Below are 60948 nucleotides of genomic sequence, written 5' to 3'. Positions count from 1 at the left end.
GGGCAGTGCGGCTGCGCACTGTTCTGGGTATGTGTGTGTTCGCTGCTTCAGATAGATTAAATGCAGAGAGGAATTTCACAAGTGTACGTGTGATGAATAAAGTTTTGTTCTTCCTTATTTACCTAATGGTGCTTTCTGCAGAAAGTTTAGAAAATTCATACATTTCTATTTTTTTTTAGATAAATATATTTATGTTTTCTTATAGTTGAGGTGTCAACATATGTTATAGGAAGAAAAACTCATTTTGGCCCATTGGCCAGAACAGGTTTTCCCAGACCACCATGGATTTATTCACTCTGTGTGTGTGTGTGTGTGTGTGTGAGTGAGTGAGTGAGTGAGTGAGTGAGACACAGACATGATATCAAATGGATATAACCATATAAAAGAATGAAAAATAAAAAGATTGGTTTAAGAACATTAAATTTTAATTTATAACAATTCAATCCCCATTTAGGACTGTTATTGATAAAATGCGAGTTGAGACAAAGACATGCTTTTTAAGGACCCAGGACACTGTATATATGTAACATAATAGGCAACATATGCTATATGACTTTGTAGCACTGAGCCCAAATACTAGTTTATTTAAATCACTAACATTCAACATGATATGGTGATGAAAGGTGTTTTTTTTTCTTTTTTGATTTTTTAGCAGACCCTCCGATTTCACATCAGATTAAGAAATAAGATCAAATGTCACATTTGAAATGTATTAAATAACATTTTCAGTGCACAGTCGATTCTGATCTGCTAACTGAAGTTGGCCAGACTGCAGCACACCATCGTTCTGAAGTAGGTGGTCTTCTCACTCTCTCCATTCACTGAGACCTCCAGTGGCACATCTGAAATGTGGGGTGGTTAAAAAGTAGGCATGTAACAATTCACAATTTGATTTGATTCACAATATTGGGTTCACAATTTGATTTTACAGCAATATATTTTTGAAAAAGAGTTTTGATTACCAAAAAAAGTGTAACATTTATTTTCCTATTCTAAATCAACCAATTTTTCTTTTTTTTTTGTATTTTTGCTTCATTTTATTAATAAAGCAACAATGATTATTTATCCATATTTGTAAAGGTTGGAGTAAGATATAATAGCCTATTAACTAAAATATTAATTTTATTACAATTGAAAAAGTTAATAAATCAGCCTTTTCTTAATAAACTTATGAACATTTGTACTACCTCTATTTTCTTTAGCTTTCAGCAGTTTGTAAAAAGAAAGCTCTGATTTTTTTGTTAAATGTATTTGTACAGTCATTTGCAGAACAGCTCTTTCCCATTTTAGATCTGATTTTTGTGTGCTGTCTTGGCATTCATGCTGTGTTACTTCCACCAGGGTGAAGTCACATGCATTCCTGCTATTGTATGTTACTGCTGTCTGAACAATGAAATTACACCGAGGAAAAAAAAAACCCAAGAGATTACACAGCCTGATGATTAATCGTGATTCAGTTTTTATTTCATCGATTTGAAGCATCATAAATTTGTATCGCGATTTATCTTTGCTCAATATACCATTACATGCCTAGTTAAAATACTTCTTGTATTTTAGTCACCAAAAGGCTGCAATCATGTGAGCAGTATGTTTCATACTGATGAACAAATGAGTAATAAATACAGCTTCCATAAGACTTTATATAGAGAAAAAAAGGGGGGGGAATTCACCTGAGCCAGAGCTAAAGTGATCCACGAGTGGTTTATCACTGAGATGCCAAGAAGTCTTCACCTCTCGTGGCCCTTGCCCACTACATACCTCCACTCCCCATGAAGAAGGCTGCTCTCTGTAAACGGAACACATGCACACAGTCTTCAGCAAAAGTTTAGGGACCCGGTCAAATTAAATTAAACAAACATTATGCTCATTATCTAAATGAAAAGCATTCAAGTCTGGGGACTGTGAATATCATTGAAAATCTGTGGGTAGATCTCAAACATGCTGTGCGAGCAAAATTATTGAAGAACAAGAGTGCTCTGAGAGCACAATATCCCCCGCTGGCAACTATGCCATAACTCTGGTAAAATGTGACTGAAGTGAACAAAATTGCAATATGCGTATTACCAACACAGAACAAAGAATCCGGTCACGTTTTGTGAAATTCCTCCAAAAATTGTGAGAGGAGTTGATTTCAGAAGGTGAGTACCCTTCCTGGGATGGACGGACAGACGTAGCCACGACATAATCCCCCTTTGGGCCTTTCGGCCAGCGGGGGATAATAAAAATTGTGAGGGAAGTTGATTTCAGAAAGCAAGCACACCTTAATGAAATTGCCAAAGTACAAGTTTGCTAATAATCAAGGGCATAACTCTGGTAAAATTTGCCCAAATTAAACAAATTTTCAATGAGTATAACGGTCATATAACAAAGCCTTTTGCCAAGTTTGATGAAATTCCTCCACAAATTGTAAGAGGTATTGATTTCAGAAGAAAGTACACCCTCATGAAATTGTCAAAAGTACAAGTTATTTAATCAAGGGTCAAAAGTCTGGTAAAATTTTCAAAAACAAAATTAAATCGCAATATGCATATTACCGTCATATAACAAAGCCTTTTGCCAAGCTTCGAGAAATTAGTTCAAAAATAGTGAGAGGAGTTGATGTCAGAAGGCAAGCACACCTTCATGAAATTGTGAAAGTACAAGGTTGTTAATCAAGGGCCTCAACTCTGGTAAAATGTGATCGAATTAAAAGAAATTACAACATGCGTAGTACCAACATACAACAGTGCCTTTTGCCATGTTTCATGAAATTCCTCCACAAATTGTGAGAGGAGTTGATTTCAGAAGGTGAGTACCCTTTCTGGGAGGGAGAGACGGATGAAAGGAAATCACCACGACATAATCCCCCTTCGTGCCTTTTGGCCAGCAGGGAATAACAATTTAGAACTAAAAGCATTCTGCAAGGAAAAGTGGAGAAAAATTCCAAAGCTGGCTACAAGAAACATTTAGAATCTGTGATTTCTGCCAAAGGCGGTGTTACTAAGTATTGAACGAGAGGCAAACTTTTGCACATATGCCTATTTTTATGTTTAATTGTTTTCCAATATGTTAAATTCAGCATGTAAACAGTAAGGTTGTTCCTGTCAGAGGTTTAAACCTTTTCAATTTAGAAAAATCAACAAAACATGTCAGGATACCCAAAATTTTGCACACATTAGTATCTCAAGCACCATGCATACATTTTTTTTTTTTTTACTGGGCAGATTTTACTTACACCTGATAGAAGTGGCTGATCAGAGCAGGTTTGATTTGCATTTGAAACACATGCTCTTCATCATAAGGTGCTGTTTCGTAGTACTGCAAACATGACCTAAGATTTAAAAAAAAAAAAAAACACAGTGATTAGCCATGAGATGGAATGTAGGTGTTTTACAGAAACAGGTGGTTAAAAGAACAGAGAAGCAATTCACTGACTGAGTGAAGAAGAAGAGGCGCTCATGAGGCAAGCTGAGAAGGCTGTTGCAGGTGCCCAGGACCTCCAGCAGGTGGTGTAGTTTCCTCAGTCTGATCACCTGCTCTTGGAGATTCACCTCACTGCTGAGGTAGTAACTCTGCAAACCATCATGCAGAAGCACAGCAGTAGCTGTTTATGCCTGTTTACCCATGTTAGGATCTCACTGATATTTCATGCTTTAGAAAAGTGATGTACTTACCAGGTGGTTCAGAGTCGTCAGCTCATTCCCTGTCAGAATAAATACAACTGAGCATTTTTCTATGTGTTTTTTTTAATAAAATAGACCTCTATAATTTAACTTTTATTAATAACTGTATTTAAAAAAGTAGTTTGTTAAATGAACACAGGCACAGACATAAAATGTCACAGACACTGATACTTTAAGGTGTTATTTTAAATTATTTTAAACCATCTATACTATCTAATACAACTTCACCATTTACATTGGACTTTTCAACATTTTGATAAATGTATTTAGAGTGCAAAACATTACTACATACTGAAATCGTTAAAATTCAAAGTATATATAAACTTTTGACTGGTAGTGAATGGTGAATAATAAGTGAATAATCATAAACATGCTGAACAATTATTTGTTCAGCATGATTACTATTAAAACAACTAAAAATTGATAAGGAGCATTCTACATTTACACCCCTTTCTCCTTATAAATAATTCAGCTGATACAGTGGTTCTTGAAAGTTTGTAAACCCTTTAGAATTTTCTATATTTCTGCATAAATAGGACCTAAAACATCATCAGATTTTCACACAAGTCCTAAAAGTAGATAAAGAGAACGCAGTTAAACAAATGAGATAAAAATATTATACTTGGTCATTTATTTATTGAGGAAAATGATCCAATATTACATATCTGTGAGTGGCAAAAGTATGTGAACCTTTGCTTTCAGTATCTGGTGTGAACCCCTTGTGCAGCATTGATGCTCATCAGGCTGGAAAAGGTTATAAAACCATCTCTAAAGAGTTTGGACTCCACCAATCCACAGTCAGACAGATTGTGTACAAATGGAGGAAATTCAAGACCACTGTTACCCTCCCCAGGAGTGGTCGACCAACAAAGATCACTCCAAGAGCAAGGCGTGTGATAGTCGGCGAGGTCACAAAGGACCCCAGGGTAACTTCTAAGCAACTGAAGGCCTCTCTCACATTGACTAATGTTAATGTTCATGAGTCCACCATCAGGAGAACACTGAACAACGATGGTGTGCATGGCAGGGTTGCAAGGAGAAAGCCACTGCTCTCCAAAAAGAACATTGCTGCTCGTCTGCAGTTTGCTAAAGATCACGTGGACAAGCCAGAAGGCTATTGGAAAAATGTTTTGTGGACGGAGCAGACCAAAATAGAATTTTTTGGTTTAAATGAGAAGCGTTATGTTTGGAGAAAGGAAAACACTACATTCCAGCATAAGAACCTTATCCCATCTGTGAAACATGGTAGTGATAGTATCATGGTTTGGGCCGGTTTTGCTGCATCTGGGCCAGGACGGCTTGCCATCATTGATGGAACAATGAATTCTGAATTATAGCAGCGAATTCTAAAGGAAAATGTTGGGACATCTGTCCATGAACTGAATCTCAAGAGAAGGTGGGTCATGCAGCAAGACAACGACCCTAAGTACACAAGTCGTTCTACCAAAGAATGGTTAAAGAAGAATAAAGTTAATGTTTTGGAATGGCCAAGTCAAAGTCCTGACCTTAATCCAATCGAAATGTTGTGGAAGGACCTGAAACGAGCAGTTCATGTGAGGAAACCCACCAACATCCCAGAGTTGAAGCTGCTCTGTACGGAGGAACGGGCTAAAATTCCTCCAAGCCGGTGTGCAGGACTGATCAACAGTTACCGGAAACGTTTAGTTGCAGTTATTGCTGCACAAGGGGCTCACACCAGATACTGAAAGCAAAGGTTCACATACTTTTGCCACTCACAGATATGTAATATTGGATCATTTTCCTCAATAAATAAATGACCAAGTATAATATTTTTGTCTTATTTGTTTCACTGGGTTCTCTTTATCTACAACCCCGATTCCAAAAAAGTTGGGACAAAGTACAAATTGTAAATAAAAATGGAATGCAATAATTTACAAAATCTCAAAAACTGATATTGTATTCAGAATAGAACATAGACAACATATCAAATGTCGAAAGTGAGACATTTTGAAATTTCTGAAATTTCATGCCAAATATTGGCTCATTTGAAATTTCATGACAGCAACACATCTCAAAAAAGTTGGGACAGGGGCAATAAGAGGCTGGAAAAGTTAAAGGTACAAAAAAGGAACAGCTGGAGGACCAAATTGCAACTCATTAGGTCAATTGGCAATAGGTCATTAACATGACTGGGTATAAAAAGAGCATCTTGGAGTGGCAGCGGCTCTCAGAAGTAAAGATGGGAAGAGGATCACCAATCCCCCTAATTCTGCACCGAGAAATAGTGGAGCAATATCAGAAAGGAGTTCGACAGTGTAAAATTGCAAAGAGTTTGAACATATCATCATCTACAGTGCATATCATCATCAAAAGATTCAGAGAATCTGAAAGAATCTCTGTGCGTAAGGGTCAAGGCCGGAAAACCATACTGGGTGCCTGTGATCTTTGGGCCCTTAGACGGCACTGCATCACATACAGGCATGCTTCTGTATTGGAAGTCACAAAATGGGCTCAGGAATATTTCCAGAGAACATTATCTGTGAACACAATTCACCGTGCCATCCGCCGTTGCCAGCTAAAACTCTATAGTTCAAAGAAGAAGCCGTATCTAAACATGATCCAGAAGCGCAGATGTCTTCTCTGGGCCAAGGCTCATTTAAAATGGACTGTGGCAAAGTGGAAAACTGTTCTGTGGTCAGACGAATCAAAATTTGAAGTTCTTTATGGAAATCAGGGACGCCGTGTCATTCGGACTAAAGAGGAGAAGGATGACCCAAGTTGTTATCAGAGCTCGGTTCAGAAGCCTGCATCTCTGATGGTATGGGGTTGCATTAGTGCGTGTGGCATGGGCAGCTTACACATCTGGAAAGACACCATCAATACTGAAAGGTATATCCAGGTTCTAGAGCAACATATGCTCCCATCCAGACGACGTCTCTTTCAGGGAAGACCTTGCATTTTCCAACATGACAATGCCAAACCACATATTGCATCAATTACAGCATCATGGCTGCGTAGAAGAAGGGTCCGGGTACTGAACTGGCCAGCCTGCAGTCCAGATCTTTCACCCATAGAAAACATTTGGCGCATCATAAAACGGAAGATACTACAAAAAAGACCTAAGACAGTTGAGCAACTAGAATCCTACATTAGACAAGAATGGGTTAACATTCCTACCTCTAAACTTGAGCAACTTGTCTCCTCAGTCCCCAGACGTTTACAGACTGTTGTAAAGAGAAAAGGGGATGTCTCACAGTGGTAAACATGGCCTTGTCCCAACTTTTTTGAGATGTGTTGTTGTCATGAAATTTAAAAATCGCCTAATTTTTCTCTTTAAATGATACATTTTCTCAGTTTAAACATTTGATATGTCATCTATGTTCTATTCTGAATAAAATATGGAATTTTGAAACTTCCATATCATTGCATTCCGTTTTTATTTACAATTTGTACTTTGTCCCAACTTTTTTGGAATCGGGGTTGTACTTTTAGGACTTGTGTGAAAATCTGATGATGTTTTAGGTCCTATTTATGCAGAAATATAGAAAATTCTAAAGGGTTCACAAACTTTCAAGCACCAATGTATATGAAAATGTTTGAAAATGCGAACTGGAAACATACTAAATTCCCTGCCAATATTTGGTCATCACTAACACAACTCAAATTAGCTATTGAGCTTAGCATACTTGTTCTGCTAACAAAAGTTTCCAATCACCGTGTTGTTATTGTCTAATAAGAGCCATACCGTAGTTAATCGGACTAGGATAAGTTAAAGCCACTGAATTTATTTAGTGAAGCTCTCACACAGCTCCCCAACAATTTTATAAGCAAGTACTCAAAAGTGCTCAATGGAAAATATTCCATCCAAATCACATTTCAATGGATTGACTGTACTCCAATCCCCTCCTGACCAGTTCTTGTATTAACACACCTGAGTCACAGAGTCAACTCGGAATTTTTCAGTTAATGGCTCTGCTGTGCTTTGAGCAGAAACAGTAATAAAATAATCCTGGCTTAAGGGACCCATGCGCTATTTAAAAAACAAAAAACTATACACTCACCGGCCACTTTATTAGGTACACCCATCCACCTGCTGTTTTATGCACTTATCTAATCAGCCAATCTCTTGATAGTGGCACAATGCATAAAATCATGCAGATACAAATCAAGAGCTTCAGACCCCGTTTACACGTAGCCAAGTATCTATAAAAACAGATATTTATTTATGCGGTTGCACCCATCATTTACACGTAAACGGAGGTTTCAGTCACTGAAAATGGCTGCTTTCGAAAACTCCGGGCAAAGTGGAGATTTGTGAAAACTCCGTTTTCATGCCTGCGTGTAAATAGTGGAAAACGGAGTTTTCTCCGTGTTATGGGGAAAACGGAGTTTTAGCATTGTGATCTGACGGTCCCTCCTCCTTGGCTTTCAGATCTCTGATTGGCTTTCTATTTGTTTGACATGTTTTTGACAGCCTTCCCTGGCTGTTTTTGAGCATTGTGTCAACGGAATTATATTCTAGTACGGGGAGGAGAAGATACCCGTTTTCATAAATACCCGGCTACGTGTAAACGAAGTATCAGTTACGCTACGTTCACACTGCAAGGCTTAATGCTCAATTCCGATTTTTTTGTGAAATCCGATTTTTTTTTTGTGAGGTCGTTCACATTAACAAATATATGCGACTTGTATGTGATCCTCAGTATGAACGAAAAGCGACCTAAAAGTGTTCCGCATGCGCATTGCAGGATACGACGACGTCACACGCAGTGAGCATGGCCAGTGTTTACGGAAGTAAAACCGCTCGGTTGCGGTATGACCCATCCAATCTAGCTTGAATAGCTGCATCCCCCCAAATGGAAATCAGCTCCCTAACCTCTGCGTCCTTCCATTGAGAAGATTCAGAACCTTCACAGCCCGAAGCGTCCCTCGCATTGATGTCATGCGCAGGGGCGCAGATACGTTTTTTGAACTGGGGGGGACAAAAAACTGGGGGGGGACAAAGCTGCCAGCAAACCAACCCCAACCCTGATATGCCTGTCAAACTTGTTGTTAGTAACCATAGCAACCAAGCTCGAGCTCGCAACCTGTGCAGTCTGCGCAGCTCAACCAACCGAATATCAGTCTTTGTTTTATGTGAGTTGTTGCAACTATGTATACACTGCTGTGCACCTCAATAAACCGAATGGTAATTAGTCTTTTGATTTTTCCGTGAGGTTTGCCTTATACAAAGAAAGACAGCATAGACGTTTTTTCCTCCCTATAAGTGGGGGGGACCGAACGAGGTGAATTTAAATCTGGGTGGGACGAGTCCCACCCTCTATCTGCGCCTGTGATTATGCGCCATGTTGTTGTAACTTTTTTTGAGAGACCCGCCGCCTACTTCAGCGCAGAATAGTGACGTTTGTGGCTTGTTGATGATGTGTAAGTCGGATGAATGCGACCTGGCGGTTCAGACTGAAGTCGCATATGAAAAGAGCGGATAGGGATCGGAATTAGGACCACATATCCAAACGGCCTGGGTCGGATTTGAAAAAATCGGATCTGTGTCGTTCATATTGTCAATAAAAGATCAGATACAGGTCACATATGGGCGAAAAGATCGGATTTGAGTCACTTCAGCCTGCAGTGTGAATGTAGCCTTAATGTTCACTTCAAACATCAGAATAGGAAAAATTGTGACCTCTGTGACTTTCACTGTGGCATGGGTGTTGGTTTGAGCCAGATGGACTGGTTTGAGGATTTCAGAAACTGCTGATCTCCTGGGGTTTTCACACACAAACAACAGTCTCTAGAGTTTACACAGAATGTTGCGAAAAACAAAAAACACTGAGTGAGCAACTGCTCTGTGGGTGGAAACGTCTTGTTGATAAGAGAGGTCGGAGGAAAATGGCCAGATTGGTTTAAGCTGCCAGGAAGGATATAATCACTCATATATAAAATCACTCTTTACAACCATAGTGAGCAGAAAAGCATCTCAGCATGCAACAGCAGGAGACCACATTGGGTTCCACTCCTGCCAGCCAAGAACAGGAATCTTAGAATCAAGAACAAGTTCCTATTAAAGTGGCCAGTGAGCGTATATGTATCTAAATAAATATATAATAAGAATTATAAATAAAATCTCACCAAGACCATTTCCTGTTAAAATCAATTTAAAAAAACAAAAACAATAAGCATGCTGATAGATTAAACAATATTATTACCAACAAGGTAGTTTATGTAGTCTTTCCTCATCTTGTCCAGGCCCAGCTCCAGCAGCATGATGGCAGGAGTGAGGCCGGTGAGAGGCACCGTGTCCACCTGCTGCTGGTAGGACTGTACTATCAGTTTACTCAGAGAGCTACTGCTGTCCCTATGGACCTGTGCAGAACAACACAACACTCTTTATATAGCACCGTATATAGCAAAGACAACAGAAAATTTCATGTTTTACATTTGTATAGAGAAATTTATGAAAACGGAACTTTTTTCAGACAAAGAAAATGAGGCATTTCATAAAATAAACCTTACAAAATTAAGAAATTTGCAACAATGTTAAGACAATATGTAAATGACTTACCCAAGGTTTAATCTGCCCAAACCGCACAGCTTTGATGACCAATTTCAGAGAGTCTGTTATGTCCTGATATGAAGTCACACCTACCAAGGAAATAATTGTGTACAGAGTCTGCATTATATGATGTACACTACCGTTCAAAAGTTTGGGGTCACTTTGAAATGTCCTTATTTTTGAAAGAAAAGCACTGTTCTTTTCAATGAAGATCACTTTAAACTAATCAGAAATCCACTCTATACACTGCTAATGTGGTAAATGACTATTCTAGCTGCAAATGTCTGGTTTTTGGTGCAATATCTCCATAGGTGTATAGAGGCCCATTTCCAGCAACTCTCACTCCAGTGTTCTAATGGTACAATGTGTTTGCTCATTGCCTCAGAAGGCTAATGGATGATTAGAAAACCCTTGTACAATCATGTTAGCACAGCTGAAAACAGTTGAGCTCTTTAGAGAAGCTATAAAACTGACCTTCCTTTGAGCAGATTGACTTTCTGGAGCATCACATTTGTGGGGTCGATTAAATGCTCAAAATGGCCAGAAAAATGTCTTGACTATATTTTCTATTCATTTTACAACTTATGGTGGGAAATAAAAGTGTGACTTTTCATGGAAAACACAAAATTGTCTGGGTGACCCCAAACTTTTGAACGGTAGTGTATCATTGATATTCATTATTGGAATAGATCCCAATTAACACTCACTTCTTCTCATCTTCTCCCAGAGTTGCTCAGTGAAGTCCAGGTCTCCTCGCTCTATTAACATACAGCCTAAACCCACCACAGAGTCATTTTTGCCCTTCTGGTTCTGTTACACAACCAAACATATCTGTATGTATTGTATTTTGTTGTATTATGTAGAGAGAAGTGAAACCTTCCTATTGTTCATTTGCTTTACCTCTGAACTTTTTAAATTCTGGCCTGGGACTGCATTTGCAACATTCTTCAGATCTTGGAACAAAGAGGAATACACAAAATATAATAAAACAATGTCATTATTTACTACGATAGTGATGTGAAGGGTTACCTTCAATAAGCGCTCGGGTTAGGTCTACAGCAGACCGAGTCTCCAGGGGCTCCAACCACTCGATCTCCCCCATCCTCAAGCCTTCAGCCAGAGTCTGGAGAGAGAAAAAAAAATGCTTTCATACACAAAACTGCATGATTATGATTTATTTCCACTCTGAATGTGAGACAAAACTAACTCAACTTTGCATTTACATTGTCTACAACACCACGGCTTTATATGTTTATGGCCCTGTTAAGTAACACATACCAAAAGGAATTGCAGTTCTCTGTAGGTGTGATACATAGGGCTCCTGATGTCTCCAGCTGTCACTTTGATATGCTGCATATGGCACATAAGATACAAGTTAAAGATGTATTTTGCCTCCCAAGCCTGTATCAGCAAAAGCAATTGTGAGAGTGATGAGAAATTGTGATTAGGATGCATAATCAGGCTGAAAACAAACAAAAACTACAATAGAGCATTTTTCTATGCAATATTGTTTCACAGCTTAATCATAAATTATACCTCGATAAGATAAGATCTTTATTTATTCATTCCTCAGTGGGGAAATTTACATGTTACAGCAGCTTACAAATAGAAGAGAGTCAGGAATAAGCAGTAGCAAAAAAATAGGAGTGCAATAAAAGTATTTAAAAACTATAGAAAAAATATACAAGTTTAAAAAAAAGTAAAAACAAGCTGTTTACATAATATAAACAAAAACAGGGTGTGAAGATTTGCAAATCATGGAAACCCTATATTTCATTGAAAATAGTACAAAGACAATATATCAAATGTTCTCATTATCTCTAGCTGCTTTATCCTGTTCTACAGGGTCGCAGGCAAGCTGGAGCCTATCCCAGCTGACTACGGGCGAAAGGCGGGGTACACCCTGGACAAGTCGCCAGGTCATCACAGGGCTGCACATAGACACAGACAACCATTCACACTCACATTCACACCTACGGTCAATTTAGAGCCACCAGTTAACCTAACCTGCATGTCTTTGGACTGTGGGGGAAACCGGAGCACCCGGAGGAAACCCACGCGGACACGGGGAGAACATGCAAACTCCACACAGAAAGGCCCTCGCCGGCCACGGGGCTCGAACCCGGACCTTCTTGCTGTGAGGTGCCACCCCATATCAAATGTTGAAACAGAAATGTTATTGTTTTTTTGAAAAATATATGCTCATTTTTAATTTGATGTCAGCAACACATTTCAGAAAAGGTGGGACAGGGGCAACAAAAGACTGAAAAAGCTGTGTAATACTTAAATACATAACAAACCCCCCCCCCCCCCCCCCACACACACACACACTAATTTGGATAATTGCCAACAGGTCAGTGACATGACTGGGTATAAAAAGAGGATCCCAGAGAGGCGGAGTCTCTCAGAAGTAAAGATGGGGACAGGTTCACTGCTCTGTGAAAGACTGTGGGCAAACAGTGTGTCAGATATGCGAGGTAGGCAGATGCAAGTACACACACAGTGAACCAATATACACACACAGGCAAACAACCCAAAACGGCAGACTAGATCAAAAACGTGAAAACAGGCAAACAGGTCGGGCGAGGCGCAAACAGGATAGCAGAGGCAAAGCGAGAACGGGAACGAGAAACAGGCACACGAATCAGGAAGTCAGAAACACAGGTAGAAAGGCTCGGTAATGCGTACTGACATAGCGTAATACTTCGCAAAGATTGTGCTTCAGCACAGTCCTTAAGTAGGTGCACATATAGCCCAAGTAGAATATTTTGGTCTTATTTGTTTAACTGGGTTCTCTTGATCTACTTTTAGGACTTGTATGAAAATCTGATGATGTTTGAGGTCATATTTATGCAGAAATATAGAAAATTCTACAACCCCGATTCCAAAAAAGTTGGGACAAAGTACAAATTGTAAATAAAAACGGAATGCAATGATGTGGAAGTTTCAAAATTCCATATTTTATTCAGAATAGAACATAGATGACATATCAAATGTTTAAACTGAGAAAATGTATCATTTAAAGAGAAAAATTAGGTGATTTTAAATTTCATGACAACAACACATCTCAAAAAAGTTGGGACAAGGCCATGTTTACCACTGTGAGACATCCCCTTTTCTCTTTACAACAGTCTGTAAACGTCTGGGGACTGAGGAGACAAGTTGCTCAAGTTTAGGGATAGGAACGTTAACCCATTCTTGTCTAATGTAGGATTCTAGTTGCTCAACTGTCTTAGGTCTTTTTTGTCGTATCTTCTGTTTTATGATGCGCCAAATGTTTTCTATGGGTGAAAGATCTGGACTGCAGGCTGGCCAGTTCAGTACCCGGATCCTTCTTCTACGCAGCCATGATGCTGTAATTGATGCAGTATGTGGTTTGGCATTGTCATGTTGGAAAATGCAAGGTCTTCCCTGAAAGAGACGTCATCTGGATGGGAGCATATGTTGCTCTAGAACCTGGATATACCTTTCAGCATTGATGGTGTCTTTCCAGATGTGTAAGCTGCCCATGCCACACGCACTAATGCAACCCCATACCATCAGAGATGCAGGCTTCTGAACTGAGCACTGATAACAACTTGGGTCGTCCTTCTCCTCTTTAGTCCGAATGGCACGGCGTCCCTGATTTCCATAAAGAACTTCAAATTTTGATTCGTCTGACCACAGAACAGTTTTCCACTTTGCCACAGTCCATTTTAAATGAGCCTTGGCCAAGAGAAGACGTCTGCGCTTCTGGATCATGTTTAGATACGGCTTCTTCTTTGAACTATAGAGTTTTAGCTGGCAACGGCGGATGGCATGGTGAATTGTGTTCACAGATAATGTTCTCTGGAAATATTCCTGAGCCCATTTTGTGATTTCCAATACAGAAGCATGCCTGTATGTGATGCAGTGCCATCTAAGGGCCCAAAGATCACGGGCACCCAGTATGGTTTTCCGGCCCTTACGCACAGAGATTCTTCCAGATTCTCTGAATCTTTTGATGATGTTATGCACTGTAGATGATAAGTTCAAACTCTTTGCAATTTTACACTGTCGAACTCCTTTCTGATATTGCTCCACTATTTGTCGGCGCAGAATTAGGGGGATTGGTGATCCTCTTCCCATCTTTACTTCTGAGAGCCGCTGCCACTCCAAGATACTCTTTTTATACCCAGTCATGTTAATGACCTATTGCCAATTGACCTAATGAGTTGCAATTTGATCCTCCAGCTGTTCCCTTTTTGTACCTTTAACTTTTCCAGCCTCTTATTGCCCCGTCCCAACTTTTTTGAGATGTGTTGCTGTCATGAAATTTCAAATGAGCCAATATTTGGTATGAAATTTCAAAATGTCTCACTTTCGACATTTGATATGTTGTCCATGTTCTATTGTGAATACAATATCAGTTTTTGAGATTTGTAAATTATTGCATTCTGTTTTTATTTACAATTGTACTTTGTCCCAACTTTTTTGGAATCGGGGTTGTAAAGGGTTCATAAACTTTCAAGCACCACTGTATACGTTCTATGTTATTTCATAGTTTTGATATCTTCAGTATTGTTCTACAATGTAGAAACCAATGAATGAGTAGGTGTGTCCAAACTTTGGACTGTTATTGTAAGCCGGTAATGTTTGCCACAACATCGTATTTTAGTGTCGTGCAACAATTTATTAGAGCCAGTATTAAGTAATGACTGGTATGTTTCGAGCTGCACTGAGCAGTATACCCCTCAATGCGCTGTGTACCATCATCGGCTTCTTTACGACATGCTCATTGGGGAAGGCAGTGGTGTGGGAGAGACTATTCCAGGACACTGTGTTGAATTTAAAAATAATAATAATAATAATTAAAAAAAAAAGTTTTCTGTATAAGGTGCTTGGTGTCCATGATCACCCAATATAGATAGATATCATTTTTTTCTCCATTTTCATGTAAAACCATTTCTTGTTCACCTCACTTAATTCACATCTAATTGACCTTTTCTGTAATTTGCATCCAGATTTTGGCCTTTGCAGGTGCAGTTCTATTGCTATATGATATATTTTTATTAACATAGATCTGACTCATAACTTCCATTTCTCTGATAAAATCAGTCATTTAGTTTTCATTTTAGAGCTGTAAGCTTTGCCTTTTATGGAGTTTTGTGAGCGTCATCAAATGTAAATCAGTTGTTCCATGTGCACACCTGATATTTTACAGGTAACTGGCATTCATCAAGTATGAAGAACATCAGTTTATGAAATTTTGCAAATCCAGTAGAAATTTTTAGTTTGGTTAGATTTATGAAAATATTTACATACAATGTTCCTAAAATATTCATAAACAAGGCTCAATGATCAACAAATATTGAGTGGTAAAAGGTGTAGGGGCACCATAATGGTGCAGTGGTTAGCACTGCCGCTTCACAGCAAGAAGGCTCTGGGTTCAAACCTCACAGCTGATGTGGGGCCTTTCTGTGTGGAGTTTGCATGTTCTCCCCGTGTCTGCGTGGGTTTCCTCCGGGTTCTCCGGTTTCCCCCACAGTCCAAAGACATGCAGGTTAGGCTAAATGGCTAATCTAAAAATTGTCCATGACCAAAAGTAGTGCCAGCTGCACACTGCAAAAAACTGAAGACTGAATTTGAGGAGAAAATTACTTAATACTAGTGAAATCATTTTGCTGCATGGACAGATGTTTTTACTTCATAAGACATCTTAGAATAAGTTGGTTGCAATCTAGAACTAGGTTTAATAATCTCAGAATTGGTGTCTTGTATTCTTCTAATCGGAAATGCTATATCGTTTCAACTATTTTCAAGATATTTTCACTTGCTAAGATATTTTTTTGCAGCGTACTTATTTAGCCAAGGGACCCAACCAAGAACACACTGGACGGGTGAAGAAGAGGAGAAGGTGCAGGATTACCAGTGTAACCGAAGATGACAGGGGTGGTATCTCCAACATCTTCTCTACATTGTTCCATCTAAAGTTAGCTGTTACGCTGCTTTCAGAATCAATAACCAAACTCTCTTCCATCACTGAACAAAAAAGGTTGTACTTGGCCCAGCCTTTTGTCAATACCTACAGTTAAACAATAAAAAAGGACAAACATAAGGTGCGAATAATTGAAAAAAATAAGAAAGAAAAGAAAAAAAAAGATATAACGTGTTACTGTTGAGGAATGGTGTCTGTTCTGGTGTTCTTGTTTTAGCTGATCCATTGTGAGAAATGAGGCCTCATCCACTGTCGACCCTGAATAAAATACAAATTTAAATATGTGAACTTATTAGTCTGGTGGCCTATGAACAGCTTCTACAAACTGCGTTATTTGTGCCCGTTTTCAGTCTGAAATGTAATGTTAAGGTTTTGGATCCATCATTACCTTTGCAGCTGACTGTGTACAGTTTTACTGCCGTGGCCTTGTTACCAGCGTAGACTGTCTCTGCACCCAGCCAAGACGTGCTAGCACGGTCCTGCATGTCACAACGGACCCAGAGAGGATGCAGAACCTGAACATCCACCTGAGACATGTTCGGATTCTGAGATATGGCGTACCAGGACAATATCTCTCTGTGGAACAAGACGACAATGTAAAACTCACAGCTACACTAAAAGCATGCCATCAAAGCTACCAAGTTAAAGAACAACAAATGATACACTAATAGCTTCATTCACCTTGCTCTACTGACGCTGAGTGGAAGTGGACCGATGTTGAACTCTTGTGCTTTAACAGGTGTTTCTTCACTGACACTGATTTCATCTGTGCTCGCTGTATCGTCAGACTCATAAACTGGTGGAGGCTATATTTAAAAAAAAAAAGGCATAAAGTTTACACTGGACAGTCTCACCTGGGGCCTGCAGACCTGCTGCTGTAATAATGAAGACTATAATGCTCATACTGAACATCCTTTCCACACACAGCACTCTGACTGACACTATACCGTACAATAGTGGAAGAGTAATAATTTATAATCCCTTTATCCAGAGTCACGGTTGTGTTTGGGTCCTTTCAAGATTTTTCCTTCCAAATGCAGCCTCTGGCTTGTTCTTTATGTATCAAAATCTCTCATATCAATATCTACTGTTAAAAGCGCTACAAAAAAAAACAAACAACCAAAATAACCCCTGACCTGAAACAGAAATGAAGCCAGGGGCTGACATACCATTTTCTGACAGATGAAAGCAGGTTGGTTTCCTTCAATCATGCTAAGAAGAGGTTCGTCATTCCGCTTTGATATTTTAATCATCTCCTGCAACACCAAGTAAACAGTGCAGTAGTTGATCAATGTAGTAATAAAATGAATTTGTATTTACAACATAACTATTATCCAGTTGTACCTGATAAACCCAGGAGTCTTTGCTGTCATCTTGGCACAACCTGATACACAAACATACATATTCAGTAATGCTTAGGTTACACCAAGAGTACATATTAAAACGACGTTACTGCTGATTTAAAGCTGTAATCTGGGCTGTCGGTACCAACATCACGGTTCATTTTCTTTTCTCAGTTAAACCAAATAATCTACAGTACTCTGCTCCTTTCTGACTCAAACTTCCATCCATCCATTATTTGTAGCCGCTTATCCTGTTCTACAGGGTCACAGGCAAGCTGGAGCCTATTCCAGCTGACTCAGGGATGAGAGTGGGTGGTCACCAAAAAAAACAGAAAACAAGATGGCGCCCGAAGCCGGGGGTCTGGGAGGGATACCCCCCCAGGAAAATTTTGAAAAATAAGGCCTTACAAACCACTTTTCCTGCAATCTGAGCTGTAGTAGATAAAAAATCTGTTGTCTTTTTTATATATTTACATGAAAATATGTTTCAAATCAATAGGAGTATTGTTTGAATTCAAAATGAAATCACATTCTACAACCCCGATTCCAAAAAAGTTGGGACAAAGTACAAATTGTAAATAAAAACAGAATGCAATGATGTGGAAGTTTCAAAATTCCATATTTTATTCAGAATAGAACATAGATGACATATCAAATGTTTAAACTGAGAAAATGTATCATTTAAAGAGAAAAATTAGGTGATTTTAAATTTCATGACAACAACACATCTCAAAAAAGTTGGGACAAGGCCATGTTTACCACTGTGAGACATCCCCTTTTCTCTTTATAACAGTCTGTAAACGTCTGGGGACTGAGGAGACAAGTTGCTCAAGTTTAAGGATAGGAATGTTAACCCATTCTTGTCTAATGTAGGATTCTAGTTGCTCAACTGTCTTAGGTCTTTTTTGTTGTATCTTCCGTTTCATGATGCACCAAATGTTTTCTTTGGGTGAAAGATCTGGACTGCAGGCTGGCCAGTTCAGTACCCGGACCCTTCTTCTACGCAGCCATGATGCTGTAATTGATGCAGTATGTGGTTTGGCATTGTCATGTTGGAAAATGCAAGGTCTTCCCCGAAAGAGACATCGTCTGGATGGGAGCATATGTTGCTCTAGAACCTGGATATACCTTTCAGCATTGATGGTGTCTTTCCAGATGTGTAAGCTGCCCATGCCACATGCACTAGTGCAACCCCATACCATCAGAGATGCAGGCTTCTGAACTGAGCGCTGATAACAACTTGGGTCATCCTTCTCCTCTTTAGTCCGAATGACACGGCGTCCCCGATTTCCATAAAGAACTTCAAATTTTGATTCGTCTGACCACAGAAAAGTTTTCCACTTTGCCACAGTCCATTTTAAATGAGCCTTGGCCAAGAGAAGATGTCTGCACTTCTGGATCATGTTTAGATACGGCTTCTTCTTTGAACTATAGAGTTTTAGCTGGCAACGGCGGATGGCACGGTGAATTGTGTTCACAGATAATGTTCTCTGGAAATATTCCTGAGCCCATTTTGTGATTTCCAATACAGAAGCATGCCTGTATGTGATGCAGTGCCGTTTAAGGGCCTGAAGAGCACGGGCACCCAGTATGGTTTTCTGGCCTTGACCCTTACGCACAGAGATTCTTCCAGATTCTCTGAATCTTTTGATGATATTATGCACTGTAGATGATGATATGTTCAAACTCTTTGCAATTTTACACTGTCGAACTCCTTTCTGATATTGCTCCACTATTTGTCGGCGCAGAATTAGGGGGATTGGTGATCCTCCTCCCATCTTTATTTCTGAGAGCCGCTGCCACTCCAAGATGCTCTTTTTATACCCAGTCATGTTAATGACCTATTGCCAATTGACCTAATGAGTTGCAATTTGGTCCTCCAGCTGTTCCTTTTTTGTACCTTTAACTTTTCCAGCCTCTTATTGCCCCGTCCCAACTTTTTTGAGATGTGTTGCTGTCATGAAATTTCAAATGAGCCAATATTTGGCATGAAATTTCAAAATGTCTCACTTTCCACATTTGATATGTTGTCTATGTTCTATTGTGAATACAATATCAGTTTTTGAGATTTGTAAATTATTGCATTCCGTTTTTATTTACAATTTGTACTGTCCCAACTTTTTTGGAATCGGGGTTGTACATTCAAGGGTATGGTTATAATTTATGATCAACAAAAATGACAAACTAAATTCACATTAAACGTAAGTTTTATTAATTATCAAAATGTTCATATATTAAATAAAATTTCTTAGGGAGAAAAGGTCAGTCACCCAATGTCCTCATTAGTTGCATATGATTTCAAAGTCTTTTGAAATATTTAAGTTTTCAAAACTGTCAGCATTAATTCAGATTTACTGACCATCATATACATGTTCAATGTATTAAATCAAACGAATGCTAAGTTTATGGGATAATGTCTATGTACACTTTATACAATTATTTATAGTTCACAGTCACTTCTCATTTTCATTTAATAATTTTGACTTCTTCTTCAGCTTTTTGGCCAAAGACAAAAGCTTGTCAGTCCCCTCTCTGTTTTTTATACCAGCATCGATTTCACGTACCTTCGCTTCGTCTCGCTTGTCAATTGTATTCGGCATTTTGAGTAAAAAAGCCGATACAAAAGAGAAACGTATTTTTGAAGCGCAGCGACGATGAACATGTGCAAGTTTCGATAAAATAGAGCGATGCGGGTACTTTTGTAAGAACTGTTATGATTGGCTTTTGTTCTCTCCCACACTCTTGTAACAATGGTTATGATTGGCTATCATGCTTTCGCCAGCGATGTTTTGGCCAATTACATTGTAGATAACACGTATTCTACCGCGAGACTTAGCGAGACTAAAGATGGCGAAAATGTAAACATGTAACATCGTCGTACGCTTGAGTATCGCGAAGGAACATACCCCAACCCCCCTCAATGAAGAAACATCTCAACGGATTTGGCATAATATTGATTTTCGCTCAGAAAAAAGGGGAAATCCGCCGAAAAGCGGAAAACTCTCATCCCTGCTGACTATGGCTGAGAGGTGGGGTACACCCTGGACAAGTCGCCAGGTTATCGCAGGGCTGACACATAGAGACAAACAACCATTCACACCTACAGTCAATTTAGAGTCACCAATTAACCAAACCTGCATGTCTTTGGGGACACAGACACGGGGAGAACATGCAAACTCCACACAGAAAGACCCTCGCCGGCCGCGAACCCAGAACGTTCTTGCTGTGAGGTGACAGTGCTAACCACTACACAAACTTCCATCCAGCCATTATCTGTAGCTGCTTGTTCTGCAGGGTCGCAGGAAAGCTGACTATGGGTGAGAGGCAGAGTGCACCCTGGACAAGTCTCCAGATCATCACAGGGCTGACATAACCATTCACACTCACACCTACAGTCAATTTAGAGCCACCAATTAACCTAAACTGCATGTCTTTGGACTGTGGGGGAAACTAGAGCAGCCTTTCTCAACCGGGGTGCTGCAGCACGCTGGGGTGCCGTCTGCAGGGTTTCCCCAGGTTTGACCACCATAAATTTAAGACTTTTTTAAGACCTTTTTAAGACCACTTAAATGAGAATTAAGACCTACATCGCACCCATTATATGGTCGTAGAACACCAGATCAAATTCCCAATAATGACAAATGTTTCAAGTAAAAATACTTTTATTATAAAAGTTATATACTTAAAAGTCATTATGTGCATTGCTTGTCGAATCTTCACATTCAAGACAAGCAAGACCGAATTTTGTTATGCAAGATGTTTTGTTTTTTCCACAGGAGAATGTTGTAGCGACTTCCAAGTCTGGGAACATAGCCTTAAAGAGTTCGCTTATGCCCTCATTCGAGCTGTACGAGTGGTGTTCCATAATTGTTTTTAAAATCCAGAGCACCTCTGCCCGAAGTGTCAGGGTTCCACCGACACCCATCATGCCACTGCTCGGCCCTTGTGTTGTTGCTAGCCTCGCCGATGATGTCTGGCTTGGCTGATACTGCTGACGTTCGACAGTGGTGCTAGTGCCAACTCCAGGTGCACTCGGAGATTGAACCGTGCAGAACTGAGCGATGGGCTGGTGGCGGTGGAGGGCAGATGCAATGTGCTTTGAGCTCTTCATGCGAGACTCTAAAGCGAAATGACCGATAGTGGACAACTTGAAGGTCTTTCGACAAACACAGCATCTTGCTTCAACGCCACTTCCAGGAACCTCCCTCATCCAATCACGATATCTTTCATTGAAAGCCACTGCTGATTAAAACGACACTTCCCCATGCTGCGATTCGCGGAGTTTCCTCTCCACCACGGACTCCAACGATTGCGCTGGCGCGAAAATGTATCAATATTGTTTCTTTCTTTGCGCATACTCCAAGAAATTCACTGATGTTACGCAAAACCCACGTTTTCACATTGTAGAATAGTATGAGTAAATTTAAGACCTTTGTTTAAAAAATTAAGACTTGGGCAAAGCAATTTAAGACTTTTTAAGGCCTTAATTTTGGAATATTAAATTTAAGACTTTAAGACTTTTAAGACCCCGCGGCTACCATGGTCTGGCTTTGTTAGGGGTGCCGTCAAAAAATTATACATTCTAACATTGAAATAAATAAAATGAATTAAAATTCCAAAAAATGATAGTTACACTTATGCAGATCATCGCTGCCTCATGCATCATCAAAATTTGTCTCACGGCCCCCTTTCCCATGTCACAACCTCACTGCCGGGGTCAGCGTATGGTCAGTGTGACTGCATACACTACCGTTCAAAAGTTTGGGGTCACCCAGACAATTTTGTGTTTTCCATGAAAAGTCACACTTTTATTTACCACCATAAGTTGGAAAATGAATAGAAAATATAGTCAAGGCATTTTTCTGGCCATTTTGAGCATTTAATCGACCCCACAAATGTGATGCTCCAGAAACTCAATCTGCTCAAAGGAAGGTCAGTTTTATAGCTTCTCTAAAGACCTCAACTGTTTTCAGCTGTGCTAACATGATTGTACAAGGGTTTTCTAATCATCCATTAGCCTTCTGAGGCAATGAGCAAACACATTGTACCATTAGAACACTGGAGTGAGAGTTGCTGGAAATGGGCCTCTATACACCTATGGAGATATTGCACCAAAAACCAGACATTTGCAGCTAGAATAGTCATTTACCACATTAGCAATGTATAGAGTGGATTTCTGATTAGTTTAAAGTGATCTTCATTGAAAAGAACAGTGCTTTTCTTTCAAAAATAAGGACATTTCAAAGTGACCCCAAACTTTTGAACGGTAGTGTATATTTTATATGGGGATGCCTTGAGAATTTGCATACAGTGGTGCTTGAAAGTTTGTGAACCCTTTAGAATTTTCTATATTTCTGCATAAATATGACCTAAAACATCATCAGATTTTCACACAAGTCCTAAAAGTAAATCAAGAGAACCCAGTTAAACGAATGAGACAAAAATATTATACTTGGTCATTTATTTATTGAGGAAAATGATCCAATATTGCATATCGGTGAGTGGCAAAAGTATGTGAACCTTTGCTTTCAGTATCTGGTGTGACCCCCTTGTGCAGCAATAACTGCAACTAAACATTTCCGGTAACTGTTGATCAGTCCTGCACACCAGCTTGGAGGAATTTTAGCCCATTCCTCCGTACGGAACAGCTTCAACTCTGGGATGTTGGTGGGTTTCCTCACATGAACTGCTCGCTTCAGGTCCTTCCACAACATTTCGATTGGATTAAGGTCAGGACTTTGACTTGGCCATTCCAAAACATTAACTTTATTCTTCTTTAACCATTCTTTGGTAGAACGACTTGTGTGCTTAGGGTCGTTGTCTTGCTGCATGACCCACCTTCTCTTGAGATTCAGTTCATGGACAGATGTCCTGACATTTTCCTTTAGAATTCGCTGGTATAATTCAGAATTCATTGTTCCATCAATGATGGCAAGCTGTCCTGGCCCAGATGCAGCAAAACAGGCCCAAACCATGATACTACCACCACCATGTTTCACAGATGGGATAAGGTTCTTATGCTGGAATGCAGTGTTTTCCTTTCTCCAAACATAACGCTTCTCATTTAAACCAAAAAGTTCTAGTTTGGTCTCATCTGTCCAAATTTTTTTTCCAATAGCCTTCTGGCTTGTCCACATTATCTTTAGCAAACTGCAGATGAGTAGCAATGTTCTTTTTGGAGAGAAGTGGCTTTCTCCTTGCAACCCTGCCATGCACACCATTGTTGTTCAGTGTTCTCCTGATGCTGGACTCATGAATATTAACATTAGCCAATGTGAGAGAGGCCTTCAGTTGCTTAGAAGTTATCCTGGGGCCCTTTGTGACCTCGCCGACTATTACATGCCTTGCTCTTGGAGTTATCTTTGTTGGTCGACCACTCCTGGGGAGGGTAACAATGGTCTTGAATTTCCTCCATTTGTACACAATCTGTCTGACTGTGGATTGGTGGAGTCCAAACTCTTTAGAGATGGTTTTGTAACCTTTTCCAGCCTGATGAGCATCAACAACGCTTTTTCTGAGGTCCTCAGAAATCTCCTTTGTTCGTGCCATGATACACTTCCACAAACATGTGTTGTGAAGATCAGACTTTGATAGATCCCTGTTCTTTAAATAAAACAGGGTGCCCACTCACACCTGATTGTCATCCCATTGATTGAAAACACCTGACTCTAATTTTACCTTCAAATTAACTGCTAATCCTAGAGGTTCACATACTTTTGCCACTCACAGATATGTAATATTGGATCATTTTCCTAATAAATAAATGACCAAGTATAATATTTTTGTCTCATTTGTTTAACTGGGTTCTCTTTATCTACTTTTAGGACTTGTGTGAAAATCTGATGTTGTTTTAGGTCATATTTATGCAGAAATATAGAAAATTCTAAAGGGTTCACAAACTTTCAAGCACCACTGTACTTCTGAAGGGTGCCGTGACTGAAAAGTGGTTGAGAAACGCTGAACTAGAGCACCCAGAGAGGAAACCCACACAGACAGAACATGCAAACTCCACACAGGCCACTGGGCTCGAACCCAGAACCTTCTTGCTATGAGGTGACAGTGCTAACCACTACACCACCGTGCCATCTTCCATTCATCCATCCATCCATAGCCGCTTTATCCTGTTCTACAGGGTCACAGGCAAGCTGGAGCCTATCCCATCTGACTATGGGTGAGAGGTGGAGTACACCCTGGACAAGTCGCCAGGTCATCACAGGGCTGGTACACACATTATGCTAATGTGGTAAATGACTATTCTAGCTGCAAATGTCTGGTTTTTGGTGCAATATCTCCATAGGTGTATAGAGGCCCATTTCCAGCACCTATCACTCCAGTGTTCTAATGGTACAATGTGTTTGCTCATTGCCTCAGAAGGCTAATGGATGTAGGTGTGAATGGTACACATTCACACCTACAGTCAATTTAAAGCCACCAATTAACCTAACCTGCATGTTTTTAGAGGAAACCCATGCAGACACAGGGAGAACATGCAAACTCCATACAGAACGGCCCCCATCAGCTGCTGGGCTCGAACCCACAACCTTCTTGCTAACCACTACACCACCGTGCTGCCCCTCACTCAAACTTGTACGCACATGAATTTAATAACAACTACTTACTTCAAAAACTGAACGAAACTATTCGCTTCCGAAACAATTTTAGCTCTCATCGTGTCCTTAAAAAACGTTCAAGAAAAAGAAAACATCGAAAAATACTTTTACTTCTTCCCGCCTCGTTACGTCACCACACGTCAGCGGTCACGGGTTCACTCACGCCCATACAAATAATCACATTATTAATGAATTTTATTTTTAATCCATAATACTGTAATTTACACATACACTTATTATCTTTTGGAGAAATTGACATTTCTTGATTTTATTTTTACTCAAAAGAAAAAAGGGGAAATTTGAAAAGTAGTCCCGCGACATCATCCGCTAGTCCTATTGACGAGTGAATAGTCCCTAAATAATATTATTGCGAATTTTACTGATTGTAAGATCCAGTGCACACTTTTTGTAATTATAGATTATATTGGTATTAGTTTAAAGCTATTTTGCATTAAATACAACAAATCAAATCGAAAAACAATTCTATGTTAGACGGTAAGCGGAAGTGATGTTGGTCGGATGGATATGGTTTTGGGGAGTTGTGCAGTCTTCCTTTTCTTCCGTGGCGGCCTTTGGGTTCAGAACGTGGTTCCTGGCGAGCCGTGAATTATTTTCATTATGGTAAGAATATTTGTGTTTTCTTGTAGCACTGGGTTGCGATATTGTTTTGTAACGTACGTTCTACGTTATGTGTAATATTGTGCCGGTTTTGTGAGATGTATAAGTTGTTTTATGAGAAGCCGGAATTACACTTGAGGGGCACGGTCGGCCATTTTGTACTTTGCTTGGCCAAGATACACGTGTGATGATGATGATGAAGTAGAAGAAACCTTTATTTGTCACATGCACACTTCAAGCACAGTGAAATTCATCTTATGTATTTAACCCATCTGAAGCAGTGAACACACACACACACACACACACCCAGAGCAGTGGGCAGCCACACTACAGCGCCCGGGGAGCAGTCAGGGGTTCGGTACCTTACTCAAGGGCACTTCAGCCCAAGGCCGCCCCACATTAACCTAACCTGCATGTCTTTGGGCTGTGGGGGAAACCGGAGCACCCGGAGGAAACCCACACAGACACGGGGAGAACATGCAAACTCCGCACAGAAAGGCCCTCACCGGCCTTTCTGAGTGGTTGATGGCTAGCTAGTGGCCTAGCTAACTCCAACAACATTCAGTCTTTTTTTTTTAATCTTTCTGGGTGTTGTGCGTTTTAGGACGATGCTGGTAATTTTGAGATGTTTGTCTGGCATTTATCCGAACTGAGCAACAATTTTAGATGATGCTTAACACATTAAGTGATGTTCAGCTAATTATAGGTATGGAGGTCTTGCACTGATATTCACTGATTTTTAATCTTGCCATGATGGTGTAATTTGCGTCTGACTCTGTGATCAGTGACAATTGCCTGATGTCTAATGCTGGCGCAGAGGATTGACGACATCTAAGACTGAGCAAGAGGAGAACCATCAGTGGTTCCTGACAGTGTCGCACATGTTCTGTGTATGATTTCAACGCTTGTGTGTTTGGCAGGCTTGTACCCGACCGCTGATCTCGGTCTACTCCGATAAGGGAGAGACTTCAGGCAAGAATGTGATGTTGCCTGCTGTGTTCACGGCTCCCATCCGTCCAGATGTGGTGAACTTCGTGCACACCAACATGCGCAAGAACAAGCGCCAGCCGTATGCTGTCAGTGACCTAGCTGGTGAGTGATTTGGCATTGTTTCCAGGCCTGATGTTACTCCTTTTTCTTGTAATTGTTAGTTTTTAACGCTTTAGTCTTCTTTTTCAGGTCACCAGACTAGTGCCGAGTCCTGGGGTACAGGCAGAGCTGTGGCTCGTATCCCCAGAGTGCGTGGTGGTGGTACCCACCGCTCTGGCCAGGGAGCCTTCGGAAACGTATCCTCACATGCCGTGACATGATCCTAACATTTGGGACAGATTTAAGTGTAAAGTACATGCTGTGATGGTGTAATTTGCGTCCTACTCTGCACATAGCGACAGTTGCCTGCTGTCACATGCTTGTGCTGAAGGTTGACGAAAATTGAGTCTGAGCTCCTCCACAAAGACCCAGAGATACTGCTGAGTGTTCTTTTTCTAGTGCATCTTGTTTGCCTTGACTATAGTGCAGATGTGTCGTGGTGGTCGCATGTTCGCCCCCACAAAGACCTGGCGTCGCTGGCACCGCAAGATCAATGTCACCCAGAAGCGTTATGCTGTCTGCTCTGCCCTGGCTGGTTCTGCCCTTCCTGCTCTTGTCATGGCCAAAGGTGAGTGGTGTAAAGAAGCATAGTCTTGGGAGTGTGTACAGATGAATAGACAAATTTTTTTTTTTAAGAAACCTTTATTCATCACATGCACACTTCAAACACAGTGAAATTCATCCTCTGCATTTAACCCATCTGAAGCAGTGAACACACATGCGTGTGCACACCCAGAGCAGTGGGCAGCCCAGAGCGCCCAGGGAGCAGTCAGGGGTTAGGTACCTTGCTCAAGGGCACCTCAGCCCAAGGCCACCCCACATCACTTTTAACTTGAGCATGATTTTACATGACTGTGCAAGTGCACTGTTTTTACTGAGGAGGATGTCTACATTATGTGCATATCTCCATCATTACAGTGCTATATGAGCCTCAGTTTGCAGAAGGGTTGTGCTAAATATTGGCATTTCCCTTTCGATGGCTGAGAACATGCTTGTGAATACAGGCTGTTAGTTGTAAGGAATTGGGCTGTTAATTCTTTGTTGTTGTTTAGGTCATCGCATTGAGGAGATTCCTGAGGTGCCACTTGTTGTTGATGACAAAGTTGAGGGATACAAGAAAACCAAGGAAGCTGTGCTTCTGCTGAAGAAGCTCAAGGCCTGGAACGACATCAAGAAAGTAAGACCCCCACCCCCGTTTGCCTACAGTCTTTTTAACCTGTGTAAGTTCGCAGTCAGTTTCATTATTCATGCTTCCACCCAACAGGTTTATGCCTCTCAGCGCATGCGTGCCGGCAAGGGTAAAATGAGAAACCGCAGACGTATCCAGCGCAAAGGACCATGCATCATCTTCAATGAAGACAACGGTGTCACAAAAGCTTTCAGAAACATACCAGGTGTGTTTGTCACCTTTCAGCCAGCCACTATTATTCATTTCCAGCTGTGATGAGTTCCACTTTGGTCTGTGTTTATGAATCCTATGATTTTTTTGGAAGTGCTGAGTTGGCTGGAATGAGTAGGTTTCTGCTGCTGAACCTCAGTTCGTCATGATTTACAGCTGTACTTGTTTTGCCCTCAGGTGTTACACTGCAGCGTGTGACTAAGCTCAACCTCCTAAAACTTGCCCCTGGTGGTCACATTGGCCGTTTCTGTATCTGGACCGAGGGTGCCTTCCGCAAGCTTGATGACCTCTATGGCACCTGGCGTAAACCTTCATCCCTCAAGGTGGACTACAAGTAAGTTTCTTTTCAAGCACTATGCGTTAGAATTCACACCTGTGTGACTTCCTAAACTACAATGATGAGCTTCTACTTTTGGTCTGTGTTTATGAAATGCCATGAATTATCTCAAGTTCTGAGTCTGTTTAATGCAAAGTAACTTGTGTGTTCCCTCTATTTTTAAATCAGTTTATAATTTTATTTATTTACTTTAAAGCTTGCCCATGCACAAAATGACCAACACAGATTTGGGAAGAATCCTGCAAAGTGAAGAACTCAACAAAGCCCTTCGTGCCCCCAAGTATGACCTGAAGTCTCTTGCACAGTTGACACTGCTAATATGTATTTAGAGTTCAAACCATTCCCCCTCCCCAATTCATGTATCTAATGAGAACTTGTCATTCGTAGCAAAAAGATTCGCCGCAGAGTTCTCAAGAAGAACCCATTGAAAAATCTCAGAATAATGATGAAGCTCAATCCTTACGCCAAGACAGCACGCCGTCATGCCATCCTGAAGCACAAGCCTGAGGTGTGTGTTCTGAAATTAAAATGTCTGGTACATTTTGCATTTTCAGATGAAGCCAAGTTAACAATTTCTCCACTTTACAGATTAAGGCTAAAATGCTGAAGCCCAAGGTAAAGAGGATAAGGAAGGTTAAGAAGGTCAAGAAGGCCAAGACTCCAGCACCTTCTGCAAAAGAGTAAAGCTGTATGTGTATACTGCAACTCTGACCATAGTTCCACAAATAAAGTAACCTGAAAAGTGAAAGTTGTCATTTGTGTGTTGTGTAATGCCTTTCTTTTAGGACTGGGTGATGTGGCAAAATTATAAATTGCCTTACTACATGTGTGTTATGTCTGTAATTCATAGGCTTTGTTGTTGACCAGTAAACACTACACACTGAAATGTAAGTTTTGTCCTGAATGTTTCCTTTGCCCCTTTTTTCTATTTTGAAGAGGCTGAGCTCAGTTTTTCCCTGTAGGTTTTTAAAGCATAATACATACTGGCTATCTTGGCAAATGTACTAGTGTAGCATCTCAATTAGATTAGATTTGTCATTTCATTTAAAAAAAAAAAGCAAGCTTTTATTCATTACATGTAAAGGGAAATATTTCAAGCCTGTTTTAATTTTGATAGCGCATGAAAATCAGAAGTTCAGTGTCTCGAAATATTAGAATGTTTCACTGAGTTTGAGTAAAATAGCACAAATACGATGCATTTGTCTAGTTCAGTACACAACTGCAATCATGAGGAAGACTGCTGACTTGACAGTTGTCCAGAATGCGATCACTGACGCCCTCCACAAGGAGAATGAGCCGCGGAAGGTCACTGCTGAAAAGATGCCCACGTGACAGGAATGACCACAGCCTTGAAAGAGTTTTTGAAAGTCAATTTAAGAACTTGAAGCTTCACAAGGAGGGGACTGAGGCTGGGGTCAGTGCAACAAGAGTCACTACACACCTGCAGGAAAGGGGCAACAACTGTCGCATTCCTAATATCAAGCCACTCCTGATAAACTAGAGACAATGTCAGAAATGTCTTACCTGGGCTAATGAGAAAAAAAAATGGGACTTGCTCCATGGTCCAAAGTCCTCTTTTCAGATGAAAAGTAAATTTTGTATTTCATTTGGAAATCAAGGACCTTATCTTCCTCTCAGTCTAGAGGAAGAGTGGAGAGGTACAGAAGCTATGGTGTGTGAAGTTTCTGCAGTCTGTGATGATTTGGGGTGCCATGTCCTGGCATTGGGCCACTGTTTGAGTCCAAAGTCAATACAGCCATTTCCCAGGAGATTTTGGAGCACTTCATGCTTCCATCTGCTAATGAGCTCTATGGAGATGGCAATTTTCTTTTCCAGCAGGACTTGGCACCTGCCCACCAGTGGTTGCGTTAGACTTTTTCATTGTCCGTCGTTTTGACGGACAGGGTCGTAAAAATTCTGTCATTGTCCATTATTATCTGTCATTTTATTTTAACTTTTAAATGACAATGTATATAGGCTATAAATGCTATATATTTAATAACTTGCTTTCATGGATTCATTTAAAAATTAATTCACAGAACAAGCTTGTATTATTTAATCATTTATGTATTTATGATGCAAAAAGATGAACAGAGATTCTGACAATCGGTCACTTGTGAACCCATTTTCCCTCCGCTAAAAACATTGCGGCTGTTGTGCTTTAACGGGCATATGAACAATGTTATTTTACAACGTAACAAGACAATTGCAGTTAAAATATGAACAGCCCACTACAACGATTTAAGTGACAATCTAATTTGGCCTGTTTGCGTGAGCTCAAACCTTCCTTCTGGCCCGCATGGATTTAAATTGGGAGCTCGCTTGTGCATAATCAAAGTCGTCAATGGAGACTGCTGCCGAGGCAATTGTCATTAAATTTTGCGTCTTTGCTTCGGAAAGACGACTTCTCATTGACGTTTTAATTTTATTCTGAAGGCTGAACCCGCGCTCTGCTGTGACACTGGAGACTGGAATAACCAGTGCCACTTCAGCCAAAGTTCTGAAGTCGGGAAACATTTCTCCCAGGGAAGTGATCAGAAGGTGGCAAGAGCCTCTGAAAGTTGGATTTCCCAACCCTGCTAGTACTCTCTTCATAGGGAGGAAATCTTGCAGCATGCAGTCCATAGCCCAAGGGAGCGGGGCCCAGGGGTTCCAGGCGCTAATGATTTTTGGCTATTTTTTTTTTTTTTACCCCCAAACCATTAATTTTATCAGCAAAAAGTTGCAATGTATTTGGAAATAAAATTCCCCTTCTTGGTGGACTCCCAGGTGAAAATTATTAATATGGTACAAGAGACTTGTTTTTAATCAATTCACATTTGATGATTTCAAAAAAATCAATGCACCTTTTAATATAAACGAGCTCTACAGTATTATATTTCTGCATTTTTGCTATTCATGTCTTTGAATACTCTAATCCTTTAAAATGAAGTGCAAACCAGAAAAAAGTTCTGTCATATAATTCTCTTAAGCTTTCTTCTGATGTTATCATGGTAGCAGGAGGTCCTGCATATTAAGCAGGCAACATTCAACATCACTTATCACTTCCCTTTCAACTGTTGTGTGAACTAACTAGGTTTTATCTGGACAGGATGCTGTGTAATGTAATGCATATACCATACGGTCAATCTGAAGATCGAGATGGTGATTTTGAGTTAAAGAACAGGCATGTACAATGGGCATTACATATTGGAAAAAAAAATTTTTTAAATCAAAAACTATAAGTTCATCTCGGCCTAAAAAAAATGTGGGCAGACGCTCCCGTGTGGCACATGCCAGCAATTCCCCCCCATGAAATGAGCAATAAGTAGGAGAGTTATACACGGTATCATACCTGAAATTTTATCAGAAATATAGATATGATACTATGATTCTCCCCAACATGCTACATTAGACAAGCTAACCTCATTTATAAAAAGATACACACTTGTATATGACGTGTATTTGATATATATGTGTATTTGATATATATGATGTATATTCATACGTTGTTACTTTACAGAAATCTTCAATAAGTTTGGTCTTTTCATGACAGCCTGTTGTAGACCTAAATATAATGCACATGAAATGACACTCCTCACTTCAACATGTCCTTTACAATCATTTAAGCCACCATGGGCAATGCTGAAACCACTGCTGCAAACAGTACATCGCGTGAAACTATCATTATTTTCTACCCTTATTAGACAGGGAGATTCTTTTGTGTAATCGGAGGTGAAGTGGGGTTTGTACTTTGGTTTTTTGGGGCGCGCGCTCTCTCTCTCTGCTATGCTGATCCTGTAGGCTGCACTGACTCACTCAACTAAAAACTTCGGTCCTCGAGAAAAGGGATAAAAGCCCGCCCACACTGAAAGCTGATTGGCTTATTTTGCTGAGTAACCCAATCAGGATGCTCTTTGTCTGGCATGCGCTACATGAACAGGCACACAGGCAGTGTTGCCACATTGGGTGGTTTTAAGTGCATTTTGGCAGGTTTTGAACATATTTTGGGATGGAAAACGTCAGCAATATCTGGCAACACTGCACACAGTCTCCCGCGCGCGCGCACATTCTAAGATGCGTGATGCAGACCTTAATGTTGCGCGCGCACGCTCTTCCTCGCTTCTATCAATATGCAGGAGACTCCCGGAAGTTCTGGGAGACTTGGGATGTCTGCGTTATAAGGTGACCACAGATCGTTAATCATCCCCCCCCCCGAAAATTTCTCAACGGATTTACATCGATCTCAAAAACGATCATTTTGGTCTGAAAAAGTCAGAAATCCGCCGATCGGCGGAAAATTCTCATCCCTGCACATTCTGAAGCAAATTAAATAATCTTACACCGGTAACTTAAACACACAATATAAAATGTGTTATTTGGATTAAAAAAAAAAGTCGGTGCTTACCCATCTGTGTTCTCACTTCTTGAAGGCCGACCTGGTGGCTGATTGTTTCTGAAACAATGTGACTTTCAGTTGTTCGTTCAGTTCTCCGTTCATTCACTTCTACGTAAGGGCAAGATGGCAGCAATATCCAGTTTAGAAATAAGACAGCTGCTCCACTCATTCACTTTTCTTCATACTGTGCAAATAACCAGATGAACTGGGACAATCACATTCTGAAGCAAATTAAATAATCTTAGACCGTAACAAACACACAATACAAGTTACATGTATTAATCTAAATGCAGGTAAACAAGTTTTATCCAAATGAGTCAGAGCTTACCCGTCTGTGTTCTCGCTTCTTGAAGGTCTATATTGTGGCTGATTGTTTCAAAAACAATCTGACTTTCAGTTGTTTGTTCAGTTCTCTGTTCATTCACTTCTTCCATGTAAGGGCGAGATGGCAGCAATATCCAGTGAAGAAATAAGACAGCTGCTCCACTCATTCTCTATTCTGTCCATACGGAGTCCTCCGCCATTACTGCTCAGCTCAGGCAATTACTAAAACCCGGGACGTCACCAGTTTTAGCAACAACTGCGGGGAGGTCACTGCCCGAACGATACGTCACGTTCTGTCCCGGGTTTTAGCAACAACCCTCGGCTCACTCTGGGAGAACCGGTGCAACTGAACTCACTTTTCTTTAAAAAAAAAAAACACCTTTCCTTTTCTTGTAGTTTTCTTTTTCTTTAATTGTTGATACTGCACCCTCTTTCAATACGAGCTTATAGCCAACGCTCCTCAACAGATCAGAGGTCTCGTACGAGTCTTCAGTAAAACGTGCAGAGCAGAGGAGAGAACACTTCACAGCTGCCCAATGTGCCCGTGAACTTCTCGCAAAACACATCCAAATCTTTGCAGTTTGAACATTCTTGGGCCATGAATGCAACGTAAATCCACCTTCTGTCGTGTTGCTGTACCGGCCAAAAACACATCTACGTGGCATGGCGATAAATTATCAAAATGGAGGATCGGAGTTGCAGTCAGCTCTGTGTTTTAGTATAGCGGAAATGGCGATGAGACCGATAGCCTTCCTGCTATGACGTTAAGGACGTCAACATCATTCACTCAGACCGCTACCTCTATGAATCACTTTAATCATAAAAATTACTATATTAGATTTACTGTTAACACTTAAAACTATTCCTGTGCCATTCTTGAGGTCTCAAGGCATTTATAAACGAAAGTGAGGCCATGGCTCTGCGTATATGCTTTAAGCAAACTCTTCCATACTCACTTCCGACTTTGTTTTTGTAAAATACATTTTTGATACAATCGTGAATTTCTCTGGAGCTTTCAGGCTTATCTCCTCTCTTCGTATTCTTTAACCACTCATTTCCTCGTTGTTCTTGAAGCATTTGCTTCCATTTGTTAACGTTTTTCTTGATAGCAGGGAGACGGATACCTTTTATCTATTTCTCTGTTTGAAAAAGCAAAAACAGCACAAAAATTAACTATGTTGAAGATGGATTAAGCCTTGCTTGCATGAAAGAGTGTCTGTCTGACCCCAGCTGTAATTATCACGTGACGCATGACATGCACAAGGGGTCTATAAACAGTACGCATAGCATACTACAACAGCAGGGGGTATATAAAATAACTTGCAAAGCAGTAAATGAAACTGAGACTAAGACCTAATGGTGGATATGTAGCAAGGAACGCTTTAGCTAACTGAAATAAGAGCTCAAAAAGCCTAATTTTTGTGATGCTAGTTTGTAATATATGCTCATTCCAACTTGCGTGGTCGGGCATGTCTGGGACATATCCCACTTGCCCCGGGCAATCGGGCAGTGCTTAATGTCGAGCCCTGCTGGACACACAGAGTCAATGAAAGTCATCACTCAGTGTAGCAACAGTCACATGAATCATTGTGCTTAATGAAACAATGCCAATTTGTGACAGAGGCTTCTCCTGTCCATGTCCCAATAGGGTCATTCCGTGCCAACTCACCTAAATTTCAGGAACTCCCCCACATCACCGTCTCAGATTTTACTCAAAAAATTCTCTAATCAAGAATCATATGTTTGTACCACACATGCAAAATATTAGCCCCCAATTATGTTGTAGTTTTGGAACTACAGGCCTTTGAAATATTGATGTCAAAACACCACATGTCGAAATTGGCTCTTTCCCCAACTTCAGAGACCCATAACTTTTTATTGCAGCTATCTAGAAAGTTGTGTGTGCAGATTCTTACTGAATGATACCCACTCTTTTCAAATCTGTTGCCAGAAAGCCTCTGAAGGACATACTTTTTGCATAATAGGAAGCCAAAAATGGCATTTTGGCCAAAATCGCTTAAAATTCATTAAAACTCAAAGGGGCCTAGTAGAAATATGAAACTAGTTACATTTTTTTCCTCATTACATCGTAATTGTAGGGTTGTTATCTGTTCACCGAAACATATTTTGCGATGAAAATTATATTCCTGAATTTTTAAAAAATTTAACATCTTACGTCCTTTCCGAGGGGGCTAAAATAGGGCATTTTTGCCATCTTATTTGTTAATGTGGCTAGGGGTTTAGGATCTTCTAGTTTTTTGTGAAGATGCTCTCATATAAGATGTAACTACTCCCTGATTTTTTTTAACAAACGCCCCTTGCTTCATATTTTAATAATTTTTTTTGTACATGGACAGTTTCATCATTTTTCACTTTTTTCCACATTCAGAACTCTGTAACTCTAAATTGGAAAATTCCTACTAGCAGCTATTTCAGATTTACATACACTGACATACAAATTTTCATATTTTAGTAGTAGTCTGCCCAAGAAATTCATATTTTTCTTTCTATTGGGACCTAAAAACAGCTATTTGGCCAAAAATGACAAAAATGTTGACTTGATATTTTTCAAGTTCTGGAGGGAATGGGCTATTTTCCTCATAAATTAAAGATGTGGTGACTTTTTCTATCCATATATATATATATATATATATATATATATATATATATATATATATATATATATATATTAGCAATGATATCCTTAGTAAATGTTGATTTTTAATTGAAAAATGTGTCTTACATTCCTTTTATTTGAAATCATATGTCAATTTCATGAGACAAGGACGAGGCAACACATTCTCATGGCCACCACAAAGCAGGAAAGATGAATGTTGGGTGCCTTTGCTTCATGTCCTTTGTGTGGTAGAGGCCCCAAACATAAAAAGTGGGGGACGCCATTACCAACTAACAGAGGATGACTTCAAACTTGTGAAAGACTTAAGTTTTAACTTATGTACTACTAGATGACAGCTTATGAGTGTCTTAGCACATCACATGAAACTGTACTGCCTGTGAATGAATTACCCATTATCACGGATGCCCATATTTGACTTTAAATTATGTACAAATCTTGTGATGTTTTTCAACATCATGATCATGAATCATTGAATGTGTTAATATGTAAATAAAACCTCATTGCTAAATGTTTTGTGCTTACACAACCTTGAAGTATATAAAAAAATACTACTCCAGAATTTTGTTGTTATTTTTCTATATTTTCCAAGGATATTCAACAAAAATTGCAATTATACCTAAAATTTTCTAATTGCAAAAAATAATATACAATACAGAAAAAGTTGTTCAGGAAATGTGTATGCCTAGATTAGGTTCTTATAAGCCTTAATTTGTGTGCAAAACACCCCTTTATTATTCCCTTGTTTATTAAAAGCTGCCCAGCGTTTTTGTCATTTTTGGCCAAATAGCTGTTTTTAGGTCCCAATAGAAAGAAAAATATGAATTTCTTGGGCATACAACTACTAAAATATGAAAATTTGTGTGTCAGTGTATGTAAATCTGAAATAGCTGCTAGTAGGAATCTTCCAATTTAGAGTTACAGAGTTCTGAATGTGGAAAAAAGTGAAAAATGATGAAACTGTCCATGTACAAAAAAAATTATTAAAATATGAAGCAAGGGGCGTTTGTTAAAAAAAATCAGGGAGTAGTTACATCTTATATGAGAGCATCTTCACAAAAAATTTGAAGATCCTAAACCCCTAGCCACATGACCAAATAAGATGGCGAAAATGCCCTATTTTAGCCCCCTCGGAAAGGACGTAAGATGTTAAAATTTTTTTTGTAAATTCAGGAATTGAAATTTCATGGCAAAATATGTTTCTGTGAACAGATAACAACCCTACAAATACTATGTAGTGAGGAAAAAAAATCTAACTAGCTTCATATTTCTACTATGCCCCCTAGAGTTTTAATGAATTTTATGTGATTTTGGCCAAAACGTCATTTTTGGCTTCCCATTATGCAAAACGTATGTCCTTCAGAGGCTTTCTGACAACAGATTTGAAAAGAGTGGGTATCATTCAGTAAGAATCTGCACACACAACTGTCTAGATAGCTGCAATAAAAAGTTATGGGTCTCTGAAGTTGGGGAAAGAGCCTTTTCGTCATGTGGTATTTTGACATCAAAATTTCAAAGGCCAGTAGTTCCAAAACTACAATGAATTGGGAGCTAATATTTTGCATGTGTGGTACAAACATATGATTCTTGATTATAGAATTTTTTGAGCAAAATCTGAGACGGTGATGTGGGGACCCTTAGGTGAGTTGGCACGGAATGACCCAATACTAAACCATCTTTCAGCATCACCTAGATTTTTTCCTCTTCCTATATTGATCCAGAAATCTCAGTCAGAGGAACTTGCTGATTATTTGACTACATTTTCATATGTACCACAGAGTATGATCGTGTTGCGTCACTGTATCATGCATTACACCCATCTGCATCTGTGTTCATTCTTCTCTCATTTATTCTAGGTCTTTTATTTTCCTGTACTTTGTCACCTGTCTACAGTACATCTTGTTTGGAAGATGTACTGTATTTCCCTTTAGTCTTTTAAGTTCATGCATGAGAACCTGGTGCAGGTTAAAAGAGGTCTTGTTTAATAGAGAATGTGGTCTGAAGGCAGTGGGACCTCTGGGTTTTCCTAACTCTAGTGCATTTGCTTGTATTTGAAATGCAAAAGTATTGTCATAGGCTTAAAGAACCTTGCTTGCCATGGTGCTCCTGCTCCCATTTCATTGAAAATAGTATAGAGACAACATATCAAATGTTGAAACATAGAAACTTGAGTCTGTTTTGAAAAATATATGCTCATTTTGAATTTGAGGTCAGTAACCTGTTTCAGAAAAGTTGGGACAGGGGCAACAAAAGACTGAAAAAGTTGTGTAATGCTTTTAAAAAAAAAAGCTGATTATTAATTGTCAACAGGTTGGTAACATGATTGGGCATAAAAAGAGCATCTCAGAGGAGAAGTCAGAAGTAGAGATGGGGAGGGGTTCACGGCTCTGTGAAAGACTGCAAAGAATTTGGGGATCACATCATCTGTGGTACATAATACCATTAAAAGAGAGTCAGGGAATCTGGAGAAATCTCTATGTAGGAGACAAGGCTGAAAACTGACATTGGATGCCCGTGATCTTCAGACCCTCAGGCAACACTGCATTAAAAACAGACATGTGTCTGTAGTGGAAATCACTGTATGGGCCCAGGAACATTAAAGGATATGGGACATGGATTTTTACCTGGGCATAATTATGTATAAAGGACATAAGAAATGCCATCTAAATCACTACAGGGCGTCAAAAATGTGAAAATCACCACATTATTCAAGTTTTTTTATACATCAGCGTAAAACAAGGATTCGTTAATGAGCTAGGTGGTCACGTGACGTCACAAAAACTTTCTAAGGAGCCAGCGCTTGGGAATCTAATGTAAACAGGTTACTGAAATGGACACCATCGACAGTGACATTCCCCATGTTTCACAGAGATGTGAAGTTAGACCCTATCAATTCGAACCGATAGCTGGAAATTCACATGAACATAGATCTCGTCTTTACTCTGACGGGTCAGATGATTCTGAGAGTGAGAGTTCATTCAGCGCTCATGAAACTGAAAGTGGTCGGCTCGATAACACATCCTGGTAAGTTAAAAACAATTCTGCTCAAAGGCTAATGATCTGTTGAAAGAAGTATTATTTTTGTATCATACATTGAAAGTTCATCATAGATCTCGCTAAAGTCCGTTGCAAGCTAGTTTTTTTTTTTTGCTGATATTTTTCGAGATTGATTGAGATACAATGCTTCCAGAGTCCGAGATGAAAACATTCAAAATGGCGAAACTAGTCAGAATTATGATAATCAATAACTGATACACCCAAAATTATAATACTAATCCTTACCTCGGCTTTCAGTCGCTTAGCGCAGAGGTCTTCAACGGGGGGGGGGGGGGGGGGGGTCGCGAAATCGCACCGGATCACTCATATCAACAAAAATATTCCTGCCCTGTCCCCTGGCCTCCGTGCAGGGATGCAAACAGCGCGTCTTTCGGCGGATACCGCCTTTTTCACGGCTGAATCGCACAGATCCGATTTTTTTAAAAAAAAGAAAGCGATATTAATTCATGAATCATGAAGTATAAGGATGAGAAAAAACAGTTTAAATCGGGAAACTGCGCACATTTGTGCAGCCTGGCGCAAATGTGCGCAGCTTCCCGATTTAAACTGGTTTTTTTTTTCCCCTCATCCTTATACTTCCTGTTTCATGAATTAATATCGCTCAGTACCTGAGTATTAATGTTGAAAGAATCCTCAGTGAAATGGTCCGAACACAGTTTGTGGGAAACAGTAGGTGCAAAGTTTTTTCAACAGGTGTTCTGTAAAGTTATCCTACCAAGCCTACTGCGCATGCACGAAGCCTACTGCGCATGCGCAGGTGAGCCCACACTTTCCTCAGCTTCGGGTCCTTGGGGAATGCAAAAAAAAAAAAATTACTCCAGGGCATTTCCCATTGGAATTATTGCAACCATAAGCAGCACAATACACCATGATGTCCAATGTATGATGTCCAGTGTACTTTAAAGACTATAAAAACAATTTTCTTGTCATCCACTTCTCCATTCATCTACCCGCTTGTGCTGTGCCCAAAAGTTGTGACGTATGATCACGTGACAGCGGCTCTTCCGGTTGCAAAAAATTTATATCGGAAGTCGAGCAGAAATGCCATATAATCACGAATATAATGATTTTGCTGAATTTAATAGATGATTTTGTATTTGTTGATGCAATTAATTCATATTTTTAATGGAAAGAAACTGATATAGCGTGCTTTTATGTTTCATGTCCCATATCCTTTAAAGAAAACCATCGTCTGTAAAAACAGTTCATTACTGCATCCACAAATGCAAGTTTCTACATTTCAACATTTGATATGTTGTCTCTGTACTATTTTCAATGAAATGGGAGCAAGAGCACCATGGCAAGCAAGGTTTTTCAAGCCTAAGACGATACTTTTGCATTTCAAATACAAGCAAATGCACTAGAGTTAGGAAAACCCAGAGGTCCCACTGCATTCAGACCACATTCTCTATTAAAACAAGACCTCTTTTAACAATATCCAGAAACACCACCACCTTCTCTGGGCCCGAGCTCTTTTACAATGGACTGAAGTGAAGTGGAAAATTGTCCCAAGGTCTGACGAATCAAAAGTAGAAATTCTTTTTAGAAAATCATGGACACCACGTCCTCCAGGCTAAAGAGGAGAGGGACCATCCGGCTTATCAGTGCATGTTGTTATAAACAGTACTAGATTAATACATGATAGGCAGAGTGATACATAGGACACAGTTATGTGCTTGTTTGGAGCACAGAGGTAACATGAAAAGTTGTGTTGGAGTTCTATTCCAAGCCTAGTCAGTGTCATCAAATGTTACTTCAGTGCACAGTTCAAAAGCCAGCATCTGTGATGGCATGAGGCTACATTAGTGCACATGGCATAGGTAGCTTAGGCATCTGGTAAGGCATCATTAATGTTGAACGATCCATACATGTTTCAGAACAATATACTCCCATCCAGACAATTTTTTTCAGGGAAGGCCTTCCTTCTTTCAGCAAGACAATGCCAAACCACTTTCTGCACATATTAAAACTGCATGGCTCCATAATAAGAGTCCAGGCACTAAACTGGCCTGCCTGCACTCCAGACCCATTTCCCATTTAAAACACTTAGCGCATTTTGAAGTGCCAAAATGTGACAAAGGAGACCCCAAACTGTTGAGCAACTGAAATTGTACATCAGTTAAGAATGGGACAACATTCCACTTTCAAAGCTACAGCAACTGGTCTCTTCGGTTCCCAAACTTTTACAGAGTGTTGCTAAAAGTAAAGGTGATGTAACAGTGGTAAACAATGCCCCTCTCCCAATATTCTTGGAAAAAGTGTTGACCTCAAATTAAAAAAAGCAAAAGCTCAGTTTCAACATTTGATTTAAAAAAAAAAAAGTTTCCATAATTTGCAAATTATTGCATCCTGTTTATTTACAGTTTACACAGCATCCCAACTTTTTTGGAATTGGGGTTGTAAATGCAGGAAGAGTTTTTTTGAAAAAAAAAAAGACATGACCAAGCAAATCCAAAATGGAGACAAAAGACAGAGTTGAAAAATAGGTAGGTCAAGTGAGGCACAGACAGGACATCAGAGGTAATACAATACTCACAGTCCAAAACCACAAACAGGATCAAAACCAGAAAAACAATACAAAATACAAAGCTTTTGCAGGTCTGTGTGTTACCAAGAGTCCTTATACGTGCTGTGATTGCACTTTTATCAGGAACAGGTGAATGCTAATTAGTCCTAATGGCATGCATGCACTTTACAATCTGCTGCTGGGTGCTCCAAGTGCCAATGCATGAAAGATGTAACCGGACAATAGTTTGACATTCAATCGTAACTATATAGTAATGATGTAAAGTGAAAGTGCTGGTTCACTCGTGTCCACCAGAAACCCAGCAGATTCACACCATAATAAATAGTGTGGTGTTGTTTCTGGCACATGGTATGCAGTGTCAGAGAAAGGAATAAATATGTATTCATAACTGTGATGTGTCTCTCATTATTGGACTCACTGTCACAAGACAACAATTTGACACGAAAATACACTGCACTACACAATTCAGTGGTTCATATTGTAACACTTCTCTTATCTAATAATAAATCAGGGTGCCAAGCACAGGGGTGATAGTGGAAAAAATTCCTAAGCCTGAACTTTTTTCCCTGCCCAGGAGGTGAGCAGGGTGGGGGTGCTATGTATGCGACACACTTAATACATAACTTGTTGGCCCCTGAGCCTAGATATGCCTGTGTATAACCCTGATCATCATTATTGTCAAGTGGGGTTCAAGGGTATGTTCCCCTGGGAGAATTTTTTTTTTTAAATTAGTCCATTAAATGATACTGTGGTTAATTTTGTCAAAATAAATGGACAACATTCAGACATGAGATGAACAAACCTAATATAAGCCTATATTACAGCAGCATCTTTGTGCAGAGCACCAGAGCTCTTGGGACTGGCAGGCCTGTTCAGTAATCCATCCCTGCTTTTAACTAGTCACATACCTGCCTACTTATTGCTTGTATAGCATATGAGACTACAGATACTACAGCCATACCAAGAAAGGTCAGCAGGTGGCAATTACAATACTCCAAAGTAAACTAGGAATTGATTAGTAGCCTAACCATTAGGCAGCTGGGACATAGAAGGTTCACGCTGCATGCTGCACGCTACACGTTCACGTGAAGAACCGGACCCTGGGCCATTAAACTTCATGCTTGGATGTTCACGTGTTGCGCCTGTTCTACTTTGACCGAGTAACCAACAATATGGACTCTTCGGATGACGACGATTGCCTCATTCTGCTTTTACTGAGACAGAGGAAGAGAAAAAGGAACAGAATTTGGAGCCGAGAACACTTCCTTCTGAGAGAAACCCGTGGTGAATTTCACCGAACATTCTATAATCTGCTTGACAATCCCGATGAAGAACTATTTTTCAATTATACCATTCAATTATATTTTTTCTGAAGTTTTCCCCTGAAAGCATAGAGTTATCTCCCTAGACCCGTTCTGATTGGCTGGCGCGGCGGTGACCGCATGCATTGACTGGAATTTCCATCTTCACGCCTAGAAAAAAGTGTGCATGTTCATTTCTCGCTTCACGCGTGAAGTGTGCAGCGTGCACGCCGTTCTATGGCCCAGAGCAAGTCATGCTACGTTTGTCCACTTTTCTTTACACGCGTGTAGCATGCAGCGTGCAGCATGCAGTGTGCAGCGTGAACCTTCTATGGCCCAGCTGCCTTAGGATGCATCAGTTGCCCCCTAAAAATGAAAAGTTCCTCCGATCATGATGCGTTTTTGTTTTTATGTTCCTTCTGGTAAGAAAACACACTGGGTGAAATATTTTGACAAAATTCAAAAGTTTAATGGTGGCACCAGGAGCTCAAAGTTATGGAAAAAGCTGCTATTTTATGACTTTTATGACAAAATTTCGATCACTTTTCATGAAACATTATGGCACCTTATAGAGTATACCAAATATCTTACACATTTTTAGTACATATTCTAAATATATTATCAAGCACAGTTTGAGTTTTAGCTGTTCATTGAATCATTGTTCAACTACTTTTAAACAATACAAATGTATTATGAAATCACATTAATGCTTCTCAATCCCTTGCAAAGGTTCTTAACATGATCTCTGGGTCACAAGAAATCAACATTGTGATTCAAACCTTACGCGAAAACATAAAATAAGCGTTTTTTGGCAAAAAAATGAACCTCATGGTGCCACCATTAGACTTTTGAATATGAACAAAAAATTTTACAGGATGTCTTTATTGGTGAAAAGGAACACCCAAACAAAAATGCATCAGATTTTATGAAAGTGAGAGCAACTGATGCACCCTACTAACCACTGACTAAATGACATGAACAAGGACACGTTCATTTCTTTAAAAAAAAAAAAAGCAAAATAGGCACCATTTATTTTAAATACTTTTTGAAACAGTACAGTGCAACAAAACCATATATAATACTACAATCCTAAAGTTGTTTATTCAAAACAATTTGCTATTAAGAGAAAACTAAAAAAAAATAATAATAATAATAATAATAATAATATAGCTTACTTCAGAAAAATTGCCACTCAGTTCCATTAACAATGACAATTTAAAGTGCTTCAAGACCTGAAAAACAATGAGAAATAAATAAAGAATAAGCAAATACTACAGTTTACTACAGAAACCTTTTCCCCCCTCCCTTTATTTCTTGTACTGGTGACTTGTCCCCACTCCAGCCCATATGACTGCAGGACATCTTTCAGTTCCTGCATCAATGCTGCGGCATTTGCTGTTTACTCTTTTGCTGGCAAGGTGCTGCGTTTTTACACTACCTGCATCCTCGTCATAAAATCGGACCAGAATATTAAGAATTTTATCCATCCTTTTGTCCGTGGCCTCATCGATATTGAGTGAAAGCATGGCATTCTTTAGTTGATTGGACAGATTTTTCTTAAACTCTGGTGAGATGCCGTGTGTAATAAGATACAGTGGTGCTTGAAAGTTTGTGAACCCTTTAGAATTTTCTATATTTCTGCATAAATATGACCTAAAACATCATCAGATTTTCACACAAGTCCTAAAAGTAGATAAAGAGAACCCAGTTAAACAAATGAGACAAAAATATTATACTTGGTCATTTATTTATTGAGGAAAGTGATCCAATATTACATATCTGTGAGTGGCAAAAGTATGTGAACCTTTGCTTTCAATATCTGGTGTGACCCCCTTGGTACAGCAATAATTGCAACTACACATTTCTGGTAACTGTTGATCAGTCCTGCACACCAGCTTGGAGGAATTTTAGCCCGTTCCTCCGTACAGAACAGCTTCAACTCTGGGATGTTGCTGGGTTTCCTCACATGAACTGCTCGCTTCAGGTCCTTCCGCAACATTTCGATTGGCTTAAGGTCAGGACTTTGACTTGGCCATTCCAAAACATCAACTTTTATTCTTCTTTAACCATTTTTGGTAGAATGACTTGTGTGCTTAGGGTCGTTGTCTTGCTGCATGACCCACCTTCTCTTGAGATTCAGTTCATGGACAGATGTCCTAACATTTTCCTTTGGAATTTGCTGGTATAATTCAGAATTCATTGTTCCATCAATGATGGCAAGCCGCCCTGGCCCAGATGCAGCAAAACAGGCCCAAACCATGATACTACCACCACCATGTTTCACAGATGGGATAAGGTTCTTATGCTGGAATGCAGTGTTTTCCTTTCTCCAAACATAACACTTCTCATTTAAACCAAAAAGTTCTAGTTTGGTCTCATCCATCCACAAAATATTTTTCCAATAGCCTTCTGGCTTGTCCATGTGATCTTTAGCAAACCAGATGAGCAGCAATGTTCTTTTTGGAGAGCACTGGATTTCTCCTTGCGACCCTGCCATGCACACCATTGTTGTTCAGTGTCCTCCTGATGGTGGACTCATGAACATTAACATTAGCCAATGTGAGAGAGGCCTTCAGTTGCTTAGAAGTTACCGTGCGGTCCTTTGTGACCTTGCCAACTATTAGACGCCTTGCTCTTGGAGTGATCTTTGTTGGTCAACCACTCCTGGGGAGGGTAACAATGGTCTTGAATTTCCTCCATTTGTACACAATCTGTCTGATTGTGGATTGGTGGAGTCCAAACTCTTTAGAGATGGTTTTGTAACCTTTTCCAGCCTGATGAGCATCAACAACGCTTTTTCTGAGGTCCTCAGAAATCTCTTTTGTTCATGCCATGATACACTTCCCCAAACATGTGTTGTGAAGATCAGACTTTGATAGATCCCTGTTCTTTAAATAAAACAAGGATGCCCACTCACACCTGATTGTCATCCCATTGATTGAAAACACCTGACTCGAATTTCACCTTCAAATTAACTGCTAATCCTAGAGGTTCACATACTTTTGCCACTCACAGATATGTAATATTGGATCATTTTTCTCAATAAATAAGTGACCAAGTATAATATTTTTATCTCATTTGTTTAACTGGGTTCTCTTTATCTACTTTTAGGACTTGTGTGAAAATCTGATGTTTTAGGTCATATTTATGCAGAAATATAGAAAATTCTAAAGGGTTCACAAACTTTCAAGCGCCACTGTAGCTTGCATGCTGCCTTGAGACGGACAGATGCGTGAGGGCGGGTTTATCCTCCACTAATTTCTGACACAAAGTGACAAGTGGATGAGCAATAGTAAACGACAGGTCAAACTCAGCAATAAAAGGAGCACAAGCGAATTTTTAAAAATCAGCCATGTGATCCGTCATTGAGGGTCGGATATCTGCCGTGGCTGTTGCCCCCGGCAAACGTGAGGTGTGTTGGATTGCTCAGATAGCTGCTTGATGACTAGGGTCTAATTTGTGCCGTGACAGCACTTTTTCCCCCCCACTAGTTCCATATAATATTTTCCTTGTGCACAAAGTGCAGAAGCATGCTCCTGGTTGCCGGAGCTTTTGACACCAGCTTCCAAAGGACTTTTCGTCTCTACCCACCTCCTCTACCCAAGCCCAGCGCCATTTATTCTTGATGCCTTTATCGGTATTTTTGGTGTTTTCCCCTGGCTTCATAAAGTTGAGTTCTATGATCTAGGCTACGTTTCGCGTTGCCAGTGTGGGAAACACATTCACACGTGGATTGACTGCTGAATCTCTATCAATCTGTTTGGCCAAAACCCAAGAACTGTCCCTACCCTATTTCTGATTGAATTAATGGCTAGTAGGCCTTGGTGTGGGTTAGAGTGAAAGCTGCGCCTGTCAGATCAAGAGAAGTGTCAGATCACTGGGCGAACCTCATCTCATCTCATTATCTGTAGCCGCTTTATCCTGTTCTACAGGGTCACAGGCAAGCTGGAGCCTATCCCAGCTGACTACGGGCGAAAGGCGGGGTACACCCTGGACAAGTCGCCAGGTCATCACAGGGCTGACACAGACACAGACAACCATTCACACTCACATTCACACCTACGGTCAATTTAGAGCCACCAGTTAACCTAACCTGCATGTCTTTGGACTGTGGGGGAAACCGGAGCACCCGGAGGAAACCCACGCAGACACGGGGAGAACATGCAAACTCCACACAGAAAGGCCCTCGCCGGCCACGGGGCTCGAATCCGGACCTTCTTGCTGTGAGGCGACAGCGCTAACCACTACACCACCGTGCTGCCCTGGATGAACCTGAATTTTTTTTTTCGCAGACACGTCGGTACGCCAGAATTTCGGCGTGGCGCCTGAAATCTATCAGACCTGCAAGCAGTAAAACACTGCCAAATGTGTCAGGTTAAGGGGGAAAAAAGGAGAGAAATGCACAAGAACCCTTAGTTAACTAGTATAGTATATTTACTAAGTAAATATACTATATTACGTCTGTGTCTATGTGTCAGCCCTGTGATGACCTGGCGACTTGTCCAGGGTGTACCCCGCCTTTCGCCCGTAGTCAGCTGGGATAGGCTCCAGCTTGCCTGCGACCCTGTAGAAGGATAAAGCGGCTAGAGATAATGAGATATACTATATTACACAACTTTGACCCAGACAGATACATAAGATCATGGGTTGCAAGAGGGCACCATATGTCTGGCTACTCCAAACCAGGAAGAAAGTCAGCAGCATCTGCTTCTTGCCCTCTCTGGCGAGTAGGGAAGTAGACTCTTCATCTTGTACACATTTATACAGTAGTTTCACTGTCAAATTTTACATAAACAAGAGAAACACTTATTGACAAACCATATAATTATATGATTTATCACGTTTTATTAAAAGTCTTTTTTTTTTTTATTTATGTGCAAATACTTCTAGAAATATCTTCATGTGATATGGCAGTATCAGTTTGAATAAAAGGTTTCCTCTTATTTATACATTGTTTATTTACCTTATTATTATGGTATAACATTATTACGGTATAACAACTGATTCCCATAAAGTTTATTATCTAAGTTTTGGGTGACCAGGGTCACTGACCCCCCCAAACCAAAATCTATTTCGCACACTAATTCTTGCCTATGATTTAGTATTACTAAATCAGAGCTGGGTCACATTCAGAAGTTCGCCGATGACACAGCCATCGTGGGGTGTATCAGTGATGACAGAGAGGAGGAGTATAGGAGCCTGGTGAGGGACTTTGCTGTGTGGTGCAACAGGAACCATCTGCAGCTCAACACCTCGAAGACCAAGGAGCTGGTCATTGACTTTGGGAGGTCCAGACCAAGGTCACAACCAGTTCTGATCGAGGGAGTCGAGGTGGAGGCTGTGGATTCCTACAAGTATCTCGGGCAGTAGCTGGACTGGACTTGCAACACAAATTACTTATACAGGAAGGGACAGAGCAGGCTGTACTTCCTGAGGAGGCTGCGGTCCTTTAACATCTGCAGGAAACTCCTGTGGATGTTCTATCAGTCTGTGGTCGCCAGTGTCCTATTTTACACCGTGGTGTGCTGGGGGAGCAGCACATCCGAGAAGGACACATCCAGGCTGGACGGCTCTGTGGTCGGCGTGAAGCTGGACACTTTGGTGACTGTGGCAGAGAAGAGGTCTATGGACAAACTACTGAACATCATGGACGATGCCAGTCACCCTCTGCACACCGTCATCAGCAACCAGAGGAGCCTGTTCAGCGACAGAATGCTCCTTCCCAAGTGCAGGACAAACAGACTCAAAAACTCCTTTGTCCCTCACGCCATCAGACTGTACAACTCCTGTCTGGGGGGGGAGGGGGGGAACAGAAGACGGGAAGGAGCAGTAGCCTAGCCTGACAATAAACAATACTGGACAATGTGCAATACCTCTTCTGTTGGCCCTTTCCTCCCTTCCCCATATCTTAGGGCCCGTCCACACGAGTACGTTTTTGTCGAATCTGCATAAATACTTTATCGTTTCGGCCTCGCGTCCAGATGGATCTGGCTTTTTCGAGGTGTAAAACCAGTATTTTTTTGAAAACGGGTCCCAGAGTGGGAAAATCCTAAAACGCCGGATAGCCCGGAGTCGTCTGGATGGCGAATGCGGATTTTTTTCAGAAACGATGACGTATAAGCCCCGCCTCTCTAACCTTTAACTTCAGCCGCGTCATACCGTAACAACAATGGCGGACTACAGGCTTGTGCTCATACTGCAGAAACATCCAATGTGACACAAAGTAGAAGTTCCACTTCACTTTCGGTCCACACAAAAGACTCTCCTCTTCCTCTCAGAGTTGCGCTGGCCATGATTGTCCTCTTCTCGTGTTATGACCTTGTTTGTAAACAGCGCATGACCTTTATACGCATGCTTCATGGCTTCTCTTCCGGTTTTAGTGTATTGGTGTGGCGGCATCACAGCGCCACATACAGGCCTGGCATATGTACTATAGCGTTTTGGGTCATTTCCAGTGAATCCGTGTGGACGCAGATATTTCTGGAAACAACGCCGTGCTTACGGAGCTTTTTTTCAAAACCACAGCGTATTGGGTGAGGCCGCATACTTGTGTGGACGGGCCCTTATTCTTTTTTTTTTTTTTTTAAATATTTGTATATGCAAGTACCTAATTTATCTAGAAGTTTTCTCTATTTTCTATTCTCTGTTTATCCTGTAATGATGCTGCCGGAATCTTAATTTCCCTGAGGGAACCCGCCCAAAGGGATCAATAAAGTTCTATCTAATCTAATTCATAGGCAAGAATTAAAAAAAAAAAAGTTACCAGCACCCACCACATCATACAATGAAAAGAGCCCAAATAATTCACAAAATCAGTCGTTTGTACGTTTCTCAGATACGTTATTCTCAACCAGATCAGTCCAACACCCACACAGTTCAGTTCCCACGGATCACAGAATACCCACACTACAGCTCAGCTCTATTCAAACCCAGCAATGCAGTTCAGCAGTTTGCAACCTCTTCATGATTTTATCAGAAGGAAACAAAAAGGAAACCCTTAACAAAATATCCAAAAGCTTAGTCAAGTCAGTCAGTTTTGTTTCGCTACTCACAATTCTGACAATCTCCCAAACAATCTCGATAACAGATCCGGTATCACGGTCTGATCATGCGCTGGTATAAGTTTACCACGCGCATGCGCAGACCAATTTTTTCCCCCGGTCAACTTCTGGGAAGTCTAAATTTACCATTTCTTGCTGCGATTTTGTACCGAGCATTTCCAACACATTTGTGGACTAATAGAACGCAAATTGTGACTACAATTGTGAGATTTGATTATCAGTAGACAAGCTGTTGAATATGGATGAGGAAACAATCATTTCCCAGTCACAAAATGAAGATCAGCAAAACGCAGTCCAAAGAGGCACGAGACCAGCGATTCGCCATTTTCAAAAGAAAGATGACCCAACTTACCTTCTTCCTACAAACTGGAAAGCACTCCAGTGACGCTGACAAGAAAGACCACCGAAACATCAGAAATCATAAGGAGTCTCACGCAAACAAATCAATATTGTTACGTCTGTGTTTGTCTGTGTGCGCGTTTATCTCCTCCTGTCGTGTGTCTCTCCCTTTCCCAGGTGTATTGCAGCCTGGACTGATTGGCTCCTCCCCCCCCACCTGCTGCCAATCGAGGAGTGCCAATGGAGCTCTTGCAGTCACGTGACCGAATCCCAGCTGGAATGTAAACAGCTGCCATCTTGTCAGCCAACAACACAGCTGAATATTGTTGGATCAATTTCAATGACCAGTGACATGAAACAAGTTCAGTTACACAAATTGAAACGTGGTGATTTTCTATGCTATGGAAAGTCCGCACTATAATGACAGGCGTACTAACACCTTCTGCGTGCTTCGGCAGCGCGTTGATGCGGAGCTCAGATATCAATGCGCTGTCGAAGCGCGCAGAAGGTGTTAGTATGCCTGTCATTATAGTGCGGACTTTCCATAGCATAGAAAATCGCTACGTTTCAATTTGTGTAACTGAACTTGTTTCATATCACTGGTCATATAAACCTATGTAAACAGGAAAAACGTGGAAGAGTTTGGTCGCATCTAACTACAGCCCCAAAAAAATACCGTTGGCCATGCTGAGCCTAGCTACATTGCTAACAGGAGTGACAGCGCGTCTGACTGCGTCTGACTGACTGGGAGGTCGCGCAAAGCTCGGAGAGGTACGGAGCAGCTCGTCTCAATTCAGATAAGAGCATATTTCATTACGGAAGTATGGTGGACTGTTCCTTTAAGTATTGAGTACTAGTACTGATACTAGATATCTCTGTAGTATCTAGTATAGCACTGACCAGCCGATTATGGTTGAATATTTTATATTATCAGTTAGATCAAGTATCAGTAGTCTATCACTATTACTGTATATATGGTATACCTGATAGCAGCAATCCATTTTGCACGCCTGTCAGGGTCCCGTGGCAGCCTATGAAACTTTCTTCCCGATTTCTGACCTCTCCTGTTGTGGAATTTATATGCCATACAACTCTACGGCATTGTGGCACGGTAATATTTGCAGATTTGGGCGAAAAACAATGAAAGTCAGTGTCGGTAAATTGCGATGGCGGAAATATGGCGTTTGACCGACAAGATGGCGTCTGTTTACAATCTGGATCGGCTGTGACGTCACATGCAAGTGGACTATATAAAACCTGGAGTTCTACCTGCTAGGGAGAGGACAGGGCTTGGGGTTTTACACGCTCATACACCGTTTCTGCCTTGCCACTTGCGGCCGTCAGTCTGTTGGTGCTTCTCGTGAGGGTTGGCTTCTGGGACTGCCAACCTTAATATTCGGACCTTTGGACTTTGCAAAAAATTACTATTTTATCATTTTTATTTTGTTAGCACTTGTAAATAATAAATCCCTCACTTTTTCACTTTAAATCGCCTTGTGTATTTTCGGGGTTGTTCACCACCATTGTTGCTGGCTGACCTAGACCAGCTTGTAACAATATTCATCAAGATAAAGTGAAAATTTATTTGTGGATCAAGTATGATCATAAATCTTTCATATTGGGCTGGTAAATTCTGATTAGGCCCAATGACAGCAGTCTAACGCTACGTTCACACTGCAAGGCTTAATGCTCAATTCCGATTTTTTGTGAGGTCGTTCACATTAACAAATATATGCGACTTGTATGTGATCCTCAGTATGAACGAAAAGCGACCTAAAAGTGTTCCGCATGCGCATTGCAGGATACGACGTCACACGCAGTGAGCATGGCCAGTGTTTACGGAAGTAAAACCGCCCGGTTGCAGTATGGCCCATCCAATCTAGCTTGAATAGCTGCATCCCCCCAAATGGAAATCAGCTCCCTAACCTCTGCGTCCTTCCATTGAGAAGATTCAGAACCTTCACAGCCCGAAGCGTCCCTCGCATTGATGTCATGCGCAGGGGCGCAGATACGTTTTTTGAACTGGGAGGGACCAAAAAACTGGGGGGGACAAAGCTGCCAGCAAACCAACCCCAACCCCGATATGCCTGTCAAACTTGTTAGTAACCATAGCAACCAAGCTCGAGCTCGCAACCTGTGCAGTCTGCGCAGCTCAACCAACCGAATATCAGCCTCTTTTTTGTTTTATGTGAGTTGTTGCAACTATGTATACACTGCCGTGCACCTCAATAAACCGAATGGTAATTAGTCTTGATTTTTCCGTGAGGTTTGCCTTATGCAAAGTGGGGGGGACCGAACGAAGTGAATTTAAATCTGGGTGGGACGAATCCCACCCGTCCCACCCTCTATTTGCGCCCGTGATTGCGTGCCATGTTGTTGTAACTTTTTTTGAGAGACCCGCCGCCTACTTCAGCGCAGAATAGTGACGTTTGTGGCTTGTTGATGACGTGTAAGTCGGATGAATGCGACCTGGCGGTTCAGACTGAAGTCGCATATGAAAAGAGCGGATAGGAATCGGAATTAGGACCACATATCCAAACGGCCTAGGTCGGATTTGAAAAAAATCGGATCTGTGTCGTTCATATTGTCAATAAAAGATCGGATACAGGTCACATATGGGCGAAAAGATCGGATTTGAGTCACTTCAGCCTGCAGTGTGAACGTAGCCTAATTATACCAAGTTGGTAAATTTGAGAGAGTAACTAAATTATTATAATCATGAGGAGTCTTACTTAAACAAATCAATATTCATCAAGATAAAGTGTAAATAATTCAAGTATGAACATAAATCTCACATTAGGCTGGTAAATTCAGACTAGGCCCAATTATACCAAGTTGGTAAATTTATACTGTGGTAAGGTTAGACCGGGGCTGCTACAGTATAAATTTACCTGGTAAATTCAGACTGGTGGTAAATTCAGACCGTGACACCGGTTCCAGTTATCCCCAAGCTCTTCCACTTCTATTGGTCTCGTTTTAGCACCAGCTGATGGTGTTTAACAAGGAGGATGTGATCCAGAACAAAAGGAAAGGGATTCATTTTAGCACAGTGAAATTAGCACGAATGACACTTCCGGTTTTCCAGCTGATGAGAAACAGGTAAACCTTCTTTCCTCCTCATTTCAGCAACAACGGGTTTGTCGGTTCCTTTCTCCTGTTGATAACCGTAGAAAAGTGTTTTGGTTTTAACACACAGTACGACTACGGATATTTTTGTTCGAGAAAGAGAAGAACCCGTGAGGAGTAGCAGATAAACACCTTACAGCACCCGCCATCTTCCTTTTAAATGGAATCACGTCATTTCCAAAACAAACACAGGTGCAAGCCTGCTTCTTCTTCTGTCAGGTTTTATGGCAGTTTACAAGCAAAGTGTATTACTGCCATCTACTGGATGGAGGTGTAATCAAATGGATGTCATTTCAAAGAAAAATTGAATAAAAAGGAAAAATAACAAACTAAATCCTATTTGCTAATTTTGTTTCTTTGATAAATGTTATCATAGCACAAGTGATGTCTCCTAATCTAGGCTCACCTAATAAGGTGTCTAAAGAAAAGGCTTTCTTGACTGCATTCACTTCCCTCTTCAATATTTCTCTTTGTCTGTAGAATTAAAAGAACCTTAAAAGAACATGATCTGCATCCTCTCTCACTCCACAAAGTTCACATTTTCCAGATGGATGTTTGTTTACAACGTATAAACTGTTATTTAATCCAGTATGGCCTATAGAGGGCTCCGAGATGATGCTAAAAATAGTAACCATGCAGTCGGCGCGGCCATCTTGGAAGTCACTCGCTCCAGAGTGCGCATAGAGTACACATCATAGAGTACACATTCACCGATTCGTTTCCGCGTTAGAGGGCTTAGAAGCTTGGATTTTTTAAGAATTTAGACATCTGAAGTGATGGAGCACTACTGTGATAGTTTGAATAAGCAGGCACGGGAGCGTTATGCTGAGAAGGCACGTTTCATTGGGAATGTAGATCCATACACTGTTAGTGAGAAGGAATGGAAAGCTGACCCCAGCTTGTTGCTGCATTTAACATACATAGATCTTGTGAACTATCTAGTGTTTCACCCAAGTCCATTTTGTGAACTAAAGGATTTCCAGAACTACAAGAGTATGGAAGCATACGATAGATTTGTGTCCGGTTGGGTCCATTACTCCAGGCCTAGATCTTAAATGCCATTTGATGCAACAATGCACTGCAGTAGACATAAGCTACCTAATGTGACAAATATATCCATTAATCATTGCTGAAAGTACATAGAAAAGAATTTTATTTTAGTAACTATGAAATGACGCGGTACGCGGTGGTCCGGATCACCGTATTTTCCATACAAAACGAGGGCATTAATTAATTATTTTTCCTGGATTGTGGTCCGGTTCACCGTATGCTGTATTATATTACGATATAAATAAAAACTTACCAAAATCATACTGTGTTTGTCATTTAATACGAGTTTTTTTACAAAGTCGTACATCATTTGTTATTTTTTCTCAAACCGGAAGAGAAATGCATGCGTAAAACACACGCGCAATAAAAGATACCAGTTCTAACGCATGTAAAAAAGCGGGAGCTGCCACGAGGGAAGTGAAAAATAATTTTACCAACTTTCGTCATTATGTCTCAGGGTGGTTATGAACAGCTTCTAAGGAATAAGAAAAAATGTGCTAGAGACTACAAAGCAACAGAAGAAAGGGCAAAGGAAAGAATTTATTCTAAATTAGGGGAAGAAGTAGCTGAAAATTTAAAATTTATTTGTCTTCTGAACTTGGTGGTCCGGACCACACCTGAAAACGGCGTGGTCCGGACCACAACGGTAGTCCGGACCACCACGTACCGCGTCAAATTCAAGATAATTTAACCTACCTGTCACAAAGTGATCAGAACAAATCCGGATACAGTCCAGTTGTCCTAAATTTGATCGGTTAATGGCAGCCAGCCACTGTCGTCTCCTCCGCTCGCTTTTCTCCTGTGCTGCAATTCCCTGGTTAGTCACGACTTTAGGGAGTCTGTGGAAGCTTTTGCCACCCTTTTCCCCCCGGCTACTACAGCCAACAATGACGCACGTATTCGGCATTGTCACCCCTTTTTGCTTCGCTGGACAACAACAATGCACTGACACAGCGAGCTTTGACTTCCAATATGGCCTCAGTCTTGTAAACCAAACTTCTTCTTCTTCTTCTTCTTTTGGGTTTAATGGCGGTTGGCAAGACAGCTTAAAGGTGCATTACTGCCACCTACAGGGTTGGAATGTTGAACAAACGATTCTCATCTCATCTCATCTCATTATCTCTAGCCACTTTATCCTGTTCTACAGGGTCGCAGGCAAGCTGGAGCCTATCCCAGCTGACTACGGGCGAAAGGCGGGGTACACCCTGGACAAGTCGCCAGGTCATCACAGGGCTGACACATAGACACAGACAACCATTCACACTCACATTCACACCTACGGTCAATTTAGAGTCACCAGTTAACCTAACCTGCATGTCTTTGGACTGTGGGGGAAACCGGCGCACCAGGAGGAAACCTACGCAAACACGGGGAGAACATGCAAACTCCACACAGAAAGGCCCTCGCCGGCCACGGGGCTTGAACCCGGACCTTCTTGCTGTGAGGCGACAGCGCTAACCACTACACCACCATATATATGTATGTCCTAATGCCTTACCGAAGATATTCTCTAGTGTGAGGTTAAGCTTTATTTCTTTCAGTGCTTCACTTAGTTTCTTTCTCTCTTCCTTATGGAAGTCACATTCCACTACCACATGCTGCACTGATTCTGGCTGATTACAATGTCTGCATAACCCGGAGTATGGTAGTGTTGCTTCATTGTATCATGCATTTGATTTATTACCTTTGCCATAGCAAGATCTATATATGAACATACAGTACATTATGGCTGGGAAATAATGGGGCCAGTTACAGTGGTTCCATTGTACCGAATCTGCATGTCTTTGAACTGTGGGGGAAACCGGAGCACCCAGAGCAAACCCACGCATGCAGACACAGGGAGAACATGCAAACTCCACACAGAAAGGCCCCCGTCAGCCGCGAGGTTCGAACCCGGAAGCTTCTTGTTGTGAGGCAACAGTGATAACCACAACACCACCGTGCTGCCCATCACCCATCTGCATTTGTATCTGTAGATACAAAAGACTGAAAAAGTTGTGTAATGCTTTAAAAAAAAAAAACCTAATTTGGTTAATTGGCAACAGGTCAGGAACATGATTGGGCATAGAAAGAGCATCTCGGAGAGGTGGAGTCTCTCAGAAGTAAAGGTGGGGAGGGGTTCACTGCTCTGTGAAAGACTGCGTGGGCAAACAGTGCAACAATTTAAGAATAACGTTCCTCAATATAAAACTGCAAAGAATTTGGGGATCACATCATCTATGGTACGTAATACCATTAAAAGATTCAGAGAATCTGGAGAAATCTCTGTATGGAAGAGACAAGGTTGAAAACTGACATTGGATGCCTGTGATCTTCAGGCCCTCAAGCGACACTGCATTAAAAAACAGGCACGTGTCTGTAGTGGAAATCACTGTATGGGCTCAGGAACACTTCAGAAAACCATCGTCTGTGAAAACAGTTCATTACTGCATCCACAAATGCACGTTAAAACCAGATATAAACAATATCCAGAAACACCACCACCTTCTCTGGGCCCGAGCTCTTTTACAATGGACTGAGGTGAAGTGGAAAATTGTCCCAAGGTCTGACGAATCAAAAGTAGAAATTCTTTTTAGAAAATCATGGACACTACGTCCTCCAGGCTAAAGAGGAGAGGGAGCATCCAGCTTATCACTGCATGTTATGATAATGTTTAACTGTACTACATTAATACATGATAGGCTGAGTGATACATAGAACACAGTTATATGCCTGTTTGGATCCCAGAGGTAATGATTTCCTATTATATGAATTGTCTTGTTGAGTGCTGTATGGCCTATTCTTAGACAGATGATGACGGTTTCCTGTCTTCTGTTTCTCCCTACCTTTCTCCCAACACCCACATGCTTTTGTATTTTGTAGAGATATCTTCCTGTATTGGCGTCATGGTGGTGTAGTGGTTAGCACTGTCGCCTCACAGCAAGAAGGTCCGGGTTCGAGCCCAGCAGCCGACAAGGGCCTTTCTGTGCGGAGTTTGCATGTTTTCCCTGTGTCTGTGTGGGTTTCCTCCGGGTGCTCCGGTTTCCCCCACAGTCCAAAAGCATGCAGGTTAGGCTAATTGGTGGCTCTAAATTGACCGTAGGTGTGAATGTGAGCGTGAATGGTTGTCTGTGACTATGTGTCAGCCCTGCGATGACCTGGCGACTTGTCTAGGGTGTACCCCGCCTCTCGTCCATAGTCAGCTGGGATAGGATCCAGCTTGCCCGCGACCCTGTAGAACAGGATAATGGATGGATGGATGGATGGATGGGGTCTTCCTGTATCACTGGTGTCCCAGTACTCCTGCTATATTTTTTCTGTTTGACTCTTAATGATGGTTTTAGCCTCAGCTTTACATAGTGGAATTTGCAGATGAAGTGTTTGTGATTTCACTGATTGTTTTGCCAATATGTCTACATCCTCGTTTCCTTCTACCCCAACATGAGCAGGAACCCAAATGAAACATACACTTAAACCCATTCTGTGTATTCTGTATATGATCTGATATATATCATTTATGATCTCTTGCTTGCATGATATCCCTGACCTGATGCTCATGAGTGCTGATAAACTATCTGTTGCTATTAGTGTATTGTATTGGTTGTTTTCCTCTACCCATAGTAATCCTAGCATTATGGCCACAAGCTCTACTGTGTATACTGAAAGATGGTCTGTTATTCTTTTTAAAGCTGTGCCATATTGTGGGATAGATACTGCAGCACCAGTGCATCCAGATTCAGGGTTCTTTGAACCATCTGTAAATAACACTGTCTTATCTGCAAAATGTTGTTGTATGTAGCTTTGGGCAGTGTAACAAGCAGGCACTAGCTTGGACTTTTCTTTCATTTCTTTTTGTAAATTCAGATCAACAGATGGCATCACAAACAGCCAGGGATGGATAGCTGAAATTGGAACTGTTTTGCTGTACTGGTGACTGTGTAGACCTGCTTCACCTGCCTTGACATTACCAATCCATCCAAAACTGTAAAAGTTTGATTTGTTGTGTTTCCAGCACTCCTGCAGGATGGCCTTTGTTGGGTGCAATTCATTGTGCCCCTGTAAGTTAACCCAGTATGCCAACATAAGCTTAACTCTCCTATTATGTAATGGCATTTCTCCCGTTTCAATCTGCATGGCAGCTACAGTGGTGCTTGAAAGTTTGTGAACCCTTTAGAATTTTCTATATTTCTGCATAAATATGACCTAAAACATCATCAGATTTTCACACAAGTCGTCAAAGTACAACCCCGATTCCAAAAAAGTTGGGACAAAGTACAAATTGTAAATAAAAATGGAATGCAATAATTTACAAATCTCAAAAACTGATATTGTATTCACAATAGAACATAGACAACATATCAAATGTCGAAAGTGAGACATTTTGAAATTTCATGCCAAATATTGGCTCATTTGAAATTTCATGACAGCAATACATCTCAACAAAGTTGGGACAGGGGCACTAAGAGGCTGGAAAAGTTAAAGGTACAAAAAAGGAACAGCTGGAGGACCAAATTGCAACTCATTAGGTCAATTGGCAATAGGTCATTAACATGACTGGGTATAAAAAGAGCATCTTGGAGTGGCAGCGGCTCTCAGAAGTAAAGATGGGAAGAGGATCACCAATTCCCCTAATTCTGCGCCGACAAATAGTGGAGCAATATCAGAAAGGAGTTCGACAGTGTAAAATTGCAAAGAGTTTGAACATATCATCATCTACAGTGCATAATATCATCAAAAGATTCAGAGAATCTGGAAGAATCTCTGTGCGTAGGGGTCAAGGCCGGAAAACCATACTGGGTGCCCGTGATCTTCAGGCCCTTAGACGGCACTGCATCACATACAGGCATGCTTCTGTATTGGAAATCACAAAATGGGCTCAGGAATATTTCCAGAGAACATTATCTGTGAACACAATTCACCGTGCCATCCGCCGTTGCCAGCTAAAACTCTATAGTTCAAAGAAGAAGCCGTATCTAAACATGATCCAGAAGCGCAGACGTCTTCTCTGGGCCATGGCTCATTTAAAATGGACTGTGGCAAAGTGGAAAACTGTTCTGTGGTCAGACGAATCAAAATTTGAAGTTCTTTACAGAAATCGGGGACGCCGTGTCATTCGGACTAAAGAGGAGAAGGACGACCCAAGTTGTTATCAGCGCTCAGTTCAGAAGCCTGCATCTCTGATGGTATGGGGTTGCATTAGTGCATGTGGCATGGGCAGCTTACACATCTGGAAAGACACCATCAATGCTGAAAGGTATATCCAGGTTCTAGAGCAACATGTGCTCCCATCCAGACGACGTCTCTTTCAGGGAAGACCTTGCATTTTCCAACATGACAATGCCAAACCACATACTGCATCAATTACAGCATCATGGCTACATAGAAGAAGGGTCCGGGTACTGAACTGGCCAGCCTGCAGTCCAGATCTTTCACCCATAGAAAACATTTGGCGCATCATAAAACGGAAGATACGACAAAAAAAGACCTAAGACAGTTGAGCAACTAGAATCCTACATTAGACAAGAATGGGTTAACATTCCTATCCCTAAACTTGAGCAACCTGTCTCCTCAGTCCCAGACGTTTACAGACTGTTGTAAAGAGAAAAGGGGATGTCTCACAGTGGTAAACATGGCCTTGTCCCAACTTTTTTGAGATGTGTTATTGTCATGAAATTTAAAATCACCTAATTTTTCTCTTTAAATGATACATTTTCTCAGTTTAAACATTTTATGTCATCTATGTTCTATTCTGAATAAAATATGGAATTTTGAAACTTCCACATCATTGCATTCCATTTTTATTTACAATTTGTACTTTGTCCCAACTTTTTTTGGAATCGGGGTTGTAGATAAAGACAACCCAGTTAAACAAATGAGACAAATATTTTATACTTGGTCATTTATTTTTTGAGGAAAGTGATCCAATATTACATATCTGTGAGTGGCAAAAGTATGTGAACCTCTAGGATTAGCAGTTCATTTGAAGGTGAAATTAGAGTCAGGTGTTTTCAATCAATGGGATGACAATCAGGTGTGAGTGGGCACCCCGTTTTATTTAAAGAACAGGGATCTATCAGAGTCTGATCTTACAACACATGTTTGTGGAAGTGTATCGTGGCATGAACAAAGGAGATTTCTGAGGACCTCAGAAAAAGCATTGTTGATGTTCATCAGGCTGGAAAAGATTACAAAACCATCTCTAAAGAGTTTGGACTCCACCAATCCACAGTCAAACTGATGGTGAACAAATGGAGGAAGTTCAAGACCATTGGAGTGGTCAACCAACAAAGATCACTCCAAGAGCAAGGCGTGTAATAGTCAGCGAGGTCACAAAGGACCCCAGGGTAACTTCTAAGCAACTGAAGGCCTCTCTCACATTGGCTAACGTTAATGTTCATGAGTCCACCATCAGGAGAACACTGAACAACAATGGCGTGCATGGCAGGGTTGCAAGGAGAAAGCCACTGCCCTCCAAAAAGAACATTGCTGCTCGTCTGCAGTTTCTAAAGATCACGTGGACAAGCCAGAAGGCTATTGGAAAAATGTTTTGTGGACGGATGAGACCAAAATAGAACTTTTTGGTTTAAATGAGAAATGTTATGTTTGGAGAAAGGAAAACACTGCATTCCAGCATAAGAACCTT

At 40.7% G+C, this 60948-nt stretch overlaps 2 protein-coding genes and 5 non-coding genes across 7 annotated transcripts; 6 read left to right on the top strand and 1 right to left on the bottom strand.

The window, feature by feature from the left end:
- Window positions 1–403: 403 nt before the first annotated feature.
- zwilch (zwilch kinetochore protein) lies at window positions 404–25215 on the bottom strand. The gene is made up of 18 exons (XM_060923877.1): window positions 25095–25215; window positions 17477–17516; window positions 17302–17388; window positions 16814–16938; window positions 16521–16708; window positions 16311–16390; window positions 16064–16219; window positions 11455–11526; window positions 11206–11299; window positions 11077–11129; window positions 10884–10986; window positions 10186–10265; window positions 9830–9986; window positions 3654–3682; window positions 3415–3551; window positions 3215–3310; window positions 1671–1786; window positions 404–842 (listed from the first exon to the last, which is right to left on the bottom strand). The coding sequence occupies exons 1-18, from the start codon at window positions 25142–25144 to the stop codon at window positions 751–753; spliced, it is 1755 nt and encodes a 584-aa protein (XP_060779860.1). The 5' UTR covers window positions 25145–25215; the 3' UTR covers window positions 404–750.
- Window positions 25216–25618: 403 nt separating this feature from the next.
- Window positions 25619–29276, top strand: rpl4 (ribosomal protein L4). Its single transcript, XM_060923876.1, has 10 exons — window positions 25619–25706; window positions 26624–26795; window positions 26883–26989; window positions 27222–27360; window positions 27845–27969; window positions 28057–28186; window positions 28369–28525; window positions 28725–28808; window positions 28916–29036; window positions 29117–29276. The coding sequence occupies exons 1-10, from the start codon at window positions 25704–25706 to the stop codon at window positions 29210–29212; spliced, it is 1134 nt and encodes a 377-aa protein (XP_060779859.1). The 5' UTR covers window positions 25619–25703; the 3' UTR covers window positions 29213–29276.
- Window positions 26450–26547, top strand: LOC132888496 (small nucleolar RNA SNORD16). The gene has a single exon (XR_009654932.1). It is a non-coding gene; the product is annotated as a small nucleolar RNA SNORD16 (small nucleolar RNA).
- LOC132888495 (small nucleolar RNA SNORD16) lies at window positions 27050–27147 on the top strand. The gene has a single exon (XR_009654931.1). It is a non-coding gene; the product is annotated as a small nucleolar RNA SNORD16 (small nucleolar RNA).
- On the top strand, window positions 27653–27784 carry LOC132888497 (small nucleolar RNA SNORA35). The gene has a single exon (XR_009654933.1). It is a non-coding gene; the product is annotated as a small nucleolar RNA SNORA35 (small nucleolar RNA).
- LOC132888491 (small nucleolar RNA SNORD18) lies at window positions 28228–28295 on the top strand. Its single transcript, XR_009654927.1, has one exon. It is a non-coding gene; the product is annotated as a small nucleolar RNA SNORD18 (small nucleolar RNA).
- Window positions 28582–28651, top strand: LOC132888494 (small nucleolar RNA SNORD18). Its single transcript, XR_009654930.1, has one exon. It is a non-coding gene; the product is annotated as a small nucleolar RNA SNORD18 (small nucleolar RNA).
- Window positions 29277–60948: the final 31672 nt, after the last annotated feature.

This window comes from Neoarius graeffei, chromosome 6 (assembly GCF_027579695.1).
Source record: "Neoarius graeffei isolate fNeoGra1 chromosome 6, fNeoGra1.pri, whole genome shotgun sequence".
Classification (NCBI taxonomy): Eukaryota; Metazoa; Chordata; class Actinopteri; order Siluriformes; family Ariidae; genus Neoarius; species Neoarius graeffei.
This window is presented reverse-complemented; position numbering and strand designations above follow the sequence as displayed.

Coding starts and splice junctions, on each gene's coding strand:
- zwilch (XM_060923877.1), bottom strand. CDS start 25,144: ATGAGAGCTAAAATTGTTTCGGAAGCGAATAGTTTCGTTCAGTTTTTG. Junction 17,517..25,094: donor AGTTTCGTTCAGTTTTTGAA/GTAAGTAGTTGT, acceptor TTTGTGTATCAG/GTTGTGCCAAGATGACAGCA. Junction 3,311..3,414: donor CGCCTCTTCTTCTTCACTCA/GTCAGTGAATTG, acceptor TTTAAATCTTAG/GTCATGTTTGCAGTACTACG.
- rpl4 (XM_060923876.1), top strand. Junction 28,187..28,368: donor AGCTTTCAGAAACATACCAG/GTGTGTTTGTCA, acceptor TTTTGCCCTCAG/GTGTTACACTGCAGCGTGTG. Junction 28,526..28,724: donor TCCCTCAAGGTGGACTACAA/GTAAGTTTCTTT, acceptor TTTACTTTAAAG/CTTGCCCATGCACAAAATGA.